Source organism: Coregonus lavaretus (genome assembly GCF_964263955.1).
Source record: "Coregonus lavaretus genome assembly, chromosome: 12".
NCBI classification, from domain to species: Eukaryota; Metazoa; Chordata; class Actinopteri; order Salmoniformes; family Salmonidae; genus Coregonus; species Coregonus lavaretus.
Window position 1 is genome coordinate 11,170,210 of NC_139999.1, and position 71,867 is coordinate 11,242,076.

At 43.2% G+C, this 71,867-nt stretch overlaps 6 protein-coding genes across 6 annotated transcripts; 4 read left to right on the plus strand and 2 right to left on the minus strand.

Annotated features, from left to right (window-relative positions):
• Positions 1-9,776: 9,776 nt before the first annotated feature.
• Positions 9,777-11,941, minus strand: LOC311138096 (adenosine receptor A1-like; the record flags this gene model as incomplete). The annotated part of the gene is made up of 2 exons (XM_084172761.1): positions 9,777-10,738; positions 11,613-11,941. The coding sequence occupies 2 exons, from the start codon at positions 11,939-11,941 to the stop codon at positions 10,120-10,122; spliced, it is 948 nt and encodes a 315-aa protein (XP_084028887.1). The 3' UTR covers positions 9,777-10,119.
• A 6,875-nt stretch (positions 11,942-18,816) lies between these two features.
• Positions 18,817-19,961, plus strand: LOC311138325 (adenosine receptor A1-like; the record flags this gene model as incomplete). The annotated part of the gene is made up of 2 exons (XM_084173007.1): positions 18,817-19,172; positions 19,259-19,961. Exons 1-2 carry the CDS (start codon positions 18,832-18,834, stop codon positions 19,959-19,961), a joined length of 1,044 nt encoding a protein of 347 aa, XP_084029133.1. The 5' UTR covers positions 18,817-18,831.
• Positions 19,962-23,370: 3,409 nt separating this feature from the next.
• On the plus strand, positions 23,371-28,035 carry LOC311138326 (adenosine receptor A1-like; the record flags this gene model as incomplete). Its single annotated transcript, XM_084173008.1, has 2 exons — positions 23,371-23,726; positions 27,366-28,035. The coding sequence occupies 2 exons, from the start codon at positions 23,371-23,373 to the stop codon at positions 28,033-28,035; spliced, it is 1,026 nt and encodes a 341-aa protein (XP_084029134.1).
• A 13,770-nt stretch (positions 28,036-41,805) lies between these two features.
• LOC311138398 (large ribosomal subunit protein P2-like) lies at positions 41,806-43,964 on the plus strand. Its single transcript, XM_084173067.1, has 5 exons — positions 41,806-41,878; positions 42,922-43,045; positions 43,188-43,236; positions 43,488-43,580; positions 43,783-43,964. Exons 2-5 carry the CDS (start codon positions 42,923-42,925, stop codon positions 43,857-43,859), a joined length of 342 nt encoding a protein of 113 aa, XP_084029193.1. The 5' UTR covers positions 41,806-41,878; position 42,922; the 3' UTR covers positions 43,860-43,964.
• A 3,996-nt stretch (positions 43,965-47,960) lies between these two features.
• Positions 47,961-49,954, plus strand: LOC311137970 (uncharacterized protein). The gene is made up of 2 exons (XM_084172615.1): positions 47,961-48,141; positions 48,488-49,954. Exons 1-2 carry the CDS (start codon positions 48,095-48,097, stop codon positions 49,029-49,031), a joined length of 591 nt encoding a protein of 196 aa, XP_084028741.1. The 5' UTR covers positions 47,961-48,094; the 3' UTR covers positions 49,032-49,954.
• A 630-nt stretch (positions 49,955-50,584) lies between these two features.
• Positions 50,585-54,277, minus strand: LOC311137999 (uncharacterized protein). Its single transcript, XM_084172645.1, has 6 exons — positions 54,176-54,277; positions 53,091-53,775; positions 52,530-52,628; positions 52,286-52,347; positions 51,683-51,970; positions 50,585-51,303 (listed from the first exon to the last, which is right to left on the minus strand). The coding sequence occupies exons 2-6, from the start codon at positions 53,764-53,766 to the stop codon at positions 51,274-51,276; spliced, it is 1,155 nt and encodes a 384-aa protein (XP_084028771.1). The 5' UTR covers positions 53,767-53,775; positions 54,176-54,277; the 3' UTR covers positions 50,585-51,273.
• Between the last annotated feature and the right edge of the window lie 17,590 nt (positions 54,278-71,867).

A 71,867-nucleotide genomic window follows, 5' to 3' on the forward strand; every position in this document is an offset into this window, starting at 1 on the left:
GCTGATTGACTCTAAACAGTACACTGGCTTAATAATCCTGACTGATTTGAAGCAAAGCATTTTATGAAAGCAGTATTGTCAGATCAACTCTATGATACACTGTTTGTCTACTGGTGAATTGATCAAGTGATCTCTTCTAAATCCATGTTAAATATATGTGAATGCGAAATGAGTCACATGCTTTTTTCACCAGCGATTTTTTGCTTGAAAACATTGTTCATAATTGATTGGATATGTATTGAAACAGACACTAAATAACATATTGTTCTAAACAAAATGGGCTCAAAACATTAACAGAGGCAGATGCTTGCAAATGGACTAACTCAACGTGATAATAGCCACTTCCTTTTCAATCATTACCATACTGAAGTGGCAGGCGATCAAAGTGTTTCTAATTGTAAAGCGGAAATAACTGTTTACATTAATTAGGCAGAAGATCATTGTAAATTCCTGGCAAATGGAGAGAGGAGAGGGAAAATAAACAGGATGAGTCACAGATGGTCTCAACGGATGGAGCAGACAGGATCAGTCTTTTACTACATTAGCTCTACACCTCTATCTGGACATTTGAGTACAGGATCTAGCTGATGTTGCAATGGTATGAGTCTGGTTTGATGCCATAGTAGTTCTGGTATTGTTACATGCACGTCTTTGTTTTTTTACATGGCAGACTCCCATTGCTTCGATGCCAATATTCCCCTCCCCCCTCCCCCGTCAGTGGCGAGCATCGCCATGCTCCCTCCACTACATCAACTGCTTTTTGGTTCATTGAGATTCAGCTTGGCACACAGACAATGCCCATTTCTTGGCACAGGATATTGGAGAGGGGAGCGTACAAGATTCTACCCCAGTCTCTTCCCTCTTGGTCGTGCCCAGTGTTTTACCGATCCCAGTGGACCATCGCCAACTCATGTTAGATATTTTTCGTATTGTGCTTGTGGCAAAATACTAATCGCGAGTGATTTGTAATCCAGCTAATCCACAGTATGGAACATGAGAACCAAGTTTGTTATTGCGACGGTTGTTTTACTCTGTCCGGGCATCTTTCCATAAGGCGAAACACAGAAACAGCATTTTCTGATGATGTCTTTGTCAGGAAAAGTGTACAGCAGAGGTGACAGGAAGACCGCTCCTCTCTCTTGCTTACCACGGCAGCCATTTTCTTTTGTCCAATAAAGTCAGTGAGTGAGAAGCCTGGGATTTGAACAGTTGATAATAAGGATCCAGCTTTTAGCTGACTTAAACATTTTAATGTTTGTAAGTATTATCTCTTCTCCAAATTTAAATGTGTCTGTTTTCGTATAGGTTATATATTATGTACACAAATATGACTCAACGTCTTTTACTATATTGACATCTACCAAGCCTGCAGATCTGCATTTATATAATTCGGACTCATACAGTCATACAGGTAAAACACTTCTCCAAATCCAAATATACTCAATCATTGAACATATTCTGGATTCTCACAGTCAATCCCATCACCTGTGGTCATGTATCTTCAGGCTTGACAAAAAACTCTCACAGAACTATGAGGCCCATCATCCTCATGAAGCACTGTTCAGTGGGTAGTTACTGCCTACAATTACTTCAAACAGTTTCATATAGAAAAATTGTATGCAAAAGGTTGTGTAGCTTCTTCGTACTAAACTTGCTACCAAAACTATACAAGTGATTATTGCAACCTTATCTTTGATCAAGTGTTACCAATGTGCTAAGCTTGTTTTCTTAAGACATTTTACCTTGTTGAAATTGACCACTATCTTATTTTTTAAATTATTATTATTATTTTTCATTTAGCAGACACGCTTATCCAGAGAGATTTACATGAGCAATTAGGGTTAAGTGCCTTGCTCAAGGGCACATCGACAGATTTTTCACCTAGTCGGCTCGGGGATTAGAACCAGCGACCTTTCAGGTTACTGGCACAACGCTCTTAACCACTAAGCTACCTGCCGCCCATATTTCCTTTGTTAAACTTCAGTTAATTATTCATAAACAACCAGACAATCATCAATGAAGAAATGTGGAGTTACTCCAACAAAATCCAACTGAAAATGCATTTTAAAATGCATTTCTTATTTGACCTTATTAAGACATCTAAATAAATGGTACACTCACAGTCTGGAAATTGAATTATTGTTCTTAAAAGCAGAATCGTAACTTCAAGATCATAATACCTCAAACTAACGTAAACTTCATAACATGTATCAAGTTAGGATTCAGCCCTAAGCCTTTAATCACTTATTTTTGTCAATAGAAATCAGTCCCCCTCGTTCTGTCTCGTCTGTGTACACTGACCAGTCAGAAGAGGCTCATATTTGGCGTCTAATTAATTCAACATCTCAATTAAGGCCTCCACTCCATCCCTGCCCCACTGCCTTCTCATTCTCCCCCACAGAGCAGTCCCTGGCACTCCTACAGACTGCCTCGCAGCCTGCCAAAACATTTCAATCACTGTCTGCCTTAATTAGGCCAAATAGGAATTCAGAATGTTAATGAACTGCCCTGGTGCCTTTCAGAGGCTACGGTTCACATGCTAATTTATGCAAAACGGCGGGGCCTCTTCATGGTTTGACCATCGTCTACCATAACACTGCCTGAGCCGGCCCAACCCACCCAGCCAAAGCATGGCCCTGGGGGTGCGGGCTGCACTGCCCAGCTGGTACCTCAAACTCTAGTTGGTACAGCTAACACTGAGCTCTTTTTCAAAGAGCTGGAAATGGCTTCCACACTGAGAAAAACAACCACATAGGTTTAGGGGGAACATCTGAGACTCTCTTGTTATGGTAGAAATGATAAAAACATATTTATAGTTCACTACCAAATTGTGACACTCTGGCTCTATGGACGTTTATATTGAGCCAGGGTTGTTCATTTTCATGTGTTTGGGTGTATTTCATTTGGTGGTGTTGGGGATGGGTGAGTTTCATTTTGTTTGTGTCATGTGGTGATTGGTCGATGACTCCCAATCGGAGGTAACGAGTGTCAGCTGTCGGCTCGTTATCTCTGATTGGGAGCCATATATATTCTGTATGTTTTCTCCTTTGTGTTGTGGGTTATTGTTTCTTTGTTGCTGTTTGTCGTATTTCAGTATAGAACTTCACGTATCGTCTTTTGTTGTTTTTCGTGGTTGCTTTGATTAATAAAGTCATCATGTTCACTCGCAACGCTGCGCATTGGTCCAATCCTTCAGACGATCGTGACAGAATAACCCACCACAAGAGGACCAAGCGGCGTAACAAGCGGCAACAGGACCTGCCTACGCAGGATTTATGGACGCCTCCTAAGGATTTTTGGACATGGGAGGAGATTCGGGCTGGAAAGGGTCCTTGGGCACAACCGGAGGAATATCACCGCCCTCGTGAAGAGCTGGAGGCAGCTGCAGCCGAGAGGAGGTGGTATGAAGAGGAAGCGCGGAGTCGAGGCTGGAAGCCCGTGGTTACTCCCCAAAAAATTTTTGGGGGGGGGCACATGGCTTGGGCGCCTGGGCAGCAGGAGGCTGCCACAGGTAGAGCTGGAGAGAAGGCTATCGGATTACGGGAGCCATTGGCGAGTAGAGGGAGGGAAGTTGTTGTGGCACGGCATGAGAGACTGAAGTGTGTTCCCAGTCTGGTCCGGTCCGTTCTTGATCCCCAGTTAAGGCCAGTGGTGGGTGTTCCCGGTACGGACCGGTCTGTTCCTACTCCACGCACCAGGTCCACGATGTGCGTCGCCAGCCCGGCCCGGCCTGTTCCGGCCACTCGCACCAGGGATAAGGTGCGCGTCGCCAGCCCAGCCTGGCCTGTTCCTGCTCCACGCACGAATCCTACGGGGTGCGTCACCAGTCGGCCAGAGTCTGCCGTCTGCCCAACGGCACCTGAACTGCCTGTCGGCCCTATGGCGTCTGAACTGCCCGTCTGTCAAGCGCTGCATAAGCCGCCCGTCTGTACTGAGCCTGCAAAGCCGCCCGTCTGCCATGAGCCTTCAGAGCCGTCCGCCAGATCGGAGCCGCTAGTGCCTTCCGCCAGACAGGAGCCGCTAGAGCCTTCCGCCAGACAGAATCATACACCTGCTATGGAATCAGCAGGAGCCGACGCAGCCCATATCAGACTGGAAGCTCAGGTTCGGAACCAGAAAGAGCAGCTCCTGCAGATGGGAGCCGCCCTGCTGGAGGTGATGACTGCAATCCGAGGCTGGGGTCCGCCTCCACCGCCAGCCTCCCAGCCAGCACCATCAGCCAGCCATGAGCAGCCAGATCTGTCAACCAGCCATGAGCAGCCAGACCCGTCAGCCAGCCATGAGCAGCCAGACCCGTCAGCCAGCCATGAGCAGCCAGATCCGTCAGCCAGCCATGAGCAGCCAGACCCGTCAGCCAGCCATGAGCAGCCAGATCCGTCAGCCAGCCATGAGCAGCCAGATCCGTCAGCCAGCCATGAGCAGCCAGATCCGTCAGCCAGCCATGAGCAGCCAGATCCGTCAGCCAGCCATGAGCAGCCAGACCCGTCAGCCAGCCATGAGCAGCCAGATCCGTCAGCCAGCCATGAGCAGCCAGATCCGTCAGCCAGCCATGAGCAGCCAGACCCGTCAGCCAGCCATGAGCAGCCAGACCCGTCAGCCAGCCATGAGCAGCCAGATCCGTCAGCCAGCCATGAGCAGCCAGATCCGTCAGCCAGCCATGAGCAGCCAGATCCGTCAGCCAGCCATGAGCAGCCAGATCCGTCAGCCCGCCAGGATCCGCCAGATCCGTCAGCCAGCCAGGATCCGCCAGAGCCGTCCAGCCAGGATCCGCCAGAGCCGTCCAGCCAGGATCCGCCAGAGCCGTCCAGCCAGGATCCGCCAGAACCGTCTAGCCAGGATCCGCCAGAGCCGTCCAGCCAGGATCCGCCAGAGCCGTCCAGCCAGGATCCGCCAGAGCCGTCCAGCCAGGATCTGCCAGAGCCGTCCAGCCAGGATCCGCCAGAGCCGTCCAGCCAGGATCCGCCAGAGCCGTCCAGCCAGGATCCGCCAGAGCCGTCCAGCCAGGATCCGCCAGAGCCGTCCAGCCAGGATCCGCCAGAGCCGTCCAGCCAGGATCCGCCAGAGCCGTCCAGCCAGGATCCGCCAGAGCCGTCCCGCCAGGATCCGCCAGAGCCGTCCCGCCTGGATCCGCCAGAGCCGTCCCGCCAGGATCCGCCAGAGCCGTCTCGCCAGGATCCGCCAGAGCCGTCCCGCCAGGATCCGCCAGAGCCAGCTAGCCAGGATCCGCCATCTAGTCAGGTACTGCCCCTTAGCCCGGTGCTGCCCCTTAGTCCGGTGCTGCCCTTTAGCCCGGTGCTGCCCCTTAGTCCGGTGCTGCCCCTGAGTCCGGTGCTGCCCCTTAGTCCTGTACTGCCCTTTAGTCCGGTACTGCCCCGTAGTCCGGTGCTACCCCTTAGTCCGGTGCTGTCCCTTAGCCCGGTGCTGCCCCTTATCCCGGTGCTGCCCCTTATCCCGGTGCTGCCCCTTAGGCCGATGCTGCCCCTTAGTCCGGGGTTGCCCCTTAGTCCAGGTGGGGTTAGGTGGAGGGTGGTCATTAGGAGGAGGCTACCGAAGCAGGTTGTGACTGTGGTGGGGTGGGGATCACGACCGGGGCCAGAGCCGCCACCATGGACAGACGCCCACCCAGACCCTCCCCTAGTCCTGATGTTGGTGCGCCCGGAGTTCGCACCTTTAGGGGGGGGTACTGTGACACTCTGGCTCTATGGACGTTTATATTGAGCCAGGGTTGTTCATTTTCATGTGTTTGGGTGTATTTCATTTGGTGGTGTTGGGGATGGGTGAGTTTCATTTTGTTTGTGTCATGTGGTGATTGGTCGATGACTCCCAATCGGAGGTAACGAGTGTCAGCTGTCGGCTCGTTATCTCTGATTGGGAGCCATATATATTCTGTATGTTTTCTCCTTTGTGTTGTGGGTTATTGTTTCTTTGTTGCTGTTTGTCGTATTTCAGTATAGAACTTCACGTATCGTCTTTTGTTGTTTTTCGTGGTTGCTTTGATTAATAAAGTCATCATGTTCACTCGCAACGCTGCGCATTGGTCCAATCCTTCAGACGATCGTGACACAAATACCATGTCAGCATAAAAACAATGGAATTTTATCAGTTTCCATTCACCTTCATCTCTTTGAAATGATGGACGCTGCAAAGTGGTAAATGTCATTGATCTTATCCACTCAGATGGCCATAACAGTGTCACCTTTTACAAGTAAAACAGCCAGACCCAGCTGAGATCCAATCCAATGGATTGAAAGAAGCAGTGTGAGAGTTTCACAGGTTTCTGCCCCACAGATGTTGTCACTTAAGAGTGCCAAGCAACTCCCTAAAATGGCCGAAACGCTGCCATTTTGTTTTCATCCTGTTCCCTCCCTTCCTTTGCATTGCTTGCAGGCTATCCACACAGCTATGTTCAGGCTAGCCACACAGCTCTGTTCAGGCTATCCACACAGCTCTGTTCAGGCTATCCACACAGCTCTGTTCATGCTATCCACACAGCTCTGTTCAGGCTATCCACACAGCTCTGTTCAGGCTATCCACACAGCTCTGTTCAGGCTATCCACACAGCTCTGTTCAGGCTATCCACACAGCTCTGTTCAGGCTAGGGGGAGGCAACTGGGGGTTTAAATTCTGCTTTTTACTTCTGCCTGTTAAACAGCAAGGTTGTAGGGCTGGAAAGAACCAAGTTTCTAAAGAAAATGGGCACTAATTCCTGGCGCGGCTCTCCTTTATTACATGCCAACCTCTCTGAATGCCAGTGAGTTAGTCTTTAGGCTTGCACAAATTATCACACTTTCTGTAGTGACTGTTTTGTTTTTATTTAGTTTATCTTTTGACCTAAGCTACCCTTTGCGATTCTGTATCGATCAGATCACATGCCTGCTTTTCTCTATAACTGTCACAGTGACACGAACACAGCTGTCGTGGCCTTAATATGAATGGATGATTCCTTGGGTTCAGCAACACAGATCACACAAAGCAAAGCAGTTGAACCAGGCCCAGGTTTAAAGAGCAGAGCCAAAACCAAAGAGGAAATTGCTCCTTGGAGCTAACTCCCTATAAAACTGTTACCAGACTAACTCTTCAGTCCATTGTGGGGGATGTCATTTGAATAATCTGGATCTGTGCAAGGTTTCTGTTTATGCCTGATTATTCAAGTTGGTTAAATCTACTGTCCTGTAGTGTGTCTGAATGTGTGTGCATCTATGTGTGAGCATTTGTACAAATGCAAATGTGCAAAGGTGTGTGTATGTGTTTATTATGTACAGTAATGATCAACCACTAAACATACAAATGCTCTCTCTCTCTCTCTCGCTCTCTTTCTCTCACAGTTTCCCAGTAGAAGTCCTAACCTCCTCTCCGGGTTGATGATAAATTGAGCACCTGTCCTTGAGGCTGAGGTAGTAGATTGAATAGTTGTGGGGTATATGTCCTCCCTCTGAGATAACTATACAATCTACTGTCTTTCCTAAGGAGACAGACTGATCGTCAATACCCCTGAAGCCTGACCATTTTCCCCTGGCCGTCCCATCCGTCTCCCCAGCCTGGACACCTGCCTGCAGCTTGTCTCTGTTCTTTGTGGAAGTTAAACCATTAGCATATCACATCCATTCACTGAATGTTCCAGGACAACATGAGGATGTGCAACATTTCCTCTGTTGGACCACCCAATTCGTTATTTGGTTTACAGCGATTGGGGCCTATTGTGATATGGCCCTATTGTGTTGGAGTGAAAGTGTGCTTTAGGGCGAGTGTGTTTGTGTTGTCGCCTCACGCTGTATGTGTTTGAATGACATTCCCCCTTCATCTGTCAGTCATTCAGGTGAATGTGTCCTGGCGAGGTGAGGTAGTAGGTTGTATAGTTTGTGGAGGGATAGAATCCTATTCAGGTGATAACTATACAGTCTATTGCCTTCCTTGAGAGGCACGCTGACCGTCTGCAGTGACGAGGAACTCTACAGAAAGCTGCTCGTTGAATTCCTCTATGCATTGGATGCAATCTTACTATGGTAAAGCAACAGAGGAGCGCTGGTGTGTTTATTATTAAATCCTTGCTAGTGCAGGACTCCAGAGACATCTGACCTAACTGTTCTTGTAGGCAGGGGTGGAAAGAGAACTGAAATATCCTACTCAAATAGGAGTGCTGTTACTTTAAGCAATACAAAATAAAGTGCATAAACAATAAAGTTGTCAGACTTCAATATAATTCAGACTCCATGTCGTTCACCCTTTAAATCCATCATTCACCCCTCTGTTACATCTTACTTGTCCATGGGACCGGCTGACATTCACTCACTCAACCATTCACACTCTTTCCCTCACTCCCTCTTTCCCTCTCTCACTCATTCACTCACAAACTCCCTTTTCCCTCACTCACCAGGGGTGGAAAGTGTACTGAAATATCCTACTCAAGTAGAAGTACTGTTACTTTAATGAAAATACTTTTTAAAAAGTACTCAGAAAAGCTACTCAATTACAGTATTGAGAGTAGTTATAATGAGTTACTTTACACCTCTGCTCATAGATTCACGACTCAGAGCACCCCAGGATATGAAGAATATGAAATGCACTCAAGAGAGAATATATGAGTGTGACATAATCTAAACTATAAGGGTTGGTTCTCCAGACCTAAATCAAGCCCTAAATAAATAATTTCAGGCTTGTGTTATGTTACATGTCAACATTATTCAAGGTTCTATTAACGAATAAAGCTTAAATAAAGCTTTTAGTCTGTATTTTTAAGTAATTCAAGACCTCAGATTACTCCTATTTTTAGGGCCTCTACTCTTTAGCTTGTTCATAAATGATATTTCTCTTGTATATAATGTCATGTAGATTATAATGTTTTGTGTAGACATACCACAACTGTGGATGAAACTACATCTACCACAGCAATGCTACTAGTTTCACAATGACTTGAAGAGTTACTGTAAAGTATGACCTAGTTTATATGTGAGCAAGACTGAAAGTATGTAGCTCTAAAGGAAAAATACACAAAGGTCAGTGGAGGTCTGATAGAGTATATCCAGCCATTGTATCACTCTGGTAGGAACAAAATGCGTTCATCTATTGCAATATGCATTATTGCAATAATGTAATACGTATCCCACTGCGTACTGCCATCTAGTGTACTTACACAAGACCAGGGGAAGGGTAGAGATGTACTGCCAGTCAATATACATTAATCAATAGACACAATATTAGCTACAACAATTGTATATTACATGAAATGTAATAGTATGTATTTTACAAACCATTTTGAAATAAGAACTTTACTTCAAAGAGGATTTCCTCATCTCAGAAAATGTATATTTTGATTTGGAAAATTGTGATGGAGAACTATTTGTATATTTTATGTGCCACCTGATGGTATAAAGACATTACTGCCACAAAATACAGTACAGGTCTACAGACTCAATAATAAACATAGTCTTGTGGGGAAAGTTGTGTTAGAACGTTGTGTTGAAAATAACCATAATCATAAAGAAGTTAATTAGAGAAGTACTCCTTTATTGAGATAGTACATCTTATTTCCAATTCTGGGAAAGCACTGTACAGATGGTAACAATTGTAAAAACAACACACTTTTTGATTGAGGAAGTGGCATTTAGACAAAGGAAATGCAACAATTAAAGGAAACACCCAATAGTCTGTCTATTTTCATTTTTAACCATCAGTTTCATTTGCAACAAATGCACTTTGCTGTGATACGCCAACACCGTTGAGCAATGCTAAAGTAACATACTTTGACATAATAATAATATGCCATTTAGCAGACGCTTTTATCCAAAGCGACTTACAGTCGTGCGTGCATACATTTTTGTGTATGGGTGGTCCCGGGGATCGAACCCACTACCTTGGCGTTACAAGCGCTGTGCTCTACCAGCTGAGCTACAGAGGACCTTAGCTCTACCTGATCTATAACAGTAACACATGTTTATATTATACTGTTAATACAACGCATAAAGACACATATGAGATGTAGACCACATTCTAAATTGCTTTGCATCCCTACAATGACCATTTTCAAAGGATCTGAGAATAAAACCCTGGAACTATAACTTCTTACCACACTCTTTACATGTCACTAACTGTCCCTCACTCACAATGTTGAACGCCGCTCAATTAGTCATTTCTGGGGTTACTGCTGATGTTCATCTCAGTGGTCTGGTTGTCACCTCGACACACAAACTTCCTCCATATCCTCAGGTACGCTTCCTGGATCTTGCGGATCTTGAAGGCATACACGATCGGGTTGACAGCTGAATTGCCATGGGAGAGGAGGATGCCCACGTAGAAGGCCTGGTGGGGTATGTCTGATGGGTTACCAAAGTAGGCAACACAGTTCATGAAGTGCAGAGGGAGCCAGCAGAAGGCGAACAGCACCAGGACCAGAGTCAGGGATCGGGCCAGGCTCCTCTCCTTCCTGAAGTAGGTGTGGGACTGGGCACCGCTACCCGTCCTCCCCTTCAGGTTCTTCCGGATCGTACAGAATATGTAGCAGTACAGGACAGCCATGATAAGCAACGGGGTGAGGGTGCAGAGGAAGAAATTGAAGTATACGATGTATGACATGGGAATCACAGCCAGGAAATGGCAGATGATGGTGGTTGAGTTCCCTGAGTGAGACAAGGTGTCACGGTTGTACCACCCAAACATGGGTAGGAAGCTCAACATGAAGGCAACAAACCAACATATTGCTACCACCACCCAAGATCTCCTCTCTGTCACTGTCCTCTTGTACCTGTTCAAGCAGAGAATCTGTTCATCTGACATGACAACCTTAATGCTTTCCTTTGTACGCACACATCAGATTTATAATAATAATTACAGAGGGGAAATCATTTGAGAGAATGTGCGAGGTGATACATGCAGTGCCCTCGGTAATTATTGGGACAGTACTTTTTTTTTCTTCTTCTTTCGGCTCTATGCTCCAAAAGCAATGACTATGAGGTTAAAGTGCAGACTATCAGCTTTAATTTGAGGGTATTTTCATCCATATTCATAGCACGCAGTGACTACATCAAGCTTGTGACTCTACACATTTGTTGGATTGATTTGCTGTTTGTTTTGGTTGTGTTTCAGATTATTTTGTGCCCAATAGAAATGAATGGAAGATAATGTATTGTATTGTCATCATGGTAGCATCCACATTAATGTAGAAGTGTTTAGAAACATATTCTATTCTTATTTACAATAAAAGTGACTCCAAAATGTCACAATGCATTATCTACCATTAATTTATATTGGGCACAAAATAATCTGAAACACAACCAAAACAAACAGCAAATGCATCCAACAAATTTGCAAATGCATCCACAAGCTTGATTGCGTGCTATGAATATGGGACCAAGTACTTAACTTTTTACTACTTAAATACACATATAAGTGAATTTGTCCCAATACTTTTGGTTCCCTAAAATGGGGGGACTATGTACAAAAAGTGCTGTAATATCTAGACAGTTCACCCGATATGGATGAAAATACCTTCAAAGTAAAGCTGACCGTCTGCACTTTAACCTCATAGTCATTGTTTGATTTCAAACAAATTAAGAAAAAATGCTTCACTGTCCCAATAATTACAGAGGGCGCTGTATCTAGGTCAGAAGACAACTCACCTGAGCGGGATGAAGACGCGTAGACATCGGTCTACAGAGATGGCTAGCAGAAACAGTACAGAGGCCAATGTCAACAGAATTTCCACACAGCTTATGAAGAGACAGACATTGAATGAGGTCTGCACTCTTCCATCTACCAGTATAGCCGCTGGCACAGCCACAGAACCTACAAGGAAGTCTGCCACAGCCAGAGAAACCAGAAAGCAGAAGGTGGGCTGCCGTAGAGAGCTGTTTAACCACACTGCCCAGATCACCAGCACATTGCCCAGACAGCAAGCAACAGCGATGAGCACCTCCAGTACTGTGTAGGCCACTTCTCCTCCAGACATCCTGTCAGCCGTCCAAGGGAAGTTTACTATTCTGCTGTAGACTTGAACTCTACTGTATAATCCTGAGGATTTTACAACAATGTTTCTTGGACCAGGCTGTCTTTGCTCATTGAAAAGGTTACTGCCCCCTGCAACTTCATGCTTACCTTCCATTTCCTTTTCAACAAATGCAAAAGGTTTTAATAATATGCACATTGACAAATCTTTAATATAAACCACATTTTAAACTGTCCTGCATCCTAAAATAATCTATTATGAATTATTCTAATATAATCATGTAAGTAAAAACAATTTTCGGTCATTTTAATAAAACAAATGGCATCTTTGTGTATCTATTATTTATGTTATATATACAGTATATATATATATCAAATCAAATCAAATTTTATTGGTCACATGCGCCGAATACAACAGGTGCAGACATTACAGTGAAATGCTTACTTACAGCCCTTAACCAACAGTGCATTTATTTTTAACAAAAAAGTAAAATTAAAACAACAACAAAAAAAGTGTTGAGAAAAAAAAAAAGAGCAGAAGTAAAATAAAATAACAGTAGGGAGGCTATATATACAGGGGGGTACCGTTGCAGAGTCAATGTGCGGGGGCACCGGCTAGTTGAGGTAGTTGGGGTAATATGTACATGTGGGTAGAGTTAAAGTGACTATGCATAAATAATTAACAGAGTAGCAGCAGCGTAAAAAGGATGGGGTGGGGAGGCAGTGCAAATAGTCCGGGTAGCCATGATTAGCTGTTCAGGAGTGTTATGGCTTGGGGGTAGAAGCTGTTGAGAAGTATTTTGGACCTAGACTTGGCACTCCGGTACCGCTTGCCGTGCGGTAGCAGAGAGAACAGTCTATGACTAGGGTGGCTGGAGTCTTTGACAATTTTGAGGGCCTTCCTCTGACACCGCCTGGTATAGAGGTCCTGGATGGCAGGAAGCTTGGCCCCAGTGATGTACTGGGCCGTACGCACTACCCTCTGTAGTGCCTTGCGGTCGGAGGCCAAGCAGTTGCCATACCAGGCGGTGATGCAACCAGTCAGGATGCTCTCTATGGTGCAGCTGTAGAATTTTTTGAGGATCTGAGGACCCATGCCAAATCTTTTCAGTCTCCTGAGGGGGAATAGGCTTTGTCGTGCCCTCTTCACGACTGTCTTGGTGTGTTTGGACCATGATAGTTCGTTGGTGATGTGGACACCAAGGAACTTGAAGCTCTCAACCTGTTCCACTACAGCCCCGTCGATGAGAATGGGGGCGTGCTCAGTCCTCTTTTTTTTCCAGTAGTCCACAATCATCTCCTTTGTCTTGGTCACGTTGAGGGAGAGGTTGTTGTCCTGGCACCACACGGCCAGGTCTCTGACCTCCTCCCTATAGGCTGTCTCATCGTTATCGGTGATCAGGCCTACCACTGTTGTGTCGTCGGCAAACATAATGATGGTGTTGGAGTCGTGCCTGGCCATGCAGTCATGGGTGAACAGAGAGTACAGGAGGGGACTGAGCACGCACCCCTGAGGGGCCCCCCTGTTGAGGATCAGTGTGGCAGATGTGTTGTTACCTACCCTTACCACCTGGGGGCGGCCCGTCAGGAAGTCCAGGATCCAGTTGCAAGGGGAGGTGTTTAGTCCCAGGATCCTTAGCTTAGTGATGAGCTTAGAGGGCACTATGGTGTTGAATGCTGAGCTGTAGTCAATGAATAGCATTCTCACATAGGGGGTTCCTCTTGTCCGGGTGGGAAAGGGCAGTGTGGAGTGCAATAGAGATTGCATCATCTGTGGATCTGTTGGGGCGGTATGCAAATTGGAGTGGGTCTAGGGTTTCTGGGATAATGCTGTTGATGTGAGCCATGACCAGCCTTTCAAAGCACTTCATGGCTACAGACGTCAGTGCTACGGGTCGGTAGTCATTTAGGCAGGTTATCTTAGAGTCCTTGGGCACGGGGACTATGGTGGTCTGCTTGAAACATGTTGGTATTACAGACTCAGTCAGGGACATGTTGAAAATGTCAGTGAAGACACTTGCCAGTTGGTCAGCACATGCTCGGAGTACACGTCCTGGTAATCCGTCTGGCCCTGCGGCCTTGTGAATGTTGACCTGCTTAAAAGTCTTACTCACATCGGCTACGGAGAGCGTGATCACATAGTCATCCAGAACAGCTGGTGCTCCCATGCATGCTTCAGTGTTGCTTGCCTCGAAGCGAGCATAGAAGTGGTTTAGCTCGTCTGGTAGGCTTGTGTCACCAGGCAGCTCGCGGCTGTGCTTCCCTTTGTAGTCTGTAATAGTTTTCAAGCCCTGCCACATCCGACGAGCGTCAGAGCCAGTGTAGTACGATTCAATCTTAGTCCTGTATTGACTCTTTGCCTGTTTGATGGTTCGTCGGAGGTCATAGCGGGATTTCTTATAAGCGTCCGGGTTAGAGTCCCGTTCCTTGAAAGCGGCAGCTCTGCCCTTTAGCTCAGTGCGGATGTTTCCTGTAATCCATGGCTTCTGGTTGGGGTATGTACGTACGGTCACTGTGGGGACGACATCATCGATGCACTTATTGATGAAGCCAGTGACTGATGTGGTGTACTCCTCAATGCTGTCTGAAGAATCCCGGAACATGTTCCAGTCTGTGCTAGCAAAACAGTCCTGTAGCTTAGCATCTGCGTCATCTGACCACTTTTTTATTAACCGAGTCACTGGTGCTTCCTGCTTTAGTTTTTGCTTATAAGCAGGAATCAGGAGGATAGAGTTATGGTCAGATTTGCCAAATGGAGGGCGAGGGAGAGCTTTGTATGCGTCTCTGTGTGTGGAGTAAAGGTGGTCTAGAGTTTTTTTTTCCTCTGGTTGCACATTTAACATGCTGGTAGAAATTAGGTAGAACAGATTTAAGTTTCCCTGCATTAAAGTCCCCGGCCACTAGGAGCGCTGCATCTGGATGAGCGTTTTCCTGTTGATTTATGGCCTTGTACAACTCATTCATGCAATCTTAATGCCAGCATTGGTTTGTGGTGGTAAATAGACAGCTATGAAAATATAGATGAAAACTCTCTTGGTAAATAGTGTGGTCTACAGCTTATCATAAGATACTCTACCTCAGGCGAGCAAAACCTCGAGACTTCCTTAGTATTTGATTTTGTGCACCAGCTGTTGTTTACAAATATACACAGACCGTCACCCCTTGTCTTACCGGAGTCAGCCGTTCTATCCTGCCGATGTAGCGTATAGCCCGCTAGCTGTATGTTATCATTGTCGTCGTTCAGCCACGACTCGGTGAAACATAGGATATTACAGTTTTTAATGTCCCGTTGGTAGGATAACCATAATCTTAGGTCATCCAATTTATTTTAAAATGATTGAACGTTGGCTAATAGGATTGATGGAAGAGGCAGTTTACTCGCTCGCCGTCGGATCCTTACAAGGCACCCCGATCTACGTCCACGATATCTCCGTCTCTTCCTCACGCGAATGACTGGGATTTGGGCCTTGTCGGGTGTCTGTATGATATCCTTCGCGGCCGCCTCGTTGAAGAAAAAATCTTCGTCCAATACGAGGTGAGTAATCGCTGTCCTGATATCCAGAAGCTCTTTTTGGTTATAAGAGACGATGGCAGAAACATTATGTACAAAATAAATTACAAATAACGCGGAAAAACACACATAATAGTACAATTGGTTAGAGGGCTGTAAAACGGCAGCCATCTTCTCCGGCGCTGTTCTAATCACTTTATATATATATAAAGTTCTGGGCAAAGAGGGGTTTTATAGGTTAATGCATTTTTCTCAGGTTGGCATATATTGGGATGACTCATGTACTGGAGGCAGCTCTGCACGATAGTCACTAGCTGGCACAGCCACTAAGTCATAAAATCGGATTTTAAACCCAACCCAACCCTTACGCCTCAAACTGTTTTTTATTGGATATGTGTACAACAACAGTTCAACATTCACCTTTTGCTACTATTTCTGTCAAGTCTACACATACAATTTGATGCATATGTTGGATATATCCAACGTATGCACCACACAGAACACAGAATGCACTGCAACTGCCTCTGCAATGCAATGTTGCAAGGCAAATGCAGCATTCCATTGGAAATGAATGCACTTCTGGTGTACCAAAACGCAATGAAGCTGTCGGTGTGATCGAGGCTTTAACCACACTGCTAACCCTAAAACCTAACCCTAACCTTAAATTAAGAGCAAAAAGCACATTTTTGTTTTCATGAATTTGTACAATATAGACAATTTTGACTTTTCAGCTGGCAAATCTAGCGGAAATCGCTCAGTTCTGCCTCCAGGAAAATAATACTTTTTAAAATAATGGATTTAATGGTGCTCCGTGGGATGTTCAAAGTTTCAGATAATTTTTTATAACCCAACCATGATCTGTACTTCTCCAAAACTTTGTCCCTGACCTGTTTGGAGAGCTCATTCGTCTTCATGGTGCCGCTTGCTTGGTGGTGCCCCTTGCTTAGTGGTGTTACAGATTCTGGGGCCTTTCAGATCCCACAGAGCACCATTAAATCCATAATAAGAAAATGGAAAGAATATGGCACCACAACAAACCTGCCAAGAGAGGGCTGCCCACCAAAACTCACGGACCAGGCAAGGAGGGCATTAATCAGAGAGGTAACAAAGAGACCAAAGATAACCCTGAAGGAGCTGCAAAGCTCCACAGCGGAGATTGGAGTATCTGTCCATAGGACCACTTTAAGCCGTACACTCCACAGAGCTGGGCTTTATGGAAGAGTGGCCAGAAAAAAGCCATTGCTTAAAGAAAAAAACAAGCAAACATGTTTGGTGTTCGCCAAAAGGCATGTGGGAGACTCCCCAAACATATGGAAGAAGGTACTCTGGTCAGATGATACTAAAATTGAGCTTTTTGGCCATCAAGGAAAACGCTATGTCTGGCGCAAACCCAACATCTCTCATCACCCCGAGAACACCATCCCCACAGTGAAGCATGGTGGTGACAGCATCATGCTGTGGGGATGTTTTTCATCGGCAGGGACTGGGAAACTGGTCAGAATTGAAGGAATGATGGATGGCGCTAAATACAGGGAAATTCTTGAGGGAAACCTGTTTCAGTCTTCCAGAGATTTGTCAACGTCTGGGTGAAGTGGTGAAACGGAATCAGCCACAGGACACAGAACTGAGAAATGAATGGATTTACTAAAACAAAAGTAAACCATAACAAACCCTCCACGCAGGGAAGAGCAGCACAACAGCTCACCAAACGACGTAAAACCACGGACAATCACGCACAAACCCAGAAGGGAAAACAGAGGTAATTATAGGGAAACAAATAAGCATAATGGGTAACAGGTGTGAATAATAAAGACAAGACTAGTGTAACACAGAAACATCGATCGGTGGCAGCTAGTACTCCGGTGACGACGAACGCCGAAGCCTGCCCAAGCAAGGAGGACGGGCAGCCTTGGGGGGGGGGGTGAATAGTTATGCACGCTTAAGTTCTCTTTTTTTGTCTTATTTCTTGTTTGTTTCACCTAAAAAATTAAAAATATATAAAAATATTGCTTCTTCAAAGTGGTAGGCAAGTTGTGTAAATCAAATGATACAAACCCCCCAAAAAATCCATTTTAATTCCAGGTTGTAAGGCAACAAAATAGGAAAAATGCCAAAGGGGGTGAATACTTTCGCAAGCCACTGTATGCCCCATTTGTTTTGTTTGGCTAGGGGTTAGGGTTAGTGGGTAAGGTTAGGAGTTAGGTTAAATGGTTAAGGGTAGAGTTAGGGGAACGGTTAGTTAAATTCCTCTGTAGCTCAATTGGTAGAGCATGGCGCTTGTAACGCCAGGGTAGTGGGTTCGATCCCCGGGACCACCCATACGTAAAAATGTATGCACGCATGACTGTAAGTCGGTTTGGGAAAAAAGCGTCTGCTAAATGGCATATTATATTATTTAAAAGTTTAGGGTAAGGGTTAGCTAACATGCTAAGTAGTTGTAGTTGCAAAGTTGCTAAAATGCTAAAGTTGTCTGTGATGAGATTCAAACATGCAACCTTTGGCTTGCTAGACGTTCGCGTTATACGCCCACCCCGACCAACCACCCTCCTTTTGTTTTTGCCTTAAGTAACCCACTGCTTTATGTAACCATACCAAACCTAATATATATCATAACATATAATACTAATTTTAGTGTTTACATTTACTATGTTACGTCTAGTCTATGAGACCAGGCTGGAATTTGAAGTAGCATGATTTTCTAAGTTAAAAGCAAAAAGAAAATATCATGTAAGTGAAACATTTGAACTGAATTGTGGGACATTGTTAAAAATGGTGATTGAACTTGATTACTGAAACGATGATGATTGGAAACCATGCCTTGTAATACATGTTGAAACACTGTGCCTGCTCATTCCAGACATTACTCCTGTCACTTGCCACATTGTGACATGAATACCATTCTCAGAAGCAAGTATATTTTTGAACATCCTTACTCGAAAGCCACAGGAAATGTGTACAGCACGACCACAGCTAAACATATTTATCCAGCCAACGTAGAGCTGAAGATGGCGACACCTTGCCTCGTATTACCAAACGTTTATGTAGGATAAGGCTTCCTCTGAGAAGAACAAAAATGTTTTAGCTGTGGTAGAATTGTATGTTTTCACAGATTTACTACAAGTCTATTTATGCTATATTTAAACTATTTTATACACAGTCTCCTCCTACTAGCAGTGTAGGAGAAGTGAGATTCCATAACACCACCTATCACCAACCTACAGCAGTCAGGTGGGGGCTGTGACATTTCCGTAAACCTTTTCAATGATCAAGTGAACATCCTTGAGCCTACAGGAACAAAAAACGTGCTGGCAAATCTCCAGGGGTATAGAATAGACCACACTTAGTGTTAAGTACAGTAATTGCCAATATTAAACTTACCTTGGATGGCTGACAGGATGTCTGGAGGAGAGGTGGTCTACACAGTACTGGAGATGCTGATCGCTGTTGCCTGCTGTCTGGGCAATGTGCTGGTGATCTGGGCAGTGTGGTCGAGCAGCTCTCTACGGCAGCCCACCTTCTGCTTTCTGGTTTCTCTGGCTGCAGCTGACCTCCTTGTAGGTTCTGTGGCTGTGCCGCTGGCTGTGCTGGTGGATGGACGGGTGTGCACCTCGTTCAATGTATGTCTCTTCATAAGCTGTGTGGTCGTCGTGTTGACAATGGCTTCAGTCATGTCTCTGTTAGCCATTTCTGTGGACCGATTCCTACGCGTCTTCATCCCTCTCAGGTGAGCGTGCATGCATATACAGTGCACACACACAGCTTTTAAAAAATGGTTGTCATGTCAGATTAACAGATTCTCTGCTTCAATAGGTACAAGAAGACAGTGACAGAGAGGAGATCTTGGGTGGTGGTAGCAATATGTTGGTTTGTTGCCTTCATGTTGAGCTTCCTACCCATGTTTGGGTGGTACAACGGTGACAACTTGTCTCACTCAGGGAACTCAACCACCATCCCCTGCCATTTCCTGGCTGTGATTCCCATGTCATACCTTGTTTACTTTGCCTTCTTCGTCTGCACCCTCACCCCGTTGCTTATCATGGCTGTCCTGTACTGCTACATCTTCTGTAGCATCCAGAGGAAGCTGAGAGAGAAGGTGGGGAGCGGTGCCCAGTCCCACACCTACTTCAGGAAGGAGAGGAGCCTGGCCCGATCCCTGACTCTGGTCCTGGTGCTGTTCGCCTTCTGCTGGCTCCCTCTGCACTTCATGAACTGTGTTGCCTACTTTGGTAACCCATCAGACATACCCCACCAGGCCTTCTACGTGGGCATCCTCCTCTCCCATGGGAATTCAGCTGTCAACCCGATCGTGTATGCCTTCAAGATCCGCAAGATCCAGGAAGCGTACCTGAAGATCTGGAGGAAGTTCTTTGTGGGTCGAGACAGTCAGGGCTCTCAGAACAACCAGACCACTGAAAATAATATCAGCAGCAACCCTAACAGTGCGGCCAGAAATATTGATGGCAATGCTATCAGCGTTGTGAAAATCGACTCAGTTGATGGTACAGCATGTTAATAGCGTAGGAAGACAATAGAAGTGATAGTCGCTTGGCTTTTTTTCTTTGGCAAAGTGCATGAACACCTTAGAACCTGTATAATACGGGGAAACTACTGCCAGGGTGTTAAACATTGGCATATTTTTATATTTCGCATTTGTTGAAAAAAACTGAGTGAGAGAAATAGACAGAGGAAGTTGCAAGGAAGTCAAGTAACTGGGCTCTTATCGATTTCATGTTTAAAGACTCTTGAAAAAGACTCTTGAATGTACTGAGGCTTGCTGGCAGTCATCAAAATTATGCAATGCCACTCCAATTCAATTAATTTCAGTGCATATGATATTTCAATATGTCAGTGTTTAAATTGTGTGTCCCTTTTCTGCATGGTTCCATGACTATTCTAGCAAAGAGCTGGTCCAGAATGATAAGTTGATGGAGAAAAGGTACAGAATGATAAGTTGATGGAGAGAAGGTACAGAATGTGAATTAATGTGCAAATGGTGGGCTGTTAACCTGAGTGAAGTTCAAGTAAATAATCACATAAAATTATAACGTTTCAAAAAGATAAAAGGGAAGAAAATGTGTGTTGAAATGTATCCATGAGCATGAATGTGATAATCATCTGCCTGCCACTATAGAGTTGCATAACTGAATGGCTGTAGTTATGCACTAATGTACCCTTCGAAACTTACCATCTTACTCACAAGTTATTTAGCTGGTGTAATGAAATTAAATCACGGATTGCAACTGAATAACTTGCACATTACATCATTTCAGTTACTCCCATGCATCTTATTTATTGATGCTTTGTGATTAAGGAGAAATCTGTACGGGCAGTGGAAGCACTCCAGTCACACTAAGGAGGATGGATTGATTTATTCATTCATTCACCTTTATGAACAAGGCTAAAGGCGGGACATAACATTTATCTATAGGGGATGTAAGGTTCTATTTCTAATTCTACAGATTCTCTGTGTGGTTATTCAGGAAGTAAAAACATATATCACATCACATACAGTGGGGGAAAAAAGTATTTAGTCAGCCACCAATTGTGCAAGTTCTCCCACTTAAAAAGATGAGAGAGGCCTGTAATTTTCATCATAGGTACACGTCAACTATGACAGACAAATTGAGAAAAAAAATCCAGAAAATCACATTGTAGGATTTTTTATGAATTTATTTGCAAATTATGGTGGAAAATAAGTATTTGGTCACCTACAAACAAGCAAGATTTCTGGCTCTCACAGACCTGTAACAACTTCTTCAAGAGGCTCCTCTGTCCTCCACTCGTTACCTGTATTAATGGCACCTGTTTGAACTTGTTATCAGTATAAAAGACACCTGTCCACAACCTCAAACAGTCACACTCCAAACTCCACTATGGCCAAGACCAAAGAGCTGTCAAAGGACACCAGAAACAAAATTGTAGACCTGCACCAGGCTGAGAAGACTGAATCTGCAATAGGTAAGCAGCTTGGTTTGAAGAAATCAACTGTGGGAGCAATTATTAGGAAATGGAAGACATACAAGACCACTGATAATCTCCCTCGATCTGGGGCTCCACGCAAGATCTCACCCCGTGGGGTCAAAATGATCACAAGAACGGTGAGCAAAAATCCCAGAACCACACAGGGGGACCTAGTGAATGACCTGCAGAGAGCTGGGACCAAAGTAACAAAGCCTACCATCAGTAACACACTACGCCGCCAGGGACTCAAATCCTGCAGTGCCAGACGTGTCCCCCTGCTTAAGCCAGTACATGTCCAGGCCCGTCTGAAGTTTGCTAGAGTGCATTTGGATGATCCAGAAGAGGATTGGGAGAATGTCATATGGTCAGATGAAACCAAAATAGAACTTTTGGGTAAAAACTCAACTCGTCGTGTTTGGAGGACAAAGAATGCTGAGTTGTATCCAAAGAACACCATACCTACTGTGAAGCATGGGGGTGGAAACATCATGCTTTGGGGCTGTTTTTCTGCAAAGGGACCAGGACGACTGATCCGTGTAAAGGAAAGAATGAATGGGGCCATGTATCGTGAGATTTGGAGTGAAAACCTCCTTCCATCAGCAAGGGCATTGAAGATGAAACGTGGCTGGGTCTTTCAGCATGACAATGATCCCAAACACACCGCCCGGGCAACGAAGGAGTGGCTTCTTAAGAAGTATTTCAAGGTCCTGGAGTGGCCTAGCCAGTCTCCAGATCTCAACCCCATAGAAAATCTTTGGAGGGAGTTGAAAGTCTGTGTTGCCCAGCGACAGGCCCAAAACATCACTGCTCTAGAGGAGATCTGCATGGAGGAATGGGCCAAAATACCAGCAACAGTGTGTGAAAACCTTGTGAAGACTTACAGAAAACGTTTGACCTGTGTCATTGCCAACAAAGGGTATATAACAAAGTATTGAGAAACTTTTGTTATTGACCAAATACTTATTTTCCACCATAATTTGCAAATAAATTCATAAAAAATCCTACAATGTGATTTTCTGGATTTTTTTTATTCTCATTTTGTCTGTCATAGTTGACGTGTACCTATGATGAAAATTACAGGCCTCTCTCATCTTTTTAAGTGGGAGAACTTGCACAATTGGTGGCTGACTAAATACTTTTTTTCCCCACTGTACAGCTCATCTGGACACAGTGTACGGTCCAGTCATTTATGCAAAGCCATTTGAGAGGATGAAATCGGTCTTGGTTAGCACAAAAGCATGGGGGGACAGAATGTTAGTTTAGCTCCTCACAAATCCTCTTGGGTAAGTGTCAAGGTCCTGTCTGCAGTGCATCTCAGGTGACAGAAAGAGTACTAAAATCTTAAAATGGCACCTAGGCTCTCACATTTTCATTTGACACCCTGTTATCTTGAGTGGCACTGCTAAGAAATATCCAATCTCCCAAAAGCTTGTTTTATAAGACCCACCTGCCAGACCACAGTCACAGCTCCCCCCTGTCCCACATTTATGCACACGCACACGCACACACACACACACACACACACACACACACACAAACACACACACACACACAAACACACACACTTCTGATGGTGTGTGAGAAGCTCACTATTGTTCCGGAGGAGTGATGGGAGGAGGAGGTACAGACCTGCTACAAAGAGAACGAGGCCCCTCCCCTCTGAGGGAAGGAGAGAAGCAGGGGATCAGCCAGTCAGTGTGGAGCTAAAAGAGGATGCTGGACATTTATCTCCCCAGATCCGTCCATCGACATAGGACCCACTCAGTGAGTCAATGCCAGGTCAGCGACCACCCACGCTTCTCTCAGCAGCAGCAGCAGCTCAGAGGGAACACACAGAATTGTAGAGGACACAATGAAATGAGTTGAATGCATAGGACCAACCGAAGAAGAAGAACCTTTAACTACCTCTTAAACAATTTCTAATCTGAGGCAAGGCAAGGGGAAATCCGAGGACTTTTAAAATGTCTTCCTTTCATGGTGTCAAGCAACGGGAGCATGTGGACATAATGTACATCTCCATGGAGACAGCCATCGCCCTGGCCTCTGTGCTGGGCAACGTGCTGGTGGTGCTGGTGGTCTGTATGAACCGGGCCCTGAGGGACACCACGTTCTGCTTCATCGTATCTCTGGCGATGGCCGACATCGCTGTGGGAGCCCTGGTCATCCCCCTGGCTGTAGTGATCAGTCTGGGGCTGAAGACTCAGTTCTACACCTGCCTCTTCCTCTCCTGCCTGCTCCTCATCATCACCCAGGGCTCCATCCTGTCCCTAATGGCCATCGCCATCGACCGTTACCTCCGGGTCAAGATTCCCACGAAGTGAGTCCACCGAATTATGCATGCTATTTACTTTTCCCAGGTAGCGTTCCGAACAGTCTGAAAACAACTGCCAACTTTATCACACAGAGGGCTCTATTTTAACGAACCTAATGCAATGGTAAATTTTAGCACTGGCGGTAGAGCTGTAGGTTCCAACGTGATCCATGGCTAAATATGTGGTTGCTTCAAGTTGTGTATTTACGGTCTTTTATGTATTGCGTTTTCATCAACACCAATTAGAATGTTAGTCCATTATAGCCTAGTTTGTTAAATAGCCTACAGAAACAAAATAACTAAATATAGGCCTATCCCATTTTTCCAAAAATGTTGAACATGTTTGCAGTCCACATTGTTCTAAGTAATTGCATTGCTTCAATATGGAAATATATTGTTAACATAGGCCTACTATAAAATGCATATAAAGCCTTTTTTACATCAGCAGATGTCACAAAGTGCTATACAGAAACCCAGCCTAAAACTCCAAAGACCAAGCAATGCAGATGTAGAAGCAAGGTGGCAAAGAAAAACTCCCTAGAAAGTCAGGATCCTAGGAAGAAACCTAGTGAGGAACCAGGCTCTGATGGGTGGCCAGTCCTCTTCTGGCTGTGCCTGGTGGAGATTATAAGAGTACCGTTAAGGCCAGATTGTTCTTCAAGATGTTCAAACGTTCATAGATGACCAGCAGGGTCAAATAATAGGGTCAAATAATAATCACAGTGGTTATAGAGGGTGCAACAGGTCAGCACCTCAGGAGTAAATGTCAGTTTCCTTTTCATAGCCGAGCATTCAGAGGTCGAGACAGCAGGTGCGGTAGAGAGAGAGAGAGAGAGAGAGAGAGAGAGAGAGAGAGAGAGAGAGAGACAGGAGATAAGACCAAAAATACAAAAATGGGCTAATGTTGCACAATCTAGAAAGCTCTTTGCATCTTAGTAAGACTCACCGCTGAAATCGCTGCCAAAGGTGCTCCTACAAAGTATTAACTCAGGGGTGTGAAAACTTATGTATATGAAATATTTCTGTATTTAATTGCAATACATTTGCACAAACTTTTAATATAGGATTGCCCATAATGAGATTGATTTTGCTTTAGGGCAACAACTTCAGTATTTTAATGTATTCCTAGTGAAGAAAATGTTCTGTTAATTCTAATTACACATTGATGACTTAAATTACACATTGATGAATTAAATTACACATTGATGACTTACATGTTAACTTTTATTTGTAATTGAAAATAACTGTTTGTGGTGCGAGGGATACCAAGGGAGTGTGCAGTGGCAATCTAAGTAGAATTTCTCTCAGACTGCTGGGAAGCCATATATCTCAGCTTAGTTTAATACAAATCAATGGGCTAGACATTGAAAGCTTTTAAGTAAATTAAAATGTTCCTGTCCGTCCCAAGGAGTGATTTTTAAGGCTGGTTCGTTGGGCCTTTTTGGCAGAGTTCCTGGTGCGTCTTATTTATTTGTAGTGTCATGTGGACAGGGGAGTTGTGTAAGAGAGATAAATATATGGCAACAGCAACTTGCTATCAAAGGGAACAGTTCCTTCATTTTGGAGGTCATACCACCTTTTATATTCTCAAAGCATGTATAATACTGAAACATATATATTAACTAAACATGAAAAATGTTTGATGTACCTGAATAATGTTGGTCGCATGTTTCCTGAGGTAAAAATGTTCCACATGCACAAAAAGCTTATTTATCTCAAATTTTCTGCACAAATTTGTTTACATACATGTTAGTGAGCATTTCTCCTTTGCCAAGATAATCCATCCACCTGACAGGTGTGGCATATCAAGAAGCTGATTAAACAGCATGATCATTACACAGGTGTATCTTGTGCTGGGGACAATAAAAGGTCACTCTAAAATGTGCAGTTTTGTCACACAACACAATGCCACAGATGTCTCAAGTTTTGAGGGAGCGTGCTATTGGCATGCTGACTGCAGGAACGTCCGCCAGAGCTGTTGCCAGAGAATTTCATGTTAATTTTTCTACCATAAGCTTCCAGCGTCGTTTTAGAGAATTTGGCAGTACCTCCAAACGGCCTCAAAACCGCAGACCTTGTGTAACCACGCCAACCCAGGACCTCCAACCACGTGTAGACCTTGTGTAACCACGCCAACCCAGGACCTCCAACCACGTGTAGACCTCGTGTAACCACACCAACCCAGGACCTCCAACCATGTGTAGACCACGTGTAACCACGCCAACCCAGGACCTCCAACCATGTGTAGACCTTGTGTAACCATGGCAACCCAGGACCTCCAACCACGAGTAGACCTCGTGTAACCACGCCAACCCAGGACCTCCAACCACGTGTAGACCTCGTGTAAACATGCCAACCCAGGACCTCCATCCACGTGTAGACCTCGTGTAACCACGGCAACCCAGGACCTTCAACCATGTGTAGACCATGTGTAACCATGGCAACCCAGGAACTCCAACCACGTGTAGACCTCATGTAGCCACGACAACCCAGGACCTCAAACCACGTGTAGACCTTGTGTAACCACGCCAACCCAGGACCTCCAACCACGTGTAGACCTTGTGTAACCACGCCAGCCCAGGACCTCCATCCACGTGTAGACCTCGTGTAACCACGTCAACCCAGGACCTCCAACCACGTGTAGACCTTGTGTAACCATGCCAACCCAGGACCTCCAACCACGTGTAGACCACGTGTAACCACGCCAGCCCAGGACCTCCAACCACGTGTAGACCATGTGTAACCACACCAGTCCAGGACCTCCACATCCGGCTTCTTAACCTGTGGGATCGTCTGAGACCAGCACCCGGACAACTGATGAAACTGAGGAGTATTTCTGTCTGTAATAAAGCCCTTTTGTGGTGAAAAACTAATTCTGATTGGCTGGGCCTGGCTCCCCAGTGAGTGGACCTTGCTCCCAAGTGGGTGGGCCTATGCTCTCCCAGGCCCATCCATGGCTGCGCCCCTACCCAGTCATTTGAAAATCCATATATTAAGGCCTAATGAATTTATTTCAATTGATTCATTTCCTTATATGAACTGTAACTCAGTAAAATCATTTTAATTGTTGCATGTTGTGTTAAAATTTTTGTTCAGTATAGATGCTTGCATTTACTTAGCTCTCAGTATTTTACATTCTAAAATCAATATGTGCCAAATAAAAATCCATATTTTTGTCCTGAGGAAATTTGGTGACACTTAAAAAATCTGAAAGCAAAGTAGCTTGCATTTGCTTATCTCTCAGTATTATGTGCCAAAATAAAAAATCCATATTTTTTATTATTATTTGGTGACACTTTGTAAATCACCTTCAATGAATAAATTAATCCATTATGCTCCTGTCACGGAACACGTTTGACACCCTGTTAGCTTGAGTGGCACTGAAACAAAGGTAGAACAGTATGAATGAAGTTATAAATGAATACATGCATAAATGTATTGAATTATTAATGCATTGAACAGAGATGGTGCATCATTGGTATTCATAAAAGCTCATACTTAGCTCCTTAGAACAGCATGTACTTTAACAATGTCTGGAGATAATCAGAAGTCTAAGCTAAGCTTTACCTCCAACTGTTTTGCATGTTCTATGTTTGTCAATGTACTGTATCGTTTTTCAAACTGAATTCCTCCGGTCCTCTGCAGGTACAGCATCATCGTGACACAGAACAGGGCATGGGTGGCAGTGTTCCTATGCTGGCTCCTCTCTGCCCTGATGGGGCTGGTGCCCATGTTGGGCTGGCACAACGAGCACACAAAGAATAACCTGAGCATCATCAGCGATGACATAATAGTTTGCAAGTTCACTAAGGTTATGCGCATGGACTACATGGTCTACTTCAACTTCTTCGGCTGGGTGGTGATTCCTCTGACCATCATGATCGCGCTGTACGCCGAGATCTTCAGGGTGATCCGGAAGCAGCTTAACATGCGTGCTGAGGCCACCTGCGACACCAGCAAGTACTTGCACAAGGAGCTAAAGCTAGCCAAGTCCCTGGCGCTAGTCGTCTTCTTATTCGCTCTGTGCTGGCTGCCCCTGCATGTCATGAACTGCATCCTCTTCTACTGCCCGGAGTGTGGGATGCCCAAGAGCGCCATGTATGTGGGAATCTTTATGACCCACATCAACTCTGCCCTCAACCCGCTGGTCTACGCTTTCCGAATACAGCGGTTCCGTACCACGCTGGTCCAGATCTTCCACCGCTGCATGCTGTGTAAACCCACGGAGACCAGACCTTGCCCCAACCAGCCCAGCCCAGCCCACCACCCCTGTTTGAGAAAGTCCAACCCTACCCAGGACCTGCCCTGTTTATAGGCTTCTCCTGCGAAATGTTGTGTCAAAGAAGTAGCCATAGTGCAATAATAATGAGACTTCTGCTATGCAACCATCATCTGGGATGAAGGATACAGCATATGGACTGCAGTCTGTTTTGTGAAGGCCCCCATTAGTGGACTGGACTCCAAAAAAAAAACACTTCACTGAATTATGAGAATTAAGTTAATTAACATCTCGTTAACATTTGCAATAGGCACCTCCTGGGATAGACAATCCCGGAAACAGGAAGACTTTAAATGCAAGTATTAGCCCATATCTGTACTAACTGTAAGTCGCTCTGGATAAGAGCGTCTGCTAAATGACTAAAATGTAAATGTAAATGTAACTTACTGACGCCAGCTAAAATTCATATTTTGTATTTTGCTTTATAACGAGATCCTTGTCAAATTGGCCTATAACACACTCACCAGTGGAGGCTGCTGAGTGGAGGACGGCTCATAATAATGTCTGGAACGACGCTAATGGAATGGCATCAAACATATGGAAACCATGTGTTTGATGTATTTGATACCATTCCACTCATTCCACTACAGCCATTACCACGAGCCTGTCCCCCCCAATTAAGGTGCCACCAACCTCCTGTGACACTCACACACCCTTGGACTCATTCATACAAATGGCTTGCTTCTAAATTTGAATCATACAATAATGCCTTCTGTGGTATGCTGTATAAATCTGAAGTCTGATTGGACCATTATTTTTTCTATGATATTGTCTGTGAAAATGATCATTGAATCCATTCATCTGTTGTATAAATAAACATGGCGTTGTAACAAGAAGAGAGATTTACAAGAGTACAATATATACCACTGTGTAATCCCATGAAGACCACTCAATAGGCCTATTTCTGTTTTATGTTCTAGCTAATGTCCATCAAGATCCAATAAAGAAATGCCAATCAAGACGATTCTCTCTAAACCAACTCCAACGATTGTTCTAAAACCTCCAACCAAAGAAGACTGCTACCTGCAGTCAGATGACGGCTGTTTTCAGGTGAACAGGTTCAACAATGCTTTGTTTGAGGAAACAGATCTAGTATTTTCTCTTGAGCTTGGTTGGGCCATCATTTTCATAACACTAACAGGGTGTTGGAAAAGGCTTAGGCCATCTGAGTGAGTCCATTTTAATTCCAGAGTGAATTACATGCAGTAGATTGTGACTTCCCCTCCCTCGCCCTCTTTCTCAACAAGCCTTGAGTCACTCCCCCTTTGCACACTCTCTCCCTTTCGTTCTAAAACATGTGGATTTGTTTACATAGGCATAGCTAGCTAGCTAGCCAGGCATTTCATATCGCTACAGCAGCAGTCTTCAGTCGTGGTCAAAAGTTTTGAGAATGACACAAATCTTAATTTTCACAAAGTCTGCTGCCTCAGTTTCAATTTGCATATACTTCAGAATGTTATGAAGAGTGATCAGATGAATTGCAATTAATTGCAATGTCCCTCTTTGCCATGAAAATGAACTTAATCCCCCAAAAACATTTCCACTGCATTTCAGCCCTGCCACAAAAGGACCAGCTGATCATGTCAGTGATTCTCTCGTTAACACAGGTGAGAGTGTTGACAAGGACAAGGCTGGAGATCACTCTGTCATGCTGATTGAGTTAGAATAACAGACTGGAAGCTTTAAAAGGAGGGTGGTGCTTGAAATCATTGTTCTTCCTCTGTTAACCATGGTTACCTGCAAGGAAACACGTGCCGTCATCATTGCTTTGCACAAAAAGGGCTTCACAGGCAAGGATATTGCTGCTAGTAAGATTGCACCTAAAACAACCATTTATCGGATCATCAAGAACTTCAATGAGAGAGGTTCAATTGTTGTGAAGAAGGCTTCAGGGTGCCCAAGAAAGTCCAGCAAGCGCCAGGACTGTCCTCTAAAGATGATTCAGCTGCGGGATCGGGGCACCACCAGTGCAGAGCTTGCTCAGGAATGGCAGCAGGCAGGTGTGAGTGCATCTGCACGCACAGTGAGGTGAAGACTTTTGGAGGATGGCCTGGTGTCAAGAAGGGCAGCAAGGAAGCCACTTCTCTCCAGAAAAACATCAGAGACAGACTGATAATCTGCAAAAGGTACAGGGATTGGACTGCTGAGGACTGGAGTAAAGTCATTTTCTCTGATGAATCCCCTTTCTGATTGTTTGGGGCATCCGGAAAAAAGCTTGTCCGGAGAAGACAAGGTGAGCGCTACCATCAGTCCTGTGTCATGCCAACAGTAAAGCATCCTGAGACCATTCATGTGTGGGGTTGCTTCTCAGCCAAGGGAGTGGGCCTCACTCACAATTTTGCCTAAGAACACAGCCATGAATAAAGAATGGTACCAACACATCCTCCGAGAGCCACTTCTCCCAACCATCCAAGAACAGTTTGGTGACGAACAATGCCTTTTCCAGCATGATGGAGCACCTTGCCATAAGGCAAAAGTGATAACTAAGTGGCTTGTGGAAACTCTCCAGACCTTAATCCCATTGAGAACTTGTGGTCAATCCTCAAGAGGCGGGTGGACAAACAAAACCCCACAAATTCTGACAAACTCCAAGCATTGATTATGCAAGAATGGGCTGCCATCAGTCAGGATGTGGCCCAGAAGTTAATTGACAGCATGCCAGGGCAGATTGCAGAGGTCTTGAAAAAGAAGGGTCAACACTGCAAATATTGACTCTTTGCATGAACTTAATTTAATTGTCAATAAAAGCCTTTGACACTTATGGAATGCTTGTAATTATACTTCAGTATACCATAGTAACATCTGACAAAAATATCTAAAAACACTGAAGCAGCAAACTTTGTGAAGACCAATACTTTGTGAAGTCATTCTCAAAACTTTTGACCACGACTGTACTAGCTAACCACTGGACACACAGAATGTCGAGAGATGAGGTGAAACAAACGTTAAACTCCAAAAAGTATTTGTATTGTAATACCATATGGCAACGTTGTACTTTAAATTTGTCAACTTTCTGTGATGTGTTCCCTTACAAAAAAAGATTGCAGTTTTGAAACTGCAGTAAAAGTGCAGTAACTGCAGTCGACTGTGGTATTTTGGATGCAGTAATTGAAGAATAACTGCAGTGTACTGCAGTTCAACTGCATTTATACTGCACTCTAATTGCAGTTACACTGCACCCTAACTGCAGTTACACTGCAAAATTACTGCAGTAAAAAAAACGTTGATTTTGGATGCAGTATTAGCAGCATACTGCAGTTGTACTGCACTCATACTGCAATCTTTTTTCGTAAGGGTTCTGTCAGTTCCCTTGCTAGCTTTGCTAACGTTTGCTAAACCAAAGCTAGTTTGACACTATTGCAGCTATAGCTAGCTGCAATAGTTTCAACCTTGTCAAATTGTTTTGTAATAGCCAATGTATGTAAGAAAGTATTTCACATAGAAGGACATCTAACATCTAGCTAACGTCATTCATTGTATGCGCAGGTTGCGTTGGACAATGTTGATGGCAGTCAGACTAGCAGGGCAAGAAGCAGGGGTAGAGGACGGACAGGCAGAGGCAGAGGGACAGTAAATGAGGAGAGGCTTTTTGCTCTCCTCTCTCTCTTATCCCTCTCCCTCTCTCTTATCCCTCTCCTCTCTCTCTTCTCCCTCTCCTCGCTCTCTTCCCCCCTCTCCTCTCTCTCTTCTCCCTCTCTCTTCTCCCCTCTCCTCTCTCTCTTCTCCCTCTCTCTTCTCCCCTCTCCTCTCTCTCTTCTCCCTCTCTCTTCTCCCCTCTCCTCTCTCTCTCTCTCTTCTCCCTCTCCTCTCTCTCTTCTCCCTCTCCTCTCTCTCTTCTCCCTCTCTCTTCTCCATCTCCTCTCTCTCTTCTCCCTCTCCTCTCTCTCTTCTCCCTCTCCTCTCTTCGCCCTCTCCTCTCTCTCTTCTCCCTCTCCTCTCTCTCTTCTCCCTCTCCTCTCTCTCTTCTCCCTCTCTCTTCTCCCTCTCCTCTCTCTCTTCTCCCTCTCTCTTCTCCCCTCTCCTCTCTCTTCTCCCTCTCTCTTCTCCCTCTCCTCGCTCTCTTCCCCCTCTCCTCTCTCTCTTCTCCCTCTCTCTTCTCCCTCTCTCTTCTCCCTCTCCTCTCTCTCTTCTCCCTCTCTCTTCTCCCCCTCTCTTCCCCCTCTCCCCTCTCCTCTCTCTTCTCCCTCTCCCTTCTCCCTCTCCTCTCTCTGTTCTCCACACATACTACATTCAAGTGTATTTCTCCACACATACTACTTTCAATAGACACATGATCTAGTTTGATCAATTTGCAATAGAAACTGTAGTGTTTAAATTGGCTTTGAATGAATCGTAAACCTTGACTATACATATGAGAAATACCTTAAGTTGGGTGTGGAGAGAAATATCACATTCTGCCTCACTGATAATAGGCTATGTGTGCATCTGTTCATTCAGGAATTCCTCCTCAGGGATCTGGAAGATGCAGACAACAGGGAGGTGTTGAGGCTGATGTTTCAGCGAGAGCCAGTGTTGGTTTTTGATGTCCTAGAGATTTACGGCCACCACGTGTACATGTACCAGGTGAACCTTGGTAACTGCAGGGAGATGCCTACAGCCAGAGAGAGGAAGTGTTGAGGTCCTTGGAGCTACTTGGAGTAAACTAGTGAACAACAACGCTTAGGCCTCTACTTCCAGCTTATACTTACTATATACATTTTATGGACACAGTCAATTTTACAATAATTATATTTTGTTTGTTTTTTCTCCTGAACTTCTTCTACTCTCAACCTCTCTGATCATTTTCATGATGTCCATCCGGTTTGCTTCTATATGCCATATCTTTCTAACTGATCCTTTCTGCAATCTCCCTCGGGAACTGATCATTCATGCCTATTTTCGTGCCAGCAAGTCTTTTACCTAGGCTTTTAACCATTGCTTTATCCTTAAAAAATGCAAATTTGGCAACGACTGGGCGCTCATATCTCTGTGCTCTTTGTCCGAAACGGTGTACACGTGTACATTAGTTTGTTTGCATATTTGTTTTTTTCTGGATATAACGTTTCAAAGGTACAATTGTACACATTTTAGACAATGTTTGTCTATTTTGAAATTGTATTACCATTATGACATAATCCTACGGTTCAAATTTCACCCTCAAAACAACTGTTAACGCCAATGAATTGTGATGTCCAGTGAAATAAGACATGAGTGAAATAACACAGAGGCGTGAAATTATTAGGTTATGGTACCGATATTCCAGAGGAGTTTTCAATTGGGATATAAAACACATAACTACCTCTGGACAAATGAACTCAATGACATATTTAAAAGTGGTAATCAGCGAGTCGTCCATGACCCCAGGCTTCCCCCCGCTTCTTGTGTTGTTTACATATACAATCTATGGTTGTGAGAGAATGGGAGAGCGCTTGGACATGAGAGGGAGAACTCATGAGAGGAAGTGAGAGAGATAGAATGTAAACAGCAGAGTAGTCAGCTGCTAGCTAATTGTAGATAAACAGTTGTGGTAGCAGGGGACAACGTTTTCAGAAATGTTCTACTGAACAAGCGTCATCATCATTAGTATTGGATCTGGATCAACTTGACCCCAAAAGAGAAGTGAGAAAAAGAGGTAAGTGTTGGGTTTTGTTCAAAGTGAAATAACAAAATAAGTACGTCCTGGGGGTCGCCGACGACTCGCTGATTGCAGCTTTAAGGAGTTAAGATGCAATGTGAACATGATCAAACGCAAGTTAACCCTTAGCTACCAAGAAACATGGTCAACTGATGAATGGCTAAAACAGAAACTCAGACTATAACAAGATCAAAAACACCTATGATCCAGAACCTTGTGTCACTTGTCACCTAACAAGAAATAAAAGATATGTGTGCCAGCCCAGACATAATATTCACCCCTAGAGGCAGGTAGAGCCCCAGGAACACAGGGATGGGAGGATTAGAGGAGGGGAAAGAGGACAACAATATATTTTAATAGAGCTATGGCTGACAGGTGGTCCGGGTAAGACGTAACAGCATAGGTGGATCAATGGATCTAGCTGTGTAAAGACCTCTATAGATTTAATCTGAACTAACTGTTTAAAGGCCCACTGTCGTCACATGATTACCCCATTCAAATTACCTCAGGGGTACACCACCGATCACAATCTAAATCAAAATAAGGTTCAGGTGTGCAGCAAGGGGTTTGGGGAGGGGATGGTCAGCTCTGTGTGTTTCAAAAGGCTAGAATCACATTGTCACTTATTTTGTCTTCTAAACCAATGACCCCCCCCCCCCCACCCCCCCTCTCTCTCTTCTCCCTCGGCTCTCTCTCTTCTCCCTCTCTCTTCTCCCTCTCCTCTCTCTCTTCTCCGTCTCCTCTTTCTCTTCTCCCTCTCCTCTCTCTCTTCTCCCTCTCTCTTCTCCCTCTCCTCTCTCTCTCTCTTCTCCCTCTCCTCTCTCTCTTCTCCCTCTCTCTTCTCCCTCTCCTCTCTCTCTCTCTTCTCCCTCTCCTCTCTCTCTTCTCCCTCTCCTCTCTCTCTTCCCCCTCTCCCCTCTCTCTTCTCCCTCTCCTCTCTCTTCTCCCTCTCCTCTCCCTCTTCTCCCTCTCCTCTCTCTCTTCTACCTCTCCTCTCTCTCTTCTCCCTCTCCTCTCTCTCTTCTCCTCTCTCTCTTCTCCCTCTCCTCTCTCTCTTCTCCCTCTCTTCTCCCTCTCCTCTCTCTCTTCCCCCTCTCCTCCCTCTCCCCTCTCTATTCTCCCTCTCCTCTCTCTTCTCCCTCTCCCTTCTCCCTCTCTCTTCTCCCTCTCCTCTCTCTCTTTTCCCTCTCCTCTCTCTCTTCTCCCTCTCCTCTCTCTCTCTCTCTTCTCCCTCTCCCCTCTCTCTCTTCTCCCTCTCCTCTCTCTCTTCTCCCTCTCTATTCTCCATCTCCTCTCTCTCTTCTCCCTCTCCTCTCTCTCTTCTCCCTCTCTCTTCTCCCTCTCCTCTCTTCGCCCTCTCCTCTCTCTCTTCTCCCTCTCCTCTCTCTCTTCTCCCTCTCTTCTCCCTCTCCTCTCTCTCTTCTCCCTCTCCTCTCTTCACCCTCTCCTCTCTCTTCCCCGTCTCCTCTCTCTCTTCTCCTTCTCCCCCCCCCCTTCTCTCTCTCCCTCCCCCCTCTCTCTTTTACAATCTGTTACCTTGGGTCAAACAGGATTGTAAACTGCTGAGTGTGGCTTAATCCCCTATATCTTCTTAGTGAGGTGTCCTGACCTAACTAATCAGCCTGGCACTTTCTTCCCTACAGCCAGTCTAACACAGGGAGAAAACCAGACAGAATAACACATGGGAGACATCATGACTGTTTCTAGTTGATTCAGAAAACAGAGGCAACAACAGGAGGAGGAGTTGACAATGGAAGCTAAGTTATCAGAGATCCGAGAGTGCTGATCGACAGACTGGATACCAATCTTCAGGACGGACACTCAAGCAGTATGGGTGCTGTAAAACTATAATCACCACTCTCTGAATTTCTCTCCATCTCTCATTATTTGTTCGTTTTGTGAACGTTGAAATCTTGAAATCCTGAACTAGAGGGTTTAGGGTGAAGTGGTTTATAGAATCGCCCAATAGAGGAAGCCTTGAAGAGATGGCACAGGGAGACGGAGCTCCTGAAGATGAGAGGGAGACGGCCGAGGAGGAGGATGCCTTGCTACACTTTAGCCGCTATGCCGAAGCCCGCCAAGCCGTGCCCTGGGACCAGAAGACCCGCTGGGAGAAGATGACCTACTACACTGACCGCTGCTTTCTCGTCTTCATTATCGTCTTCCTGTTTGTGTTGTTTGGGGAGGCTATGTACAAAGCATGGTGGGTGTCAAACGGGCATAAGATGAAGGCGTTTCTGTTTAATTTTGCCACATACCTGTTCGCCCAGGAGGAAGGGGAGGAGATGATTGAACTGTAGGCCTATTGGACAGTATGACATTGACAGAGATGCCTAACATATCCTCATGATCACCTGAGGATCACTACACCCTCAATTATTATTTGTCAGTCAGTAGGCTACTTTGCTTTGACTGAAATATTTGAAATGTGATTGATTGTTTTGACTGTTTGGAAATCCTGTTTTTGTTTGTTACTGAATGTGTGCAAGGAAATCAACTAAATGTAATCTGAATAATCATCTAAACTCCAAAATTGTCAATTGTTCAATAAACTCAACTGTCTACTTTAATAATTAGGTGTGCTTGCTCATACTTCCCACAGGGCACACACTGGTTTTATCAACGTTGTTTCCACATCATTTCAATGAAATTACATTGAACCAAGGCAAAATAGATGTTGAATTGACGTCTGTGCCCAGTGGGTTATTGTTCATACTTATTATTCTTATTCTTCCGCTACCACGCGGCAAAACCATAAAATCTACCAAAAACAACTTGCTAGAAAAAAACGTTTTGATACTACTAATACTTTTCACACTACAAAAGCACTTGCATAAATCCCAATGCATTTCAATGGCCATTGGTTAACATGGTAAAAGTTTGGACCGTAAGTAGTCTTCAACCGTTTAAGCTAGAAACGCCATTCAAACTTTAAAATGTGCTTACCGGTCTGGCACAATAGTGTGCTAGTATACAGCTTTTTGATACCATTTATACTTTTTCAACTATAACCAATTTACATTTGCATAAGGCTAAAATTCTCTCTCTCTCGCTCTCACACACACACCTTGGGTCACATGCTCTCCCCCAACAAACAGAAGGATTGTAAACTGCTGAGTGTGTAGCTTAGAGCGTTTTACACTAACATAGGTTGTCAAAAACAAGGAGTTTCACTCAAATTAGCCTATCCCTAACCTGAATCGCAATTTATTTCATCATGGCTTGAATTATTGCTGGACGAAATGTGTTGTTGCTGGATATCATGTTAATTTTTGTTTTGTTTATGTCCTTAGTTATGTCTCGAAGAAATGGAAAGATCCTAGAACCGTTATGGTGATATTGTATTCATACATACCAACACTTCATTCGTCAGGAGCATCTCGTCCAAGCTGAATTTTCTTGGGCGAGAGGTGATGATGGACGGAAAATATACATTTGGCCAGCAAGCATCTGATCAACTCCCCAGTGAATTACCCATGTTTTCAGTCACACTTTCCTTTCACCACATGTAATGATTTGCGTGATATTTATAAAAATGAAGCCTGGTTTGTTCTTAACTTTGATAAGCTAAAGTTGTAAGGTAGGACTACTGTACTTTTATAATTTGTATGAGAGGGGTAATTGTTATTTTACATATATATATAGGCTAACGTTACAAGATGACACATGTTCTTAGCTATAGCTAGCTACCCACTGGGGAAAAAAAACTGGTTGAATCAAAGTCGTTTCCTCGTCATTTCAACCCAAAAATCAATGTGATGACATTGAATCAATGTGGAAAACTTATTGGATTTGCAAAAAGTTATCAACTTAAGGGCATTTCGTCTTTTTTTTTACCCAACTTTTAACCTAAATCCAATGACATGGCACATTTTTTATTGATTTCATGTTGAATTCACATTAGTTGAAAACTCAACCAAATGTAAATAAAAACGAAACGTTGAACTTACAGTTGAAGTCGGAAGTTTACATACACTTAGGTTGTAGTCATTAAAACTCGTTTTCAACCACTCCACAAATTTCTTGTTAACAAACTATAGTTTTGGCAAGTCGGTCAGGACATCTACTTTGTGCATGACACAAGTAATTTTTCCAACAATTGTTTACAGACAGATTATTTCACTGTATCACAATTCCAGTGGGTCAGAAGTTTACATACACTAAGTTGACTGTGCCTTTAAACAGCTTGGAAAATTCCAGAAAATGATGTCATGCCTTTAGAAGCTTCTGATAGGCTAATTGACATTATTTGAGTCAATTGGAGGTGTACCTGTGGATGTATTTCAAGGCCTACCTTCAAACTCAGTGCCTCTTTGCTTGATATCATGGGAAAATCAAAAGAAATCAGCCAAGACCTCAGAAAAAAAATGGTAGACCTCCACAAGTCTGGTTCATCCTTGGGAGCAATTTCCAAACGCCTGAAGGTACCACGTTCATCTGTACAAAGAATAGTATGCAAGTATAAACACCATGGGACCACGCAGCCATCATACCGCTCAGGAAGGAGACGCGTTCTTTTCCCTAGAGATGAACATACTTTGGTGCGAAAAGTGCAAATCAATCCCAGATCAACAGCAAAGGACCTTGTGAAGATGCTGGAGGAAACAGGTACAAAATGATCTATATCCACAGAAAAACGAGTCCTATATCGACATAACCCGAAAAGCCGCTCAGCAAGGAAGCCAGACTACGGTTTGCAACTGCACATGGGGACAAAGATTGTACTTTTTGGAGTAATGTCCTCTGGTCTGATGAAACAGAAATAGCACTGTTTGCCCATAATGACCATCATTATGTTTGGAGGAAAAAGGGGATTGCTTGCAAGCCGACGTGAAACACAGGGGTGGCAGCATCATGCTGTGGGGGTGCTTTGCTGCAGGAGGGACTGGTGTACTTCACAAAATAGATGGCATCATGAGGAAGGAAAATTATGTGGATATATTGAAGGAAGATCTCAAGACATCAGTCAGGAAGTTAAAGGTTGGTCGCAAATGGGTCTTCCAAATGGACAATGACCCCAAGCATACTTCCAAAGTTGTGGCAAAATGGCTTAAGGACAACAAAGTCAAGGTATTGGAGTGGCAATCACAAAGCCCTGACCTCAATCCTATAGAAAATGTGTGGGCAGAACTGAAAAAGCGTGTGCGAGCAAGGAGGCCTACAAACCTGACTCCGTTACACCAGCTCTGTCAGGAGGAGTGGGCCAAAATTCACCCAACTTATTGTGGGAAGCTTATGGAAGGCTACCCAACACGTTTGACCCAAGTTAAACAATTTAAAGGCAATGCTACCAAATACTAATTGAGTGTATGTAAACTTCTGAACCACTGGGAATGTGATGAAATAAATAAAATATGAAATAAATCATTCTCTCTACTATTATTCTGACATTTCACATTCTTAAAATAAAGTGGTGATCCTAACTGACCTAAGACAGGGAGTTTTTACTAGGATTAAATGTCAGGAATTGTGAAAAACAGAGTTTAAATGTATTTGGCTAAGGTGTATGTAAACTTCCGACTTCAACTATATGTCTGTGCCCAGTGGGTAGCTAGCTAGCAGTAGCTGTGCTATTGTCTTGAAGCTAAAATGTAATGAGTCTACGGACAAGAAAATAAACTCTTTAATTGTCCAACATGGTTGTGAATTGTTGCATTATTCAAGAGTGTAATGTGGTTTGGTTGCATTATTCAAGAGTGTTATATGATGAAAAGAGGCTTGCATAGTTGAACAGTTTGTTAAAATCATGCTTACTGGCTAGTGGCTATACTGGGATATTTACAATAAATTTGAGCTGTGGAGCAAGAATGTGTGTCATGAAGCCTCTCTCTCGGCACGTGACATTCCGTTGATAATGTCACTTTAAAAGTTAAAGCTGCAATAAGTAACTTTTTGGGCAACCCAACCAAATATGTGTTATAGATCTGCCATTCTCAATGAAAACAAGTATAAGAAGAGGTAGATCTGTTCTAGGCGTGCAATTTATATGGTTCCCTTTCTTACGTTTCGTTTTTGCATCTTTTACTTTCGGTTTTGTACAGCAGCTTCAAACAGCTGAAAATACAATATTTTTGGTTATGGAAAATATATTTCACAGTGGTTTAGATGGTACAATGATTCTCTACACTATACTTGCTTGTTTTGTCACAAACTGGAATTAAGCGAACTATTAGAATTTTAGCAACCTGGAAATGGCGGTGCGATTTCTGCATATTTATGTAAATTGAATCTCGTAGCATTGCCTCTACTTCAACTCTCTTCAATCTGAATAGGCTCCTAATCAGTGATGTAGTGGGAAAAAAAAGTAATGCTCCCTTTCCTTTTAATGCTTTTTCCGCAAAAGGTGGGTAAACTGTCGAGCAAAAAAAAAAAAGTGGCTAAACTACGTTTACTTGCATTTACCCTCCACTACACCACTGTTTTTAATCTCTTATATCTTCTTAGTGAGGCGTCCTGACCTCACTAATCTGCCTGGAGATTTCTGCCCTACAGCCAATCCAACACAAGCTGTCCTGGGAGACGCTTGATCTCCGACAGAGACAAAACAAGACAGTATAACGCATGGGTGAGATCATGAATGCTTCTAGTTGAAAAAAACATTCAAAGGATAAACAAAAAATAAGCCAGATAACAACAGAAGAGGTGACGATGGAAGCTAAGCTATCAGAGATCCGAGAGTGCTGATCGACAGACTGGATACCAATCTTCAGGATGGACACTCAAGCAGTATGGGTGCTGTAAAACTATAATCACCAGATTCTCTCCATCTCTCATTGTTCTTCAGTTTTCTGACCGTTGAAATCTAAAAAACCTGAAATCCTGAACTAGAGGATTTAGGGTGGCGTGATTCATAGAATCGCCCGATAGAGGAAGTCTTAGAAAGATGGCACAGGGAGACGGGGTTACTGAAGATGAGAAGGAGATGGTGGCCGAGAAGCCCTTGGGGGGGGTGACTGAGGAGGAAGCTGCCTTGCTACAGGCCTTGGGGGGGATGACCGGGGAGGACGATGCTGCCTTGCTACACTTAATCCGCTATGTCGAGGCCCGCAACGTCATGCCCTGGGATCAGAAGACCCGCCAGGAGAAGATGACCTACTACACTTACCGCTGCTTTCTCGTCTTCGTCATTGCCTCTGTCATCTTCTCCCTCTTTCTGCTGTTTGGGGAGTTTATTGACAAAACGTGGTGGGTGTCAAACTGTCATAAGATTAAGGTGTTTCTGTTCGACTTTGCCACATACCTGTTCGCCCAGGACGAAGGGGAGGAGATGATTGAACTGTAGGCCTATTGGACAGTGACATTGACAGAGATGCCTAACACATTATGATCACCACACCAGAGATTATTATTTGTCAGTAGGCTACTTTGGTTTGACAGAAATATTTGAAATGTGATTGATTGTTTTGTCTGTTTGGAAATCCTGTTTTTGTTTGTTACTGAATGTGCGCAAGGAAATCAACTAGATGTAATCTGAACTCCAAGATTGTCAATTATTCAATAAACTCAATAGTTATTATTCTGCTGCATGGTTTATGTTTGATAGCCTATTTGGGTCCATGCTTTGGGGGCCATACCAGGGGCCCATATTCTGGATATATACCAATGCCAGTTCATGAAAATAGGACTACGAAGTGAGGAATCAATGAGAAGTGTCGAATTTGGTCAACAAAAAATGGAATTGCTAATTTGCTACATGAGGCTTATTTGATCGAATAGACGTTTCGTAATGGTTAGGCTGTTACGAATGCACTGATATAAGTGGGCGCATGTGGCATTTCGGCAACAAAAAAACGACTTTATATCTGATCTTGCCTCCTACCGTCTGCCTTCCATCTTTAAAGACATGTATTTCCATTGTTAGAGCGGTCACTCGATTATCTTGTCAATATAATAGATATTCTTCGGTTTCACACGAAATTAGCCTACCCCTAGCCTGAATCACACATTCCAAATAATCATTTAATTTTGTCATGGCTTGACTTATTGCTGGACAAAATGTGTTGCTGCTGAAAATCATGTTTTAGTCCTAGCTATGTCGCGAAGAAATGGAAAGATCCTAGAACCATTTATGGCGATAATGTCTTCACACATACCGACACTTCATTCGTCAGGAGCATCTCATCCAAGCTTATTTTCTTTTGACGAGGCGTGAGGATGGACCAATAATATCTGGGCACTGCAAATTCCTCTAGCTTCCGGTGACGACCCTCTTTCTCTTCCGGAAAATTCAGCGTGACCGACGTTTCGTGTCTGTTTAGACTTAAAGTAAGTTCATCTATTTAATACGGGTTAGACCATCAAAACGGCTTCAGTATAATAGTTAAGATGTTTTCATGTGCAGGTATATTATAAAAAGCTATTCTGTACAACAAATGTACCACGTTAGCAAAAAAAAAAAGGCGCGTGCTAGTGTTGCTAGCTAGCTTTATAGAAGCTAACGTCAGCGTTTGCTAGCTAACTAACATGACACCATTGCAACATATTGCATGAGCACCACGAACACATTTCAGTGCCTTTATCTGTATGTGAATTCTTACTTCTTCAAAACGTTTTTACAATGCCCCTTTTGTTGTAGTTAGGCAGAATGTATTTATTGTTTGAGTTTTCACGTGTCATGAGCTTAGTTAGATGTTAGTTTGCTAACTTAATAACTAACGTTAGCTAGCTATTACCTGCTCCAATGATGCCCATTTGGCGCATGCGCGGCTTGTTAGCTATATTCTTATGGCAGTATCATTGGCTAGGTCAGCGTTTCCTAAACTCAGTCCTGGGGGCCAAGGGATGCAAATGTAGGTTTTTGCCATAACACTGATTCAATTAATAAAAACTTGAGTTGATTTCTTGAATCGGCTGTGTTCTGCTAGGACAAAATGTGCGCCCCATAGGACCTAGTTTGGGAAACACTGGGCTAACTAGTAGACAATCAAGAAATGACCAGTATCTTATTAATTAACTAATACAACATTGATCATTGCGGCAGGTAACCTAACAGTTAAGTCTTGGCCCAGTAACCGAAAGGTGGCTGGTTAGAATCATCATGCCCACTAGGTGAAAAAATCTGTCTGTGCCCTTAAGCAAGGCACTTAACCCTAATTGCTCCTGTAATTTGCTCTGGATAAGAGTCTGCTAAATGACTCAAATGTAAAAAATAAATACAAATAATAATAGTCGTTAACTAATTCGGCAAGTCATATCCTCATAGACGTGGATAAAGGCAATATGAATATCCAGAGAGTGCATTTCAAGTAGGCCAATATATAATAATCCAACTAACAGCTTTTTCTTCTTCTACATCCTCTCGCGTGCAGAATGCGTTACGTGGCCGCTTACCTCCTGGCTGTGCTCGGTGGCAACACCAGCCCCTCCTCCAAGGATATCAAGACCATCCTGGGGAGTGTAGGAATCGAGGCCGATGATGAGCGCCTAGACAAGGTATGGAACCGTTTAGGGCGACGCTGTCTTGTATTTTGAGAAGAAACTGAGTTACTTTTGTGTACTTCGACACTATTGCAGGACAGAGGCCTTGGTTTACACAGTAACTGGTGATAATAAGAACCTGAATTTGTCTCCACAGGTTGTCAAAGAATTGAATGGAAAAGACATCAATGAAGTCATGAACTCTGGTGAGGCATTGTCCTTATGTCTTTGATTTGACTCGTGAATTCATACATGATAATTATGCCAGTTTTACACTATAAGGCCAACCCGAACGGTACTGTTGGCTGAGATATTTTCCCAGTACAGCTTGGTTTGGCACCATCATGTGATTCAGACTTTAGTCTGTAGATAGCATATAGGTGCAAATGTCATGAAACTACCATTCACTGTATAGTCTAAATTACTTGTCAATTAATTGCTCCATTACTCTTTGCAGGTCTCTCTAAATTGGCCTCCGTGCCAGCAGGTGGTGCTGTGGCGGCTCCTGCTGCTGCTGGGTCTGCTGCGGCTGGCGTTGCTCCTGCTGCTGGTAAGCACTCATAGTAGGGAGTCATTCATTTCAACGGACTGAAACACATTTATTTGAAATCAATTGCATGAAACAACACATTTCGAGGAAAACGCTTGATATTTTAAATGCACTTTGATATATGTATTTCTGGAAATGGTCTATGCGTTTTGGGGATAGGCTCCCAAATGTGAAACTAACCTATGTTTGTGTCTCTGTGCAGCGGAAGAGAAAAAGGAGGAGAAAGAGGAATCTGAAGAGGGATCTGATGATGACATGGGATTCGGACTCTTTGATTAATCTTCCTTCCGTTAGAGGTTGAAAAACCAATAATAAATGGAAATCGTTACAAGAAAGCCACTATCGTTCTTGTCTTAAAAAAATAAATATATCTTCATTACTTTATCATTATCATAACTGTTCAATATTGTAGGATTGTTAAAGGGGAAAGTGAATGTTACGATGACACAAACACATTGTGTAGCCCACTGAGATATTGACCTTGGCCTGTGCCAAACCTGAAGTCTGGCGGAACAATAGTGTTCCTTTTGGCAACTACCACATTTTCTTGATATGGGAAAATACATTTTTTGCGTGCAGTGGCGCAGTTAGGATTAATTTGCTAATCTGTGCACCAACAAAAAAAGAAACCTTGTTGGATTATAAAATATCAAGAACAGTAAACACCTAGGAGTTCTGCGTTTCACACCTGGTATGGGTTTTTCTCTTTGCTCCCTTTTGTTCACAGAATAGCATGGGATTTACGTTTTAGACATGGTAAAGTTTAGAATCAACAATACTTGAAGTTGAGGTAATTGTACCGACTATTGTGTGTGTTTTTTGAGGTAGTCTCAACTACATATTTATTTGGACAGTGAAGCTAAACGTTTTAATTTGTCTCTATACTCCAGCATTTTGGATTTGAGATCAATTGTTTGAGGTGACAGTACAGAATGTCACCTTTTATTTGAGGGTATTTTCATACATCTGTTTTACCGTTTAGAAATGAAAGCACTTTATGTATATAGTCCCCCATTTGAAGGTGTCAAGTATTTGGATGAATTGACTTAGTACACTGAACAAAAATATGAATGCAACATGTAAAGTGTTCTGCCCATGATTCATGAGCTGAAATAAAGAGTCCCAGAAATTTCAATGACGGGGATTTGGCCCTGGTCTCGAGAAAGCAGTATATCCTTCGCGTCGGACTCATTTTGTCCAGTTCGAGGTGAGTAATCGCTGTTCTGATGTTCAGAAGCTCTTTTCGGTCATAAGAGACGGTAGCAGCAACATTATGTACAAAATAAGTTACAAACAATGCAAAAAAACAAACAAAATAGCACGGTTGATTAGGAGCCTGTAAAATGGCAGCCATCCCCTCTGGCGCCCGTTGCTCCTAGACTTTTCCAATTCACGACAACAGCACTTACAGTTGACCGAGGCAGCTCTAGCAGGGCAGAAACTTGACGAACTGACTTGTTGGAAAGGTGGCATCTTATGATTGTGCCACGTTGAAAGTCACTGAGCTCTTCAGTAAGGCCATTCTGCTGCCAATGTTTGTCTATGGAGATTGCATGGCTGTGTGCTTGATTTTATACACTTGTCAGCAACAGGTGTGGCTGAAATAGCCAAATACAGTAATTTGAAGAGGTGTCCACATACTTTTGTATATATAGTGTATTTGGACTCAAATGTCACTGATACGTACTTAACATGTTTGCATGTGAAACTACTTGTCTGGTTGGTGGGCTGCATACAGTGCCATGCAGATCAGGTCCCATCTATGACTAAGTCGCTTTGGATAAAAGCGTCTGCTAAATGGCATATTATTATTATGACTCCTGTATTCTGCCTATGTTATTTGTTGATGTGTTTGGCATCTTTAACAATATCTAAGGGGGATGAGAAATGGTCTACTGCCATTCATGACACAGCAGTGACATCTTGTGGATAAATTAAATACAAGATTTTGTTTAGTACACATTTTCTCTCAGAAGGTGGTTTATAAAATGGCATATTTACAGACAATTCCACTTACAAATAAACATTTTCCAGAATATCTACTTGAAGGTTAAAAAGTAAATATATAAATATGAAACTGTCTGTTGCCAGGGCATTTCGAGTCATGGTGTCCACTAAAAATAGTTTCACCTTGCAACATGGCATAGTCTGGCAGTCCTAACAGTGCCTGGTCAAATATCCCTGTCCAGTGTCAACTCCACACTGCTGGTTGTGGGAGGAACTCAACCCCTTTCCCCCTGCTCCTACTTCTCTCCTTGTGCCTGTATCTATCTCCCAGGAAAATGAAATATGCAAATAACAGAGGCAAGTGTTACCCTTTAACTGCATGCATGACAATAAAAGTGTGAATAGTTGTTTTTTTCTCAACTAGTTTGCTTTGAAATGTCTAGGTACACCAGTGGAGGCTGCTGAGGGGAGGACGGCTCATAATAATGGCTGGAATGGAATGGTATCAAACACATGCATGTTTTTGATACCATTCCATTTACTCCTTTCCAGCCATTATTATGAGCCGTTCTCCCCTCAGCAGCCTCCACTGCTGTACACTAAGATCCTTGTGGACGTGATGCCTTTGTTTTGAAGACAAATGACCTCATCGCTTTGTGTAAAGAGATTCATACTACACTGATGATAGCTGTAGTTATTACAATGTATAAATAGACCAGAGTCAAAAGTTCAACCAAATTAAAATGTGTTGCAGATATGAAGCACCCTCTAGTAAGGATGAGAAATGTTCATTCCCAGTCCTCTCTGGGGAGTGACACCGACTCACAGCCTGTCCTGAAAGAAGAGGAGGAAGAGGACGTAACAATAGAGGAGGAAGAGGAGCAGAAAGGTGACGTATTGACAGACTCAGAGCTGGATCCAGAGTTGCCTGAGGAGTATTACCATGGCCTGGAGGACCTGAGGTGGAACCTGAGCTCTCTAGAGAAAGCTGTATATCTCGCCCTGCCACCGTGGGTCCAGGGAGGTATGCACGACGACACCACCCACACGCCACATCACCATGTCGTGCCACTGCTGTGTTGTTAGTGGGCATTTAGCCACAACTTCTGCCCTGAATTCAGCTGTCCCTTAACTGTGAAGCCATGCCCAGATGGGTGAGACAATTATAAACGTTGCTCAATAGTGAAACATAAAACATTTCTCTCTCACATTCAAGTTTTGTTTCATGGTTTCTTCACCTTTGACAGCCAAGACTGTTATAATATCATTATAACCTTGTTTTATTTTACCTTTATTTAAACAGGGATTCACCATTGAGTCCAGGGTCTCTTTCACAAGGGAGCCCTGCATATACAAATCATAGACAAAATCAAAACAAAATCAGATAGGACAAAAACAAACTAAAATACAGCTCAACAAACAATCAAGAATAACAGCCACGTTCCTGAGCAAATAGTTCCCCAATCAATATTTTAAATTGCCCAAGCAGCATCAGAGCGTCTAATTGCAGTGTATTTTAGGATTTACCTAATTGGACAGTGTGTAGTAGGGCTTTGTAAACAAAAAGGGAGTAAAGAATTGATCTATGGGACTTTAATGAGGACCAGCCAACCTTTTGATATAGTTGTGCTTGTTTTGTCTACTGTTTCAGCATTGCTGTGTAACCTCATGGCTAAATGTGGCGTAAACAACTCATTCTTCCCAGCCCGTCTGCTGTCTTACCTGCTGCTGCCCTACACACTGCCAGCCTCCATCTTCCTCCATGTCAACTACAGGTGCTGCTCAATACTAGCGTCTAGACAAACAACAACCACGTTGCATTGATCAAAAGAACAAAGAAGACAATCACATTACCCCACTGACTATAAAATGTCCATCAATCAAAACATGATAGCATAGTTATTATGACTAACACCATTAAAATAAGCAGAATTATGGAAACTTCATAGACAATTCATAGACATGTCCGGGGATTTCCTAGCGTAAACTTAGCTGTGAACTGATGCAGTGTTTACAGTACACATTCGGTACAGTCTACCCCTTAGTTACATACTGTAACTATGTCTCTTTCTGTCATGTTATTAGTTTTATCTTATTTAACCTTTATTTAACTCGGCAAGTCAGTTAAGAACACATTCTTATTTACAATGACGGCCTACCCCGGCCAAACCCGGACGACGCTGGGCCAATTGTGCGCCGCCCTATGGGACTCCCAATCATGGCTGGTTGTGATACAGCCTGGAATCGAACCAGGGTCTGGAGTGACGCCCCTAGCATTGAGATGCAGTACCTTAGACCGCTGCTTGTGTTCATACCATATTACAATTTCTACATTTGTGTCTGTATGTTTTTTTTTGCTTCAACTTGTGGTCACATGTACTGTACATCCCCCAGGGTGCTGTGTTGGCTCCGCCAAGTCCCAGGGAAGTGGCTGTGGCAGGGTGTCGAAATGGCCATGCTGTTTCTTCTAAAGCTCTCTGACCCCAGGAAGAACCTCGTGCACAGGTGAGACGTCACTGTCTGATCATATTAGCTGTAAGACAGCGATCCCAGTTACTGGAAATCATATGCCACACAAACACCATGGTGTTACTGGCAAGAGCTTCCCCATCAGGTGAGAATTGGTTGAGTCACCATTTGTTATTTCAAAATAATGTCTGGTTATTGCATGATATCAACGTGGTTGGTGGATCTGATTTCAATAGATTTTCTTGTCAGGTTAACCCTGATTTCAACCAACTTGACTACAGGATTTCTAGGTGTGGTTCATTTTAAACTGTGGGCAATTATGAAGTGTCAATCAAAATTGAATGTTGATCTGTCATTGCCTGGTGGGTAGCTCCTGTCTGTCAGACATGTTCATTTTAATCTCTCTTCTACCGACTACTTTCCCATAACACTCTCAGTCAGGCTAGTGCAGCCAGTGCTCTCTCTTACACACTGTTTTGTGATGCTTTTAGGTTGTGGCCCTCTGGTCCTGCCAGGTTATGGCCCTGCAATCCTATCAGGTTGTGGCCCTGCAATCCTATCAGGTTGTGGCCCTGCAATCTTATCAGGTTGTGGCCCCTACGCTTTCTGGCGTCTGCCAAAGAAACACATACACAGTCTAAGAGTGCAGAGGATCCTCCTCCACAGCAGCGCCGTCGCTCCGTCCTGCGGTTCCAGCTCTCCACCACCAGCACCCATTACACAACCGAGACCCCCAACACCCCAACCGAGAGCCACCCTGACCCCCTGGGCTTCTCCCTCCTCTTCAACCTGGAACTAGCGATGGACAACCAGCCCAATCAGCCCAACAACCAGTCTCTACTCCATCACAGCGAGAGGCTGCTGCCACTGGAGTATGGCCCCTGCATAAATGAAGAGGAGACCCTGGCCTCCCCACACATCTCCTACATAGGGGTGGAGGAAGAGGAGGAGAGGATGTCACAGGGAGGGGATGAGGTGGAGGAAGGGTTAGCTCTCCTCCACAGCCTTCCTATGGAGTGTGCCAATACTGGCTAATGTTGGCTGACTTTAGGGTCAGGAGTTTTTCCTGATCAGGTCACATGGTTAGGGATGTGATTTTCTCAGCAGATGAATAGCAGACCTAAGCATGCCTGTATCCAATTCAAAACTAGTTTGTACTTTGAAGTATACTGTATGTTGAACCAGATTAGTGAAGTCAACTCTCATGTGCCGCATGAGGCAATAAGCACAAAAGCCCTCTTTCTGCTACGCTCTTCCATTCTCACTCCAGGATGCACAGTGACGGGAAGGAATGATGATCAGGGTACAGTCCCTCTTAGTCACATCACATAGTCAAAACAACTCCCTCATCATATCCCTTATCAGCTGACTTCCAGGTAAAGTAGTAGGTATTACTTATATTGTATTAGATTTATGATGTATTTTATGACATTGTATATGCATGGCTCCCTTGTAAAAGAGACACTGGTCTCAATGGTGACTCCCTGATTAAATAAAGGTCAATAAAAAAAAAAAACACTGTAGCAGTCAGACTTAAGACATGTAATGACTGTGGCCAAAGTTCCACAGGACATGTATTACACCTGAACTAGTTTAATCAGATTACTTTCAGGTATTTGATCGTTGGTATTGTTCATCAAGTGAGTGCCAGTCCTATGAGTGGGGGGCTACCCGGCAGAGATGCAAATCACATCTTGAACGGCAAACTCCATTCGCCCACTGGCGGTAGGAATTTATAGCCTTGGGTATAAGAAAGGAGTGAAATAGCAAGCAGGAGGACATATTTTGCTATATGGTTACTATCAGTGTTTGATAGGATCCTAATCAACACCATTATTTTGTTAGATGAATACTAATAGCTTTAGATTGAGACAATGTTAAAGCCTTTTTCACCTTGACCAACTGTTTTGCTGAGGTTAAGTGGAACTTGGTTCATTTAATAAAAGTACGTAAGAGGTCAACAAATGAAGAGGCCGTCGCTTTATTTTCTTACTCAAAGCTCTGACACAGTTGAAAGAATTCAGCTCTCTTTCTCTTGAAGGACAGTTAGGCAATTATCTAATCAATGTCAAATGCTGATACTGTATCAACCAAGGTACCATCAAATAATGCATTTCAATCAGTAGAAGTAGTAGGCTTTTTAACAAAAATATAATTTATTAAATGTTACAAAGTGTGAATGCCTGCATACACATCTATATAAATGTCACAAGTTTCATTAGCAGTTGTTCACCCATAAACAATGATGAAACTAAAGATTGCACTGCCAATAATTATAATTGTTATTTTAAAAAGTAAATACAATTATGCAGCAATTTTCATGTAATTGCACTAATACTAAGTGCACTGTGTAAACTGCTGTAAAGTGCATTCTAAAAATGCTGTAAAACATTGACATTGTAGAAATAATAATAATATATATATAATAATAATAATAATATAATATGCCATTTAGCAGACGCTTTTATCCAAAGCGACTTACAGTCATGCGTGCATACATTTAACGTATGGGTGGCTCCAGCGGGAATTGACCCGTGGCGTTGCAAGCACCATGTTCTAACAACTGAGCCACACAGGACCACAGTATTAGAGAAAATATATTTATACCACCTGGAAATATTGCTACATAAATGGCTTTGATCAATAGTTTGGTTCTTATTCTTTCACGTGTCATAAGTAGAATCCCCAGAAACAATTAATGACTCTAGGGTTACTGTAGGGCCGTGTTTCATTATCCTGGTCCTGGGGGGTTCAGATTTTAGTTCTTGCCCTAGCACTACACACCTCATGCAACTTATCAACTCATCATCAAACATTTGATTAGTGGAATCAGGTGTGTAGAGCTGGGGCAAAACCAAACATGTGCCCCCCTTGGGGTCCCCAGAACCAGGATGAGGAAACCCTGCTGTAGGGAGATAACCTATGTACCTATACCTTGTAGCAAGTACATGCAGTAACTGTAGGCTACATTGTACTTACTATCACTAATTCAAGTAAGTAAATACAGAATGCACCACGAGTGGTAAGTCCATAGTGCATATATTTTACTTGCTAACCTGTACACATAGTAGTTATATAGATTGACTAGTGTAGATTTACTGGTCCAAGGCCTACTATAAGTGGTTGTCATGTGGTGTTCCCTGGGTGACTTGCCTCTGGGTTTTATTTGTGTCTCAGGGAACAGTCCATGTGCTATTCCAATAATGAATATGTTTACTTTCCCCTGCAGTAGTTGGTCTCATTTGCATGTGGTGGTGCATAAATGATTAGGACCATCCTAGTTATGCAACGTCTGATCTGGATTAACCTGCAAAGCAACATAAATGTCATTAGAAACATATTTTATCTTCCTTGATTCACCTGCTAACAGCACTGTGGTTAAAGGTACAAAACAGGTTTTAACTTGTGTGTTGGCGGTGTTTCTGTGTCACTATCCCTTCTGACCTCTAGTATAGTTTAATTACCCCACAGGAGGCTGCTGAGGGCTCATAATAATGTCCGGAACGGCGCGAATGGCATCAATCACCTGGCGACCATGTGTTTGACGTATTTCATACCATTCCACTGACTCCGCTCCAGTCATTACCACAAGCCCGTTCTCCCCAATTAAGGAGCCACCAACCTCCTGTGATTTACACATAATTACATACATTCTAATTAGAAGAAAAAACAGGGCTGACTCTTGCCTCTGGTGTCTGTGTGAAGCGGTCCTCTAAGTAGCGGTTGCCCAGGCCCATGATGTGTCCTGTGGATTGTCTGGAGAGACAGGCCACCCTGGCTGTGAAGTCCAGAGTGAAGGCCAGCTTGACCAGCTCCGGGGCGTTGACGGGCCCGGGCCCAGGCCCAGCAGTGTGTGGTGTCTGGCGGCTCTGGCCTGTAGGGGTCTCTGTCTCCACGTACGTATCAGCCAACTGCTGGAAGGTACTGTAGGATAGCTTCTGGAAGAATGCGCTCAGGCTGGGGTTTTCCTTCAGCTATGGCGAGAGCAGGACATACTTTCATGAGTGAACATAGAATAATACGTTATTATCCATGAGAAAATAGCAAATTTAGCCGGAAATCCAGACCCGTTTTGTGCCAACGTTCCCCACCTTATACTCTGTGCCATTTACCAAACATGTTTGGCATAGGACACTGAGTACAAGGGGTGGAATGTTAGCACAAACACACTGGTACCCAGGCTATAGCAAGCTATCCTGGATGTGAAAGATACATTTAGTGTCAAAGATAGACTGTGTTAAGTTTCTCAGATACAATAAAACAATTTTTTGTAGGTTATGAACACAAACCTTGTTATCAATGACGTCTCCTTGCTGCTTCATCAGAACAATGATCCTTTTGATGACGTCCTCTGGAAGAAATGGATAGAAAGGGTCAATAGAAGTCTACACAGTTTTAAGTGATGTACTGTATTACATGACCTTTACAGTTTATATATAAAATGCTTATGTTGCTATTGAATCTGTGATTTCTATTACGATTAGATAAGACATCAATACACATGAGAACATTGCTTGATGATAGGCTACTTACCATCAGTAGAAGCTGTGTCTTTCTCCTCAGACACAATCTTCTCCAGCTCTTCTGACACTTTCTCATAGTACGAGTCTGTAAGCCCCACACTCACAACCGCTGTAGAGAGTAACAAGTAACAGTCTTTTTTTCATGCAATAACTCTCTAATAACTGGACTACCAACTAACTCTCTAATAACTGGACTACCAACTAACTCTCTAATAACTGGATTACCAACTAACTCTCTAATAACTGGACTACCAACTAACTCTCTAATAACTGGACTACCAACTAACTCTCTAATAACTGGACTACCAACTAACTCTCTAATAACTGGACTACCAACTAACTCTCTAATAACTGGACTACCAACTAACTCTCTAATAACTGGACTACCAACTAACTCTCTAATAATTGGACTACCAACTAGCGCCCGAGTCAACTAGGGCCCAATTTCCCAAAACATTGTTAAACTAAGATTATCCACAAAATCCTACGTTTGAACAAAAGGACCATAACAAAACAAAAAAACAGTACTGTGTGTGATAACTGTTTGGGTGCCATGCCCCCTCAAACCTACATTCAACTCCAGTTATTTCTGTGGTGTTGGTCCTGTTCCGAGCTGATGATCTCCTCACAGACCCTCTGAGGCTGTCACTCTTGATTTTTCTCAGAGGTCGTCTCCTCATGGAGCTCCATTGCTTTTTGATGGATTTATTTTTCGGCACGTTTCCTTGTGTCTGTCGACCAGTCTCTGTGCCAGACTCATGCTCATCTTTCTTGTCACTCCCCTTCCTCGAGAAGAAACCCAGAAAACCTTTCCAGAGAGACGTCTTTTTGCTCTTCTTCTTGCCCTCTTTAAACTTATTCTCCAGTTCAGTAGACGCCTCAATCTCAAGAATATCAGCAGGCCCTGGGATTTCTACAGGAGCCGCATTTGGTATAGCAAAGCCCTCGTCAGGTGGTGTGCTGGTGGCATTGCCCTCGTCAGGTGGTGTGCTGGTGGCATTGCCCTCGTCAAGTTTGCTGGGCCCGAAGGTGACCAAGGAGTCAATAGAATGCCGGTGGACTCTTCTGTGTTTCTCTGACAGTGTCACCCACTTTCGAGGCTTTGTTGGTGACCTCTGGTCCTCACATGTCCCGTCATTTAAACTGATGCTGCGCTTCACATACACTTCCAAGAGGTGACTGGTGTCCTTGTGGCCCAGATAGAGCAGCTGGGCCTGTTTGGGCATCTTCTTCTCTGTAACCTCCATGATAGGAATCTACAATAGATCATGCAAAATTATTTAAAAAAAAAAATCATTACTGTAAAGATATCTAGATTTATGCTCATGTTTTTCTTTCAACATTATGAGATGACACAATTGCATAATCGTCTTGGATATGTTGTTTTGGTTTCACTTGTAAAATAGCCTAAAGTAAAGTTTTCGTTTACATTTTCTGAAATACGGCTACACCAACGATTAAGCACAACATTGGGTGGCCAGAAAATTGCAAAACAGTTGTCACTGGTCGTGGTATTTTACGCAATGCTGATCTGACTTCTTCTTGAACATTAACGGTAGCCTACCATTTCCACTTCAACTTGCAATTTACCATGTGAATATGTCAGTCGACAACATTAAATAGAATAGAATATCATAGGTACAGTAGGCTACTCACTTTTTAAAAACTATCTTGCTGTTCCCTTCCCGGTAAATGTGTTGATTTCGACGTTTTGACTAGGTGAGATATCCGTACCTAAAAATGATCTCGTTCAACAAACACCCTTTTTGGACATAATATTGTCGCTTTGTTTCCGCCTTCTTTACCGACAGCCTATCACCACCCTTCATGCAGAGCGCGTACCTGGCTGAAGTGTTGCACTATTACAGGTGAGTAAAAGGCCTACAGTTAAATGCGTCATATGATTTCTTCTCAACCGTAGCTTAGGGCTTGTTTACGGTTTCGATGTTGTCCTGATCGTCCAACAAGGGGAAATTACGGAGTTGGTTCTAGTTAACCTGAAACGCACACACAAACACAAGCGCACGCACACACACCCACACACACAGTCAATGCTGCTGTTCAAATATTTAAAATATATATATACTATTGATACTACTACCCACTTTATGTATGTAAATCCAGTGTAAATTCAGTCCATTATTACTATGCAGACTACATCTTCTGCTACTTTTACTACTGATTATTTTTGGCTTGATTCTTTATTGTTATTATTGATTAATGATTGATGTAATGCATTGTTGACGGCGCTAACACGTTGAGGGCGCTAACACATGTTGAGGGCGCTATCACATAAGCATTTCACTGCACCTTTTATACCTGCTGGAAACTGCGTCTGTGACTAATACATTTGATTTGCTTTCATTAAAATAAAGCTACCCGATAAAGAAAAGAACATTGATATGGCCTGTATAATAACGCTGGTTCAGTGGCATATGCGACCAGAAACAAAAACCGAATCCTCACCCTTCTGTTTTATGATTGACCACTGGGCACAGTCAATTCAACTTTTATTACTTTCAACGGCAGCAATAAAGGCTTCCATCACCATTTTTGGATCTCTGTAGTCATACCAGTAAGTGGTTACACTGTAGCCTACTGATAAGAACATTTGTTGACTGCAGGGAAAATGCGAGTGACTACGTTTGTGGGCATTTGGACTTTCGGTTCAGCTGATAATAAATTACCATATAGGCTATGCCTAAACCTTTAGGTCTGGAGAAACACAAAAAAAAAATGATATTTCATTGAATGTGCTCTTTTTGGTGGGATGATGCAACATGTTCCAACCTGGCCTCAGGGCCATTCTGCATGTTCCCAAGCAGTGTTGTGTTACCAAGTCTATTATATTTAGATTTTATTCTGCAACCTTGGAAAGGATGGAGGACGGGAGGGAGAAGGAGAGGAGGTGGAGGAGGAGGAGAGAGAGAGAGAAGGAGGAGGAGAGGGAGGAGGAGGAGGAGGAGGAGGAGAGACTTACAGTCAGATATGACTGAGAGCGGCTCCAACTGGTGTGACCTTTGACCTAGAAAAACTTGCCCGGAGCCGAGAGAGACGGAGAAAATTCATCAACGGACTATGCTCCTTATAGGATGCTGGGGCTTTAGTCAAGTTAGTCTTTACACCACCTTAAAGGGACCTATATTCTCTGAAAGTGAAGTTTGAACAGTTCCTAAAAAGTGGATGGTGTCTGAGCCATTCGCTTAGAAGTGTTATGACTACACTGGACGATTCAAGAGAAGTGATCAAGACACAACTTGGCTACAGTAGATGGTTGTATTGGAGGGCCACATAGCCATTAGGCTGTAGTGGCATACACTTTTAGAGTCCATTGAAAGTCTATGCTGCACTCCTCATATTCAAGGCTACATTATTTGAAATGTAATCTTATTCCATCATGAATGGTATCTTATTAATCATGAAATCGATCACAGCTTATGATTGTGACCAGAGATGAATGTGAGGAGCTGAGATCAGAAAGGGGGATGGAGGTGACGTTAATGTCCTTGTTCTGAGTACTTTAGACTTGGGTTCATTTGATCTGAAATGTATTTTGGACTGTTAATATTATGGCTGTGATATTTCATTTTTAATGACTGCTGGCTTTGGTCGTGTTCAAAGCCTGTTAATTCATTTGCTCCAGTCAATGTCAGCCAGACATACTGTAGTCATATGGCCAGAATTTAGATTAAGCTGGCAGAATACTAACTCATACAAAAAGGGTTCTGTTGAATTCCCAGTGCATCATGCAATTCAATGCAGTCTACTCACTAGACAGCATCATCGTCAAAAACCAGCTAGCAATATATCTGGATTTACAATATAGGATGGCACACATAGCCTACATCGCATTTTAATTCTTACCACCATAACACTTGTATGTTGTTATTTTTATGAAAACAAAAACAACAACCATACAATACAATACAATACAACACAACACCATACTATACAATACAACACAATACTATACAACACAATACAATACAATAAAATAGAAAGACAATACGAATGGCCACTCCCATCAGTGGGTGCTCTGGTCAGTGGGTGTACTCGCCCCCACCCACCCCGAGACGCCAGCAGGGCGAAGCCCCTGCCACCGACCCAAAGGTATTTTCCAAGGGCGGGAAGGACCAAGGCCCGCCCGACGCCCAGGCAGGCCCCAAACCACCAGGACCAGCACACACACCACTCACAGCGGGAAACCAAAATACAAAACATACAATAATCACATCCCCACCCTAACCCCTGATTGGAGGAGCTCAAACATCTATACTGTGCATGTGTGTATGTATTTATTCCAACACTCATTAATTCCAACCTTCAGATAGCAACAGATAAACTCATATTTCCCATCATTCTACCATTTCCTCTTGCAATACATTTATCCATTCTACCATGGTTTCTCACTAGGGACTTAAACCTCCCCATCTGCAACACTTCTGCGGAAATTGCCCCCCAAAATAAACAAATGTTTTACAGAAGAGTACAATGATATGTCCTATTGACACCGTAGCACTTAGTACACCATAATAATACTTCAAAAATCAGTAGGCTACACATACTGTACACCATGCAATCGAACAATACAAGCCTCAATCAGTCAATCACATTTATTCATGAATCCTTTTGTAGCTTCACAACTGCAGCTTCCTCATCCGTTTTCACAAAGTGCTTGCACACAAACTGAACAATGTACACATACTATTCGGTCTTTCCTCTTCGTATCACTGTGGTTTAAATGCCATGATCATGACCTGCATATTGACTATGGCTGCTGACTCACTATGCCTTATTAACATCCTCTGTGAACACTGTGGATGGTGTGTAAAATGTCTCACTAGGACCTGCTGCACCGTTCACCCTGCGTGCTGCAGAGACACCCACTCTCTGCTGCTTTTCAATGCATATACTGGAACTGGAAAAAGAAAAAAGAGAGAAGTTTGTGTGAAGAGAAAAAAAAAACAAGTATTTGTTGCCTCTCCAAAGCCGTGAATTATACATGGCTGAAGTTTCAGTTTTGCTGGTCTCCTTTTAATGTAATGCACTAAAACCAATAGGTTAGTTTTATAGACAACTTGATGTTTGTGGATGGCACATTTACACATCACTGTGAATTTCCGTCTCCCTAGAGATGGACTAACATGGCACTGTTCTATTCTGTTCTATTCAATTCAATTTTCTTATATTCCATTCTATTCTCTTGTATTCTATTCCATTCTCTTATATTCCATTTTATTCTCTTGTATTCTATTCTATTCTATTCCATTCTATTCTCTTATATTCTATTATATTCTCTTTTATTATATTCTGTTATATTATATTATATTCTGTTATATTCTATACTTTGATATTCTATTCTATTCTATTCCATTGTCTTATATTTCATTATATTCTCTACTTTTATATTCTATTCTATTCTGTACTCAGACTCAGTACATGATGTACCCAGACTGACCTTATAGAAGGGTTACAGAGCTAGTAGTCAACAGCTGGCTCATGTGAAGGATGTTCAGTTATTTCTCTCCTGAAATACTAACCGGAAACTCATATAGTTACAGTGGCATATAGAGTGGCATTAGTGTTGTTCACCCTCTGTTGACCTTAGTCAGCCTCTATAACAGGCCATTATACTGATCCTTGATGTTTGACCACCAGTCAGATCATGAAATTATGAGAGGATTATGAAGGGCTCTCACATAACTGGATTATATTTAGGGATGATTTAATTCATTGTACCTTTCTAAAAAATAATGGTACATCCTCAGTGTAAAACATTTGGTGAGAAATTTGATCAAATCAATTTGATATTTATATTCCACGGTGTATTATTTACTTACTAATATCAACTAGTCATCCAGTGATGCTTCAACGCCAAAGAATGTCACCCCAAACACTGTGAAACACACACATTAAGAGAGTTTATCATTGTGATGGCTTTGTGATCACGTAGATCGATTGTCAACGCAACATTTGTGCAAAACACACCAACTTGTAGAGCTGACATTATTCCTTTTTCTGCATGACAACGCATCATATCCGTTTTACATAGTATATGTATATCTGAGTGACGAAAGTTCTCTTATGTGATCCAATTCACCTTTCCAGGAAGTGTCTCCGGCATCTACTTCACAGGTTCCGTAAGCCCTTGTCTTGATAACTTCCTCATGCCACAGGGATTTACCCTGAAGACAGCATCCACATGCTGTCTGTCTACATACCTTTAACTGTGACTTACTTAAGTTGAACCCTTAGGCAACACTTTAATGCCAGCGGCTGTCACCTCAAACACTGTGAAACACATTAAGAGAGTTTATCATTGTGATGTCTATTTGATCACATGGATTGATAGTCAACGCTGCATTTGTGAAAACACACCAACTGTCCAATGGATCAGTACCTTTATGCTGGTTTATTTTAAGATTAATAGTCATTTCAGAAAGGACCTTGAATGTGGTATATTATTGTATGGTCTCTAATGTGACAGGTTGGTCTTCACGTGATGCACTCCAGAATTAGAGTAAATGAGGTGTAAACAGAAAACTTAGACATAATTTGTTCCCAAGGAGAAAGTGTGAAAGATGAATGATTCTCAAACACTATTCATTCTGGGAGGCGCAGCTGAAAGGGCATGGGTATTTGCTTAATCAGATATCAACCATACAAGTCAAATTATTGTACTTTTATATTTTGGAATGTAAGCAGGTAGCTTAGTGGTTAAGAGCGTTGTGCCAGTAACCGAAAGGTCGCTGGTTCTAATCCCCGAGCCAACTAGGTGAAAAGTCTGAGCAAGGCACTTAACCCTAATTGCTCTGGATAAGAGCGTCTGCTAAATGACAATTTAAAAAATAAAATAAATAAACTCTACACTGAAAATAATTTGTTAACTTGATCAGGCAAATATATTTTTTTATACTGTATATGATACCTTTATGATGAAATTAAGATATTTGTTGCTGAACCACTTCAGCAGCATGATAGCGGTCTATGTCTGGGGGCCTTATCTTGTTCTTAAATTGAACTTAATTTGATCCAGGTTGATACTCCAGGTGACCTGCTTCATTTTTCATGGCTCTTAAGCAGGACAAATGTCAGACTCACGTTTCCTCTCACATGGTCTGTTCATTGATCTGCATAGCAGGAAGAGTGACCACTCTGTAATCAGTCATCAATCTTTATCTCTTAGGTCATTACCTGCTTCTGTCGCACTCAAACCCATTTCGGCTGCTGCAGAGGTTTACAAGTTAGAGACTGCAGTATCCTCAGTCTGACTTTAGAGAAATCAGTGCCATTCAAAAGAAATACACATCGGTTGGAAAGGCAGCTAAATTAAACCATGTCATAGAGAAACCAGTGAAAGTGAAAGTGAAAGCAAAAAGTCCCCAATGTGTCTATAGATAGATAGTATATTAGAGTCATTGAATTGTTAGGGCTCCACCTTGTGAAGATTAGATCACCTGATTGAGAATAATTATAAAGGGCTTACTCATTGCTGATGGACAACTGGTCATCACAAACTAAACTCTTAAACAACTCTGAATTATTAAAGAGGACCTAAATTACATGTCAGTTGAATTATTGAGCAGCTTGCAGTAAAGATAATGTAAACTGCTTTGACCTTGTCATATATTTCACAGAAGATTGTACAATAATATAACAAATATAGACTTCAATGAAACACATTGAAATATTTCCCTCCACACACATTATCCTCACAGAGATATATTTTTTATATTTAATAACACATACATTTTCTCTAGTATGTTCACAATTAAACACTAAACAAAAAACATTTAGAGGGACTTGTGACTTGCATAAGTCAACACAAGAGACCCTGGTATCAGTGTACAATTTCCATAAACTTCCCCAGGTACAATCATTCAGACTGCTCCCTTCTGATCTCATCTTTTTATATGTAATACAGCAACCAGGGTTTGGTTTCCATGAGCAGGAAGTACAAGGTATTTCATTACATAATTTACAGGACTTGACATGAGCATAACTTGAAGAGTTCATTTCCAAAACGCTATATCTACCAATTTATCACGTTTATTAATCAGAAATGATTGCTTATGGGTACATTCACAAGTGTGTAAAATATGACTATTCTCAGAATTTTTTTTCATAGATTTTATATGTATGAAAATGTGTTTCTTTGCAAAACAATATACTGTATATCCATTGTTTAGCTGGAATGGAATGTTTGTATCCTGTATATTTGACTGTGATATATGGCTGTCTCAGTTAGCTATCTTAAGATGAATGCACTTACTGTAATTCGCTCTGGATAAGAGCATCTGCTAAATTATTCAAATGTCCAATGTAAATGTTTTACATACAGATCTCATATTACTGTATAGATTTTTATTTTTTTATGTATTGATGTCAGAAATGTATCATTTGTACAGTTCTTTAATAAAAAATGTAGTTATTTGTTACATTTGACTGTGTAAAACCTAGCAGTACTACTTATTTATCTGCAAGTGAGGCGGATATACTGTATAGCATTTAATTAAAGAAACATCATTATTTGTCTCTCTGAAATGAAACCATCAAGTGATACATTTTAAACAAATATATGTCTGTCATTGAACAACCCCATGCCATGATCAGATAGTGGAAATAACACACTAATCTCTTTCAGAATTTCTTTAAACAATAAAAGCTAATTTACCCATTTCTAATTGACTAATTTACTGATTTCTCTGAACCTACTTTAACATCTGCTAATCTGTGTAAGCGACAAAATAAACTTTGATTTATTTAGTACCTGCTGCACCGTTCACCCTGCGTGCTGCAGAGACACCCACTCTCTGCTGCTTTTCAATGCATATACTGTAACTGGAAAAAGAAAAAAGAGAGAAGTTTGTGAGAAGAGAAAAAAAAAAAAGTATTTGTTGCCTTTCCAAAGCCGTGAATTATACATGGCTGAAGTTTCAGTTTTGCTGGTCTCCTTTTAATGTAATGCACTAAAACCAATAGGTTAGTTTTATAGACAACTTGATGTTTGTGGATGGCACATTTACACATCACTGTGAATTTCCGTCTCCCTAGAGATGGACTAACATGGCACTGTTCTATTCTGTTCTATTCTATTCAATTTTCTTATATTCCATTCTATTCTCTTGTATTCTATTCCATTCTATTCCATTCTATTCCATTCTATTCCATTCTATTCCATTCTATTCCATTCTATTATCTTATATTCCATTCTATTCTCTTGTATTCTATTCTATTCTCTTATATTCTATTCTCTTATATTCTATTCGATTTCGCTGAACCTACTTTAACATCTGCTAATCTGTGTATGTGACAAAATAAACTTTGATTTGATTAGATTTTACCAACATTTCTGAAAATGTATATGTAGCATTTTGGAGTGAAACTCTTCACTTCCAGCTGTAAAATACAAAGTCATTAGACAAGTACAAAACACGTTTAAGAATAGATGTTTACAAATCTGACATTATATAGTCTCTAAATCCTTCAGCTACAAATGTTCTTAGCAATGCTGTAAAAGAGCACAGATTCCCACATGTATAAATGGCAGTATGAATATGGAAACAGATGGGAGTACATAAATTCTACTGATAACGTGCAATGTACTGTGTTCATATGAATAAGTGTAAGTCGTTTGTCAGCTCCACGTGGGCCAGCTTGACACATTTCTTAGCTTCTCAAATGACAGAAAGGGGCGTCTGAAAAGGAGAAACGTTTACAACCTGTGCAACTTATCGCGTGCATTTGTATCGTAGGGATGGCGTGCTTCTGACGGATGAAGGCAACAATGTCTTCTTTGAGAGTTTGAGAGCTGGTCTCTCCTCCGTAGTAGCAAGACGCGTGCACTAGGACACTCAACAATGCCCTTGTCCGTTGCCACTCAACGATGCCCAACGAACCCAAAGGCTCTTTTAAGAGACACCTAATACTTGAAAATAAGCACAAACCTTGCGTGCGTGTGCGGGCCGGTGTGCGAGATGATGTGGAGGAGGACGGGGTGGTTGCGGGTTAGTTGGATGCACAGTACAGACTGTTGGTCAGGTAAAGATACAAAGGAGGGAAGGTGGATGCCGTTTAAATACTAGGAGGTGAGCTTGTGGCTAATGGTCATTGTATTCAGGTGTGCAAGGTGGCTTTGTCCTGGCTCTACGATCATATATGGAGTTCCCTCTAAGAGGCTAGTAGAACGCTAGCAGCATTAGCTATCCTTCTATTAGGGTACAGTATATTTTGCTATAGAAGGTTTTTCATTTGGCTGAAGTCATCTGTGTAAACTGCTGACCTGGACACCTGCGTGTAATCAGAGCGTCAGGAAAGGGAGGGGGTGTAAAAAACACAACATTTTCCCTCCGGTAGGCGAACGCAGGGCTTTCAAATTCCGTGGCAGTGACGCTAACTGTTATGCTATGAACCAACTTGACACTCTATTTAAATGGACAGTCTGGTGATGAAAGCAGTACTTATTCACTCAGTACTTATTGAACGGTTATTTCTCTTGCTTGGTAAAAAAAAAAAAAACTCTTTCACATAGCTAAGTTAGGAAGCATGGCATTTTATTTTGACTGCACACAGGTTGCGCAAGCAACGATCATTATGATGATGATGTTGTTGTTTTACCCAGATGCTTTGTGTGCAACCCGCACCCATGCTACTTTTTACTTGAGGATGGCGGCTTCAGGTTTTCAGGAACACATTGAACAGTAACTTGACACTGTGATGATCAGTCAGAGCACATTTGGATTATAATGACAAGACGAAAATGTCATTGACAGAGGAGGGAGCAGACTGAATTAATGCATAAGGTAAGGGCTAGAATTTGCTCTGGATCTCCTAGCAGCGACGCGTCTGTCAGGTGTGTGCATGTATTATAAATTAGCAGAGTGGCAGTTTTCCCAAAGTTCCCAAAAGTTTGGTTTATTTAACTGGCTAGAATAGCAGCCAAGGGCGTTCGCTAGCTTATTTGTTTGTGCTCTGATTACACGCAGGTGTCCAGGTCAGCAGTTTACACAGATGACTTCAGCCAAATGAAAAACCTTCTATAGCAAAATATACTGTACCCTAATAGAAGGATAGCTAAAGCTGCTAGCGTTCTACTAGCCTCTTAGAGGGAACTCCATATATGATTGTAGAGCCAGGACAAAGCCACCTTGCACACCTGAATACAATGACCATTAGCCACAAGCTCACCTCCTAGTATTTAAACGGCATCCACCTTCCCTCCTTTGTATCTTTACCTGACAAACAGTCTGTACTGTGCATCCAACTAACCCTTCAACCACCCCGTCCTCCTCCACATCATCTCGCCCAACCAGGCTTCCTGCGCAATGGCAGACCAGCTCAACCCCGGTCCATGATCGGGGACTGGCCTCCCAGCATGGGGGAACAGCACAACAGCATAACCTCAGTTCATGACTGGGGGCTGATCCTTCCCGGGAGGCCAGCTATGAACCTGTCCACGGCCGGGGGCCGGCCTCCCCATCGAGCCAACCTCCAGGCTTCCTGGGCAAATGCGGGCCCCGACCACCATCCACGCAAACACCCTCATACCAGGAAACAGAGGATTAGCTGCTGATTCGCACTGCTTCTCACCTTGTCTTATAGCCACCCCCTCTCCTTTCCTCTCCTCTCTCCTTTCCTCTCCTCTCTCCTTTCCTCTCCTCTCTCCTCTCCTCTCCCCTCTCCTTTCCTCTCCTCTCTCCTTTCCTCTCCTCTCTCCTCTCCTCTCCCCTCTCCTCTCCCAGACACACCAGCCACCAGCCAGATACTAGTCTTCTAGCCACCCTCCTCCCCTCCCCCCTCTCCTCCCTCTCTTCTTTCCTCTCCCCTCCCTCTCTCCTCTCCTCTCCCCTCCCTTCCTCTCTCCTCTCTCCTCTACACCATCAACTACTACCCCTTCCAACATGTTTGTCAGATGGTGAGAAGCTGAACTTGTTAAATGACATTTATATGAGACAGGGTACAGGGCAAGGTCTTTAGAACGGTCTTTAGAAAGGTCTTTAGAAAGGTCTTTAGAAAGGTCTTTACGTATTATGTCAGCTTGTTTTTGTCCTCTTTTCCTGCTCGCACATCATAGGTCCCATCATCCAAGTGTCAGGTTCTTCATGCCATACTCCTTTTCAAATGACACGGGTTAAGGGCAAAAAGGCACTTTACGCTAGCTAACCTCAAGGTCAAAGATCATCTTATCCTGTAGAGGTCATAGTCTAAACCTTTATATACTGTAGTAGGTATGCCTTGATGAAACATACGCCAAAAATATATTCTTAAAGGGAGTAGTGGTAATAGTGTGCCATTTAAAGGGGAGGGTGTCTTTTGCAAAGTCATCATAAACTGTCAGTCAATCAATAAAGAAGGCATGAAAGTAATGCAAAACCCTGGTCAGAATGTTCTTGGTCAGCCAAGTCAGAGACATGCAATCAATGCCCAACCCAAAAAATTCAGAGATTTCCATCCCCAACTACAACATTTTCCGTCTAGATAGAACTTCCAAAGGGGTTGGAGTTGCAATCTACTGTAGAGATAGCCTGCAGAGCTCTATCATACTATCCAGGTCTGTGCCCAAACAGTTTGAGCTCCTACTTCTAAAAATCCACCTTTCCAGAAATAAGTCTCTCACTGTTGCCGCTTGCTACAGACCCCCCTCAGCCCCCAACTGTGCCCTGGACACCATATGTGAATTGATTGCCCCCCATCTATCCTCAGAGTTCGTACTGCTTGGTGACCTAAACTGGGATATGCTTAACATCCCGGCCATTCTACAATCCAAACTAGATGCCCTTAATCTCACACAAATTATCAAGGAACCTACCAGGTACAACCCTAAATCCGCAAACATGGGCACCCTCATGGATATCATCCTGACTAATTTACCCTCTAAATACACCTCCGCTGTCTTCAACCAGGATCTCAGCGATCACTGCCTTATTACCTACGTCCGTAACGGGTCCGCGGTCAAACGACCACCCCTCATCATTGTCAAACGCTCCCTAAAACACTTTAGCTAGCAGGCCTTCCTAATTGACCTGGCCCAGGTATCCTGGATGGATATCGATCTCATTCCATCAGTAGAGGATGCCTGGTTGTTCTTTAAAAGTGCTTTCCTCTCAATCTTAAATAAGCATGCCTATTCAAAAATGTCATAACTAAGACAGATATAGCCCCTGGTTCTCCTCAGACTTGACTGCCCTTGACCAGCACAAAAACATCCTGTGACGTACTGCATTAGCATCGAATAGCCCCCGCGATATGCAACTTTTCAGGGAAGTTAGGAACCAATATACATAAGCAGTTAGGAAAGCAAAGGCTAGTTTTTTTAAACAGAAATTTGCATCCTGTAGCACTAATTCCAAAATGTTTTGGGACACTGTAAAGTCCAGCTGCCCAATGCACTATCACCACCGATAAATCTACAATAATCGAGAATTTCAACAAGCATTTCGCTACGGCTGGCCATGCTTTCCACCTGGCTACCACTACCCCGGCCACCAGCTCTGCACCCTCCGCTGCAACTTGCCCATGCCTCCCCCGCTTCTCCTTCACACAAATTCAGACAGCTGATGTTCTGAAAGAGCTGCAAAATCTGGACCCCTACAAATCATCTGGGCTAGACAATCTGGACCCTTTCTTTCTAAAATTAGCAGCCGAAATTGTCGCAACCCCTATTACTAGCCTGTTCAACCTCTCTTTCGTAACGTCTGAGATCCCCAGAGATTGGAAAGCTGCCGCGGTCATCCCCCTCTTCAAACGGGGTGACACTCTAGATCCAAACTGTTACAGACCTATATCCATCCTGCCCTGCCTTTCGAAAGTTTTTGAAAGCCAAGTTAACAAACAGATTACCGACCATTTCGAAACCTACTGTACCTTCTCCGCTATGCAATCTGGTTTCCGAGCTGGTCATGGGTGCACCTCAGCCACGCTCAAGGTCCTAAATGAAATTATAACCGCGATCGATATTAGACAGTACTGTGCAGCCGTCTTCATCGACCTGGCCAAGGCTTTCGACTCTGTCAACCACCGCATTCTTATTGGCAGACTAAATAGCCTTGGTTTCTCAAATGACTGCCTCGCCTGGTTCACCAACTACTTCTCAGATAGAGTTCAATGTGTCAAATCGGAGGGCCTGTTGTCTGGACCTATGGCAGCCTCTATGGGGGTGCCACAGGGTTCAATTCTCGGGCCGACTCTTTTCTCTGTGTATATCAATGATGTCGCTCTTGCTGCTGGTGACTCTCAGATCCACCTCTACGCAGACGACACCATTTTGTATACATCTGGCCCTTCATTGGACACTGTGTTAACAAACCTCCAAACGAGCTTCAATGCCATACAACACTCCTTCCGTAGCCTCCAACTGCTCTTAAACACTAGTAAAACTAAATGCATGCTCTTCAATCGAACACAGCTGGCACCCGCCCACCCAACTAGAATCACTACTCTCGGCTGGTCTGACCTAGAGTATGTGGACAACTACAAATACATCCTGGTGTATTTAGACTGTAAACTATCCTTCCAGACTCACATTAAGCATCTCCAATCCGAAGTTAAATCTGGAATCGGCTTCCTATTTCCATTCCTTCCAGTTCTCTGCTGCCAATGACTGGAACGAACTGCAAAAATCTCTGAAGCTGGAGACTCTTATCTCCCTCACTAACTTTAAGCATCAGCTGTCATAGCACCTTACCGATCACTGCACCTGTACACAGCCCATCTGAAATTAGCCCACCCAACTACCTCATCCCCATATTGTTATTTATTTTGCTCATTTGCACCCCAGTATCTCTATTTGCACTTTCATCTCTTGCACATCTATCATTCCAGTGTTAATACTAAATTGTATTTATTGCCTTACTTCCTATTTATTGCCTTACCTCCATAACTTGCTACATTTGCACACACTATATATATATTTTCTGTTGTATTTTTGACTTTATGTTTTGTTTACCCCATATGTAACTCTGTGTTGTTGTTTTTTATCGCACTGCTTTGCTTTATCTTGGCCAGGTCGTAGTTGTAAATAAGAACTTGTTCTCAACTGGTTTACCTGGTTAAATAAACGTTAAATAAAAAAATAGCGGAGCATGACGCCTTAATTCTAATTAAACTCTAATCCATGAAGATTGTCCTGTCACTCACAATTAGCCAGGCTGTGTTCTCCTTCATATTATCAGCCAGTTGTCAAAGTCAAGGGAAGGGTACGTTCAAGTCTGATGCCACTGTTTCCCTCCAGTATGTTACATTCAGAGGAGATTATCAAGGTAGTTGAGACTGAGAGAGGAGAGGAGACTTTGGATGCTTTGAATGCAGCCAGCCTTTGCCCTAGCCTTTCTGTTCAATTCCAGGGACTCTGTCCTCCAGAGGACACTTGGGTACACAAGCTGCTAGCTGAGCAGCTCTATAATTGGCTTATTGCGTGTCTGCTGACAAAACAGGAACCCGCTCACATTGATATGAGATTCACTCTCTGTGCTCTGGCACGGCACCAACCACTGTATTAATAAAGCATCGGAACAGCATTTTATCATTTGTAGAAATGATTAAAACTGTGATAATTATACAACCATTAGCACGGTTCATTATGGTATGCGGTGTCATAGCGTCATTTGTTGGAAGTTTTAATGGATTTCTTGGTGGTGTGGGCGGTATCAAGGCAGGATGCATTTGATCTCTTCGTGGACTGCCTGATGAATAATAAATGCTGCTTCACTTTGTGTTCGACCTTGTGCCTGCAACCTGTCTGTTTAATAGCAGAATACACCCAGGCTGCTCAGTGAGTTGGAGATACAGTGAGGGAAAAAAGTATTTGATCCCCTGCTGATTTTGTACGTTTGCCCACTGACAAAGAAATGATCAGTCTATAATTTTAATGGTAGGTTTATTTGAACAGTGAGAGACAGAATAACAACAAAAAAATCCAGAAAAACGCATGTCAAAAATGTTATAAATTGATTTGCATTTTAATGAGGGAAATAAGTATTTGACCCCCTCTCTATCAGAAAGATTTCTGGCTCCCAGGTGTCTTTTATACAGGTAACGAGCTGAGATTAGGAGCACACTCTTAAAGGGAGTGATCCTAATCTCAGTTTGTTACATGTATAAAAGACACCTGTCCACAGAAGCAATCAATCAATCAGATTCCAAACTCTCCACCATGGCCAAGACCAAAGAGCTCTCCAAGGATGTCAGGGACAAGATTGTAGACCTACACAAGGCTGGAATAGGATACAAGACCATCGCCAAGCAGCTTGGTGAGAAGGTGACAACAGTTGGTGCGATTATTCGCAAATGGAAGAAACACAAAATAACTTTCAATCTCCCTCGGCCTGGGGCTCCATGCAAGATCTCACCTCGTGGAGTTGCAATGATCATGAGAACGGTGAGGAATCAGCCCAGAACTACACGGGAGGATCTTGTCAATGATCTCAAGGCAGCTGGGACCATAGTCACCAAGAAAACAATTGGTAACACACTACGTCGTGAAGGACTGAAATCCTGCAGCGCCCGCAAGGTCCCCCTGCTCAAGATACAGGCCCGTCTGAATGATTCAGAGGAGAACTGGGTGAAAGTGTTGTGGTCAGATGAGACCAAAATCGAGCTCTTCGGCATCAACTCAACTCGCCGTGTTTGGAGGAGGAGGAATGCTGCCTATGACCCCAAGAACACCATCCCCACCGTCAAACATGGAGGTGGAAACATTATGCTTTGGGGGTGTTTTTCTGCTAAGGGGACAGGACAACTTCACCGCATCAAAGGGACGATGGACGGGGCCATGTACCGTCAAATCTTATGTGAGAACTTCCTACCCTCAGCCAGGGCATTGAAAATGAGTCGTGGATGGGTATTCCAGCATGACAATGACCCAAAACACATGACCAAGGCAACAAAGGAGTGGCTCAAGAAGAAGCACATTAAGCCTAGCCAGTCTCCAGACCTTAATCCCATAGAAAATCTGTGGAGGGAGATGAAGGTTTGAGTTGCCAAACGTCAGCCTCGAAACCTTAATGACTTGGAGAATATCTGCAAAGAGGAGTGGGACAAAATCCCTCCTGAGATGTGTGTAAACCTGGTGGCCAACTACAAGAAACGTCTGACCTCTGTGATTGCCAACAACGGTTTTGCCACCAAGTACTAAGTCATGTTTTGCAGAGGGGTCAAATACTTATTTCCCTCATTAAAATGCAAATCAATTTCTAACATTTCTGACATGCATTTTTCTGGATTTGTTTGTTGTTATTATGTCTCTCACTGTTCAAATAAACCTACCATTAAAATTATAGACTGATCATGTCTTTGTCAGTGGGCAAACATAAAAAATCAGCAGGGGATCAAATACTTTTTTCCCTCACTGTACCACTATCCACCATCAGTGATCAATGGGACGCTAGGGCAGGCCACTTGGCTAGGCAGTAACAACAGACATCTGATCACAACAGACCCCACTCATACTGACCGACACGATAATGAGCAAAATCAAGCAGCAAGTCACATGAATTGAACTGGCAATAAATTGACAGCCGCCCATATAATCAAAACCCGCCAACACAGAAAACCCAGAAACAGTGTGTATGCATCAATCCGTTATTTGTGCTGTGTATCACACACACAATATCTATTATGTGCTCAGTGTCTTACAACTGAAACACTCTGCTCTTAGCGTAGGAAGCCAACTGAAACACTCTGCTCTTAGCGTAGGAAGCCAACTGAAACACACTGCTCTTAGCGTAGGAAGCCAACTGAAACACACTGCTCTTAGCGTAGGAAGCCAACTGAAACACTCTGCTCTTAGCGTAGGAAGCCAACTGAAACACTCTGCTCTTAGCGTAGGAAGCCAACTGAAACACACTGCTCTTAGCGTAGGAAGCCAACTGAAACACACTGCTCTTAGCGTAGGAAGCCAACTGAAACACACTGCTCTTAGCGTAGGAAGCCAACTGAAACACTCTGCTCTTAGCATAGGAAGCAAAGTAAAACACTCTGCTCTTAGTGTAGGAAGCCAACTGAAACACACTGCTCTTAGTGTAGGAAGCCAACTGAAACACTCTGCTCTTAGCGTAGGAAGCCAACTGAAACACTCTGCTCTTAGCATAGGAAGCAAAGTAAAACACTCTGCTCTTAGCGTAGGAAGCCAACTGAAACACTCTGCTCTTAGTGTAGGAAGCCAACTGAAACAATCTGCTCTTAGCATAGGAAGCAAAGTAAAACACTGCTCTTAGCGTAGGAAGCCAACTGAAACACTCTGCTCTTAGCGTAGGAAGCCAACTGAAACACACTGCTCTTAGCGTAGGAAGCCAACTGAAACACACTGCTCTTAGCGTAGGAAGCCAACTGAAACACACTGCTCTTAGCGTAGGAAGCCAACTGAAACACACTGCTCTTAGCGTAGGAAGCCAACTGAAACACTCTGCTCTTAGCGTAGGAAGCCAACTGAAACACTCTGCTCTTAGCGTAGGAAGCCAACTGAAACACTCTGCTCTTAGCGTAGGAAGCCAACTGAAACACACTGCTCTTAGCGTAGGAAGCCAACTGAAACACTCTGCTCTTAGCATAGGAAGCAAAGTAAAACACTGCTCTTAGCGTAGGAAGCCAACTGAAACACTCTACTCTTAGCGTAGGAAGCCAACTGAAACACTCTGCTCTTAGTGTAGGAAGCCAACTGAAACACACTGCTCTTAGCGTAGGAAGCCAACTGAAACACTCTGCTCTTAGTGTAGGAAGCCAACTGAAACAATCTGCTCTTAGCATAGGAAGCAAAGTAAAACACTGCTCTTAGCGTAGGAAGCCAACTGAAACACTCTGCTCTTAGTGTAGGAAGCCAACTGAAACAATCTGCTCTTAGCATAGGAAGCAAAGTAAAACACTGCTCTTAGCGTAGGAAGCCAACTGAAACACTCTGCTCTTAGTGTAGGAAGCCAACTGAAACAATCTGCTCTTAGCATAGGAAGCAAAGTAAAACACTGCTCTTAGCGTAGGAAGCCGACTGAAACACTCTGCTCTTAGCGTAGGAAGCCAACTGAAACAATCTGCTCTTAGCATAGGAAGCAAAGTAAAACACTGCTCTTAGCGTAGGAAGCCAACTGAAACACTCTGCTCTTAGCGTAGGAAGCCAACTGAAACACACTGTTCTTAGCGTAGGAAGCCAACTGAAACACACTGCTCTTAGCGTAGGAAGCCAACTGAAACACACTGCTCTTAGCGTAGGAAGCCAACTGAAACACACTGCTCTTAGCGTAGGAAGCCAACTGAAACACTCTGCTCTTAGCGTAGGAAGCCAACTGAAACACACTGCTCTTAGCGTAGGAAGCCAACTGAAACACTCTGCTCTTAGCGTAGGAAGCCAACTGAAACACAC

Coding starts and splice junctions, on each gene's coding strand:
- LOC311138398 (XM_084173067.1), top strand. CDS start 42,923: ATGCGTTACGTGGCCGCTTACCTCCTGGCTGTGCTCGGTGGCAACACC. Junction 43,046..43,187: donor ATGATGAGCGCCTAGACAAG/GTATGGAACCGT, acceptor TTGTCTCCACAG/GTTGTCAAAGAATTGAATGG. Junction 43,581..43,782: donor TGGCGTTGCTCCTGCTGCTG/GTAAGCACTCAT, acceptor GTCTCTGTGCAG/CGGAAGAGAAAAAGGAGGAG.
- LOC311137970 (XM_084172615.1), top strand. CDS start 48,095: ATGCCACACAAACACCATGGTGTTACTGGCAAGAGCTTCCCCATCAG. Junction 48,142..48,487: donor GGCAAGAGCTTCCCCATCAG/GTGAGAATTGGT, acceptor TGATGCTTTTAG/GTTGTGGCCCTCTGGTCCTG.
- LOC311137999 (XM_084172645.1), bottom strand. CDS start 53,766: ATGGAGGTTACAGAGAAGAAGATGCCCAAACAGGCCCAGCTGCTCTAT. Junction 52,629..53,090: donor AGAAATAACTGGAGTTGAAT/GTAGGTTTGAGG, acceptor TACTCTCTACAG/CGGTTGTGAGTGTGGGGCTT. Junction 52,348..52,529: donor AGACACAGCTTCTACTGATG/GTAAGTAGCCTA, acceptor CATTTCTTCCAG/AGGACGTCATCAAAAGGATC.